At 47.6% G+C, this 72,089-nt stretch overlaps 1 protein-coding gene across 1 annotated transcript; it reads right to left on the reverse strand.

The window, feature by feature from the left end:
• Positions 1–12,287: 12,287 nt before the first annotated feature.
• On the reverse strand, positions 12,288–59,449 carry LOC144161649 (uncharacterized). The gene is made up of 3 exons (XM_077692306.1): positions 58,721–59,449; positions 12,995–13,130; positions 12,288–12,415 (listed from the first exon to the last, which is right to left on the reverse strand). The coding sequence occupies exons 1-3, from the start codon at positions 59,447–59,449 to the stop codon at positions 12,288–12,290; spliced, it is 993 nt and encodes a 330-aa protein (XP_077548432.1).
• Between the last annotated feature and the right edge of the window lie 12,640 nt (positions 59,450–72,089).

A 72,089-nucleotide genomic window follows, 5' to 3' on the forward strand; every position in this document is an offset into this window, starting at 1 on the left:
CGCGTTTGAAAAAAAAATAGTTTGCGAAAGTAAGCTGCTGATAATTTTCTTTTAAAGTGGAAACAGCAGCTGCAATTTTTTAGAAAGAGAAATTTTGGTACGAAGAGCCATAGAGTTTTATGGTAATATATACTATAGAGGTAAATTTGCCGCTGCAATAGCGGGCCGTCGTGGACGCCGCCATTGCTGCTAGCGACGTTCCTTGCCTACTTCGCTTGGCTAGCTACAAGGCTTCTTTTTTGTCTCAAAGCCAAAATCAACAGAAAAGGAAACATATTTTTCTTGTTCATCTTGCGTGAAGCTTCTAAATATTCCCTGAAAAAATAAATCTTTTTTTGAGATTCAATATTACAATAACAAAACAAATCTGATTAATCTTATAGTCATATTGTTGCTTTTCTGCAGCCAGAGGCAACGTTTCAGCGTGTTCAGGAGCCATGCCAAGGACAAGTGGAACATACCTGCCCTGTACATGACGGAACGCTCGCTGAAGCGCTGCTCGCCTAGACAGTGGTGCCAGATTTCCCTCTACATGAAAATCTATGCCAAGAGAACCTTTTGCTGTAGTCCCTCGGCACTGCGATTTTGCTGCATTCAGCGCCCTGCCATGGCCAGCCACCCTGCCTAGGGCAATAGCAGACGGACAACGAATATTTGGGTTGACTAGCAGGTGAATTTCTTATGTTTACTAGCAGGCGAACAGTCTCAAGCTAGTTTAGAATGATGACCTGGCTAATCATACTGACATCGCGTAGGCATCATGCAACTTCCGGTTAATGCTTTCAGCTCACTCGGTATTTCACAGCGCCGTGCAGTACATCCGTTGTAGACAGGACAAAGTTCTAAAATTACGGAGGCATAGTGCTCTACAAGCAGTCCCTTCACGTGTGAGCATGCATGTCTCTCTACGGCAAATATAATATAAAAAGCAGTGCGAAGAAACTCTACTCGATGAAGGCGGCTTTGGCTTCCTGGGCATGAACAGGTCCCTGGAAATGAGTCCGCAATGCGCTCAACAGCGAACTCAATACCTGGGTACCAGCGGATGGTCATCCGAGGACAACGCCCTTCTCATGCAGCCCCAATATAGAGGCAAGAAAAGCAATTCGGGAGGCACGCATTTAGAAGCAGCTCTTTCAGACACCTCACAGTATACACTGATACGATGACACTCAGCTATACTAAGACAAATACGGACGCATTCCTTTCCCACTTCTTACATGATACCCAATTTCAGCGAAATGGATGGTACCCCATAATGCCCACACTGCGAGGAGTACGCGAAAACATATGACACAACTTAGAGTTGCTCTCAGAATCCCGCCCTCCCGCCCTTAGCTCACGCCACCTTTACCAAATAGGAGGAGTGGCTTGTCGACTCAAGCGCTGCAGGCAAGGCCAGCGACACCTGACTGAACGGGCACAGTTGGCCCTCAGTGCCCCTACCCAGGCAGCACAGGACTGTTCGGCCTAAATCAGGCCGGTGTACTTTGGCCGGTGATTTTCTGTCCGGCCTTTCTCCGGCAATCATGATCGCCCCGTGTCCAAATGTGGGCCTTTTGGCCGTATACGGCCGTACTCTCATCACTGTCCAACGGCCAGTGTCCGTCGGCCAGTCGACCACTCACGTTCAAACGGCCAGATTCAAGCCGTAGGGCTCCGGCCATCCCAAAGCCACCCGTGTGCGGACGAAGTACGGCCACCGGAGGACAGCCGAGATGCGGTCGTCGGACTCCAGCCGGGTCCTCTATGTGGATGCTGCGGATTATCACGACCGAACGGCTGCGGCCGTAGCCGTGGTAGACCAGCAAGGAAACTCAGTGACCTCGGGCACAATCTTGACGACGCACCCTGAGGTGGCGGAAGAAGCGGCTATTGCGCTCGCAATAGCCAGCACGGAAGCCAAAATTATTGTGTCTGATTCCAAGACGGCAATAAGAAACTTCCTCGCGGGACGAATATCCCTGCCAGCGGCCAAAATTCTTTCTACGTTTATTGGCGACAGATGCAGGCATGTTCGCCTAGTATGGACACCAGCGCACTCGTCCCTGCCGGGGAATGAACTGGCTCACGAGGCAGCCCGAGATTTCGGCAACCAGGCTGACCTCGACGGAGACATCGGGCCTACGTTCACGGGTAGCAGACACAGGCTGGCCGCGTACAGGGAGATTACGCACCACTACAGGTTGAGTCGCATCAAGTACCCTGCACCACACTCTTCCCTCAACAGATGGCAGTCGGTTGCGTGGAGACGAATACAGTCGAACACCTTCCCCAACCCTGTTCTCTACAACCGATATTACCCAGACACGTATTCCGACAAATGCAAGTGGTGTGCAGACAAAGCCACCCTACAACACATCATATGGGCATGCCCACAGAAAGCTCGTTCACCTAATAGAGCATTAAACATCAGGACTCAGGAGCAATGGGAGGCCGCCTTGCTCAGCTCTCACCCCGACGTACAACAACTACTCGTCCAGCTGGCGGAAGATGCCGCTAGGGCCCACAAGCTCATGGCCGCCATCTAACGGGGAAGGCTAGGTGACTTCCTCCCTGTCACCCCCTTCCTTCTACCAGTTTGGGCTAAAAAAAGTTCTCTCTCTCTCTCTCTCTCTCTCTCTCTCTCTCTCTCTCTCTCTCTCTCTCTCTCTCTCTCTCTCTCTCTCTCTCTCTCTCTCTCTCACTCCAGCCGGACTAAAGCTGCCGGAAATTCGGTCGGGCTACGGGCATTGTAGTTCAGCCACAGTACGTTAACTGTACTGAGGCCGGTGGACGACCACTGCATACAGCGCAAGCAGATGACTCAATCGCGCTGTCCAGCAGCACAAACCCACCATCTTGGGTCCACTGCACCCACATCAAAGTGAGCCCCCGCGCAACCACCAGCCGTCCAGCCTTCAGCGCAGCCTGGCTTAATTATCAGCGCCAGTTTACACCAAAATTAATTTATTCAACAGTGCTCACAAATGGTCGTTCCTTTAATTGCTGTGTTTCTTTTATTGTCGAATACAGCAAATATTGATTTCTTTGCAGAGGTTGAATAGATTTATTGTCCAGGTCCTGATATCTTCTGTTGGGCGGCTTACCTGTAATAAACAAGGAAGAATGGGCGGGGGGGCGGAAGGAGCATACTTTAGTGGGTTCAATTTCACAAAGATGAAAGTGCCGCTTTTAGGCAATTTCTGTTAAGACAATACTTTCATGCTCTGAATAAATCAACTATTTTTACAACAGCTGCTTGACCAGTTTTTTTTGTATATAAAACCGGTGCGAATGCCTTTACGAAGCGGTTCGGTACTCCACAAAACACTCAGCAGCATTCAATATAATTTACTTCACACAACACGTATGTCCAGTATTTGCCCATTTTTCTTGTAAAGAAATTTTCTACTCGATCAACCTTTCTGATGATCTTTCCCAGGGCTGTGCCTAGAAGAGATCAAAGAAGTACTTTCAGTTTCAATATATTTTTTATGTTGTTTTCATGAGTTACGTGCACACTCCTTAATAGTCCAAAAGAACTTAAATTTCCTCTAAAGTCGTAATACGTTAAAAAAATTCTAGACGTGTTGCGAATGACGCCCTTCTTCAGATGGCTGCAGTTGTATCCCTCTGTGTTCACGCAAAAAAAGGCGTAAGACAAGAGTTTCATATTTTCTTTCAAACAAATAACTTAGCAATTGTAGTATTCATACAGCAAACCTTGCATACTGCAACCAGTAAAGCAATAAATATTTCATTGGTCAAGTTTGAATGCGTAGGGTTTTCAACCCGTCGGAGGCGAACTTGCGCCTCCGCAAGTTTATTTATTTATTTATTTATTTATTTATTTATTTATTTATTTATTTATTTATTTATTTATTTATTTATTTATTTATTTATTTATTTATTTATTTGATACCTGCTCGCCTTTGCATGCATTACAGCAGGGAGATACATAACACTAAGCATCAAATATGATACCAAATAACAAAATAATTCTACAAAGCGCGGTGAAAATCGTCATTATAAACAGTGGATAAAATCATACGTGGAAGATAATTACACTCTCATCTTGATTTAAAATAAAATGAATCGCGCAAGTTAATAATTTGCTTCAAGCTACCGATCCCACTTTGGGATATGTAGAATGGCGTTTGGATATACTTCTCTCCTTCTATTCCAGGTTTCGAATGATAGATAATACGAAAAAATTTCAACCTCAGGTTTCGTAAATGATCTTTCCCATCTTACTATTTAAGTTTACTTTTACTTTCCCTTATCCTAAGTTGACAGTGCCAATACCTAATACGAATCATACTTCCATATTCTGTATGTTTGCGAGCGTATCAACCAGCTCTTTGCTGTGGGGATCCCAGAAAACACATGCGTACTCCTACATTGAGCGCACATGAGTGAAATACGGCTGTTCTTTTAAGTTAGGTGGAGGTTCGCTGAAATTTTATGTCCAAAAGCCAAAACCACGTGCAGCCGTAACTTTTATGTTGTGAACGTGCCTATTTCTCTAACAACTCTTTAATAAAACTCCTCGTTATTTATATTCCCCGGCCGTTCTTAAAGCAGTGTAATTTACTGTATACGCATTTAATTGAAATGAAGGTTTTCTTGTAAAGTTGACGTTAACAGACTTTTTAAGATTCAACGGCTTTTCTGAATCAGCACAACAGGATGTTATTAATTTGAATCATGCTGCAAGTATTCGGAATCACGTTCATTCGCTATGGTCCTGTAAAATCAGAGTCATTCGCGAACATTTTTAGCAAAAATTTGAGGCCACACAAACAAAAGAGGGCCCGCAGCTGCGCCTTGGGGAATTCCTGAGGTCGCGGGAACATATCCGGACGAACAACCATTGAGAGCGACCAACTGCTGTCTTGGAGAGATATACTCGGCTGTCCATGCAATAACCGATTCATTCAGTTTATTGCCCGCAATTTACTAACAAGAAGGTGATATGAAACACCGTCAGATGCTTTTTTTGCGGCACAAGAAAATAGTCAGCTACTTTAAGCTTATCTATTGCTAGAGCCAAATCGTGCGTGAACTCAACAAGCTGCGTTGAGCAAGAAAAACCCGACGAAATCCGTGTTTGCTAGGATGCTGGCGATTATGCTTAACCAAATGAGTCATATCCCAAGTGTAGCTAATCTCAATTTAACCGCAACTAAATTAACATCCAGGCTTCGTCATTCACAAGGCCATCTGTTGTTATGGCAAATTCTAAATAACACTTGTTTCTAAATAGGCAGTCATAAAATCCCATGAAGTAACATAGTGCAGGGCACGAAGTTGAGCCTACCAATGCACGAGCCTAGCCTCTTCTACGTTTATCACAAACAATATACTGCACATTGTTTTTCGCAGTATTACTGTGGGAACAATAGCCGGAAACTTGCGCTTTTGCGCGCCCTTGCCTTTCTTTGGTGGGAAATCCTTGACATGGCGCCGGTTGAGCTCCTGCGTGGTGGCCGCTTGCTCGACACCTTTTAAGGCCACTATTTTGGTGAACCACCACCATCTCGGGTCGGACATCGCTGCCGGGTCGGTGTCTCCAATGGTCTCGATTTCTTGAGGGGGCGAATAGCCTCGAGCTGATGCGTCGACGAAGCCGACGGGCGAGGCGTTGTAGCGGCTATGACTGGCGAGGCTTAGCTCACCCGTCGCTGTGGCACAGTCTTCTTGTGGCAATAAATGGCATTTCGATGGCCTAAACGTTTCCCTGGTAATGTCCAGTGAGTTCGTGCACATTGCCCGTTCACCTAGAACACTCATTACTGTTTGACAAACGTAGTTCGTTCATTTAAAACGCAGAAACACCGAGCGGATGAAAAACGTGTCTGCGCCATTCGACTCCCTAACGGCTCTTTCTTCACCCAGGGAAAAACCGGTCCTACATCGGCAGGTCTTCTTCCAAGCACGTCTGTGCATGAATTCTCGGCGCCCAGACGCGCGCCGTTGTTCGCATAATGACGTATAACTTGCCCGAGTGCCGCACTAGGGGCCCCTTCTCTTAATAAATTTACTTCTTCCTCTCGGAAGTTCGGACTGCCTTCTGAACGGAAACAAAAGAGATGTATGTCTTCCGGAAATTTCGGGTCGAATTTAGGCGGTCCTGTGTTTGGTTTCAGTGCCGCCTGACATGACTGTATTCCTCAATGCACTTCGAAGAGGTGCAAACATTTCGAGTTCATGAAAAATGCTGCGGTCATAGTGGGAAAACAAAAATACCCGCTCCTAACAGTTCTTGTACGCCAAACGGCCTGCGAAACTAAGTACTTAGGCTCTCGTAGAGAAGATAACATGAAAGCGGCTGAACAGCGGTAAACGCCTCAGTTAGCACTGCTAGATGAAATACGCGGAGATGGTGCCCGCAATGTGCAGCCGGTTGCTCCGATTACACACTTAGTTTTCACAAGGTGTGTATAGGTGTTGCGTGCGATAGAATACAATACACAGCGGTATGCATATAAGAACCGGACAACTAGTAAGCCAACTGCACGCCGTGCTAAACGAAAAAAATTGCCGGCATTGACCATTTCGGATGAGTGTATGAATGGGAGTCCAAACTTGCCAGTACAGCATGATGTTTGTGGATTCGATGAAAAGCAATTTTAGGCTAAGGTGCTCTTGATAACCTTGCATCACAAAGCACCACATTACTGACACAGTTAAAATTGTAAATTCAATTAAAATTAAAATTGAGAAAGAAATACCAAATTTTGCCTGAATGTGTTCTCGCTTGTGCAGTGCCGCTCTAAGTGCAGAGAGCGCAACCGAACATTCTAATACCCAATTGAGAGTGCTCACCGATGCATGCGGTTTGATAATAAGATGGCGCAGAAGAACGTGTCTCAATCGGGCTGATATATGAACACTTCCGTGTAAAACAAACAGCCTAAAACAATTCTTTGTTTCAATTTTTTACGCACGGAAGCTACACATAGGCTATGACGCGAGCTCAGGGAGTGCTACGGGTTCATTTCGACCGCCAGAAAATATCTGACGCAAGTCAAAATATCGACGCAAGGGCGTTTTCATTTTTCACCTTCATCACAAAACAAAGGTCACCGCGAGCGTGAACAAACCGGCATCCTTAGGCTCAGCAGCACAACTCCTTTGACATTGAGCAACCACTCCGGGTTGCCGAAAAATGCGTGACGTAATTAGGCCTACGATGCGAGCGGCATGCGCAAGAAACGCTGGAAGAACACGTAGAATGACTCAATACAAGCGTTCCTAGCAAAGCATTGCATTTTCGAATGAAGGCGGTTATGGTTAGCCATGATTTAAAAATGCACCAAAATAGACTGTCGGGAGCAAATAGGAAACTGTGCCTAACGCACTCATATTAGCAGTTGTTCCCCTGACTCAGTACGAAGTAGCTGGTACCGCAAAGGTTTACGTTCATGGGCAAAATGAGGAAATAGTGGCGACGTCCGACCGTATCGGTGGAGCATGCGAGCAAGCGAGCACGCAGGTGGCGTTTTATTTATTTTTGTTTAGCTACGGCTCCTTACTTGTGCATTGGGGTGTTGGTGTATTTGCTTGCAGAAAGTGTGTGAGCCATTGAAGGCTACAGCCACGGGTATTCTTTCATATTTTTCAGCCTCTGCCAGCCACACTGGGTACGCAGCATCTCGCTTCGCAATTCACGAGCCTATACAAGATACATTTTGCCCATACCTAAACATTTTTGCGCAGGACGTGAGGCCCGGCAGTCCGGCTGAGAAGTCGCATGTGCTTGTGCTTGACTTCGTGCTGAAAGTGAACGGTGTGACGGTGCTCGACCAATCGCTTTCGCAAGTCAAGGCGCTGATCGGGTCCAGCAGCGACCAGATGGTGCTGACTGTGATGTCGTGCAGCCCGTACCGGGCGCTCACCACGCGTCGGGACATGATGTCCATCTTGCGAAGCGCGCCTCGAGAAGTCGTGGTGCTCGTGCGCGTTTCCAGCGTGTGGTCCGTCCAGAAGAGCTTCTCCATCCAAATCGTTGATCCGGACGTCTGGGACGATCGAGGGGGACAGTTCGTCAAGGTTTACGTCATCAAGGTGAACACGGTGTTTAGCATTCGTCATATCTACATCCGCACCTTACCCGGCACCTGAAGAACTGGAATCTGATCTCTTGATTTGTTGCGGTTGGATGCAATCCTTGAAAACAGGCCGTCGTGGGCTAAATTGTAATTTTAATACCGGCGAGGCGGGGGCAAAGTGTTCTTATTGCAGTCAATTTTGATTTTCCAGTTCTGCGAAGCGCTAAACGATGGGACCTGAACACATAGAAGCGAAGCTGGCGCAGAAGAGGAAGCCTGCTCCTGTAATGTAATTGAAGCCATTACATTTTAGACGATAAGCACCAAGCGCATCGAAAGAAAGAGCTTTTCTCGCGTTAGTTTTCCAGGAGCGGTAGGTACTAAAAGAAAGCGACTATTTCCAACTTCAGCAATTTTAGTGGTTGAGCAAAAATAAAATTTGCATAACCATGCAGTATTTCCCCCACGAGACACGGTTAACAGCTAGTAGACTGCGATTCATGTAGCCCATTAAGTTTAACAATGTGTTTTTCGACTGATTCTGCATGCTTAAATTTTAAGTAGCCTAGCCAGCGTCCATACATCGCAAAAGTTTAAAAACACGGTGCAACGTGCTTTGTTTCCTTGCCTATTTTCTCCCAAAATGACAAATATTCTGCTTTGATTTGAATTTTTTATATCGCAACATTGGAAAAATTATGACGCTCTTTGTTGTACCAGTGTACCAGTACATTGTCGTAGGACTTGAACACACAGTACAATTTGTAAATATCATGCCTTGTTGTCCGGCGTGGCTTGTTAATGCTCTAGGGGGGTTTACAGCAACGACATAGTGTCTATTCTATACCGCAGGGCTATTTGCTGCGTGCAGGTGAAAAAAAAAAGAGGGGTAAGTTGGGGCGAGTTTTTTGTTTCAAGGTAGTGACCTTCAAAAAAGTGTAGTGTTATTTGCGTCCCCCTCCTCCTCACCCCCCCCCCCCCTCCACCCCCCATTGAGGTTAACGTATAAAACGGCAGCTACCCGTTAAGGCGTTCGGCGGCTGAAGAAGTTAAGGCCTCCTAATAAGCTGCCCTAAATGAATCTTGCTTGTTCTTTTTGCGTATGCATATCAAGCTATTCTCTTTGTACGCCTGTCTCAACTGTCTCCTTATCAGCGGGGCCTCTTTCTCTTGCGCCGTTGCTGATCGTGGAGGCCATACCCAAAACACCCGCTCGCCATGGGTCCTCCACTGGGCTTCCCACTGCGCAGGCGCGGTTCTTCCTCTCATCACGCGCCGTCTTTATGTTATGTTCTATGGTGTGTTGTGTTGTACACCGCTGTACGCTCGCGCTATACTATCGTTCCTAGTGCCGCTTTCATTCGCTTTAGAGCGACCCTGCAACACCTTTTTCAACTTCTTTTGAAATCTTAAATGCTTGCAGAACGTAGTCACCCAACACACCCAGTACTTAAATTGAGGGGTCGCAAAGTACCTCAGCCAAAAATTATTGATCTATGCCCATCAGATAGCCTCTAAACTTGCTCAAAAGACGTTCCTCTCTTTCCCAGTCTTGGCTTCTTCGACGGCTCGAATTACGTCACTAAGGCCATGTAGCGGCTGTTGACCGGTTTTTATTCAGTTTAAGCAATGAACGCTTTTCGATAGCAATTAAAAAAAAAGCCACAAGAACAAAGCAGAAATGGAAAGCGTATCTGGTGCGACGAGCACATCATCACGCAGGGCCGCTTCGGGCTGGCGATAACTATAGCTTTCGCAGTGGCTCCAGACACGAAGGAAAGAGTGAAAGCGTTTATCGAATGTGTTGCAGGGTCCCTTTAACGGAGGATCCAGAAATAAACACGCACACAGTCATCGACCCTTCCGTTGCTTGCACACCTAATGTCCACGCGTATTCGACGCCCATTAGAGACAACCACTGGTCTTAAGCGTCCACAACACACGACAGCGCACTTCATACTCCAGGGGTAGCTTCAGCGCGTCGACACTAAGGCTTAAATCTTTACGAATTATGCCAAGCCACATTTCATACTCAAATATTTTTACAATAACACTGTTAAGGCTACTGCCAAGGCGATCAACAGAAACTGTTTTAGGTTCGCTTCGAGCCCAGGTTTGCACCCGTCGGGTCGGTTCGGACTATGCGCCGTAAACAGGCTTGTTCGTAATGAGAACCAATTTTCTCAGCTGTGGTAGTGTTTGAAAACGCAGTAAGCTACAACAGCAAAAAACGTTCGTTTAACCAAACTTATATCAATTCATGATATTACAAATTGCCCAACCTACATTAGCAGATTGAATTTGGTGATCTTTATATTCAGACATCAATTTGTAAAACTTGCAATGCTAGATATAAAGATAAAAGAATTCTGCAATAAGAAAACCATGATTGCGATTCATTATCCCAAGTTTTACTATCTAAATGGTCTTAAAATGAGCTTTTTGCAGTAGTGTCGTTCCGTATAGGGTAGACTTCGGCTTCATCATCGCTCGCAAACGGTGGCCACTACGCAACTCTTTCCGCTCGAGACGAAAATAAAGCAAGGTGTGCATGTGTCTTGTACTTCTCCGAGTGACATCAGTTTGTGGGCGTGGCTTTCCGACGCACAGCTACTGCACGGAGCACGTTGGACGCATCTAGAGAGCTGAAGTTCTGTCTGCTGTAGCTCTGCACGCAATGATAATTTTGAAAATCTAGTGATGGTTATCAGTTTGACTGGCCATCCTTTACAGTTTCCTCATTAAAATCCCACGCCTAACTGCAAAAAATTTTAAGTTACTTAACAAGCACTGGTTAATTGTTACCCTGAATAGCGATTAGAAGTCGTTTTACTACACCCGCCACGGCCCCTGATCACTGCGCGCAAGAAAAACAATTTTATCTCCGAAAGCCTATTTATTGTATATTACTCAGTCTTCCCTGAAACACCCCGTACGTCAACTTATCCAGAAAAAATAACGACGGACATTTACGATAAAAATGTGGTAGGAATTTTTTTTTCTATGGCTTGGAATTTCAGCACCAGTGGCTAACATGTCTCTCGTAACTCCAAGACCAGAGAGACCTGTCCGAGGTCACGCGTGGAAAACGACGGGCATACATAGTCGCTTTTACAAGTGCATTGCGCTATACTTTGTGCTTTGTAAAGATGATTCACAGAAATACTCCCGTACTGTCCATTATACACAAAGGTGAAGAGCGTACAAGCCCACTAAGAGTAAAGTGCCAGGGTGTGACCTTTTTTATGCGCAATATTTTTACGCACACTATATGGTTTGTGTGATGCGCGCTGTAAAAACGTTCATACAGTACTATTTCTGCCTCTCACATACATTTGTAGAACTTTCTTCTCTTCAGGGCGCAGGCCCTGTCAAGCTTTTATTGACTTTTTGTCCGTGCTCCAAACATCGAGGAGATGTTTAATAAATTGAATTGATAAAAAAAATAAAATATGCGAGCGAAATTGGTTCCCCGCAACCACTGCAGCTGGTGTAGCGATTAATTTCTTGGGGAGTTTATTTATTGGATGAAAAAAGCGAATACTTTCATATGCAAGCAAGGCCCCCTACACATCGGTAGTATATATAACAAAAACAGCAAGCCAGGTATTCTTTTAAGTGCTTCGTTTCTTTCTATAGAATTTATAGTGTTTGTGCGCGAAATACGCATTAGAAATTCGGTCGCGAGGAAAACTGCATGCAATTCTAGTTTTTCATAAGCTTCTCTTCTTATACCTGCAGACTAGCAGTCGTGACCGGCGATGCGCAGGTCTGTTGTTATAATGGGTCCAATAGACATGCTGTAGAACGTAACACAGTAAGATCGAGTGTGTATGGCATGTGTGCACGACGCGCTGTCGTGGTTATTTCAAGTTCCGAATACAGCAGTGCTTGTGACTACGGCAACAGTGCGCGGGCACTGGGGAGCAAACTGTGTCTCGCGAAGCCTATAATACGGAGGCACTGCTGTATTGATGATGAAGTGACGACCACGGAGAAACAGAGGCGGCAAGCCTGCAACCAGACCAAGCACACACTCTTTCCTTGTTTCCCAGGCCTCTGTAGTGCACTTTGTTCCCAACAAGCGGGCACAGATGCCCCTGTTGCGGACCAAGAGTGCCGCTGCCCACCGTGCACTGTGCGACTTGGTTTAGTGCGTGATGAGTGGCCCACGCTTCTACAAGAGAGCAGGCCACAAGGAGTGAAACAAAACCAATGGGGTGAGGGAAGGGGAGGGGGAAAGGGAGACGCCTAGTCCTCCTCGCTCTCGCCCTGTCCGTATATGTCGGCCAGCTTCTGGAAGCGGGGCCTCCAGCCGTTGACGTAGTCGAAGCGCTGCTCATGGTCGTCCGTTTCGGAAGCCAGGGAGCTGAGCGAGCCTGCCGTGGAGCCGCCCCCCCTCATACGCATAGTTGCGCACATCGTCCACATGGGGAGCCCCGGGGTCCTGGTCCGCCTTGTCCCACGTCCTTTGTATCGATATGAAAGCAAGGCACGCTATTGCTGCTTTCATCACTATCGCATCGCCACCAGCTTCTGTCATGTGTCTCCTTCTGACCTACTCGTTCTAAATACTTGCACCACCAAATTTGCTTATCCAATTCCTCCAGTGGGTTTTGGTGGTCATTTACCTTTGTGTCTCTTCAGGAATGTTAGTACGATCGTGGTCCAGTTGCACATCAGCATCACACGGCTTGTCACCCTTACTTTGCCACTATAGCCCTCTGTCTGGTTTATCAAATATTAAATACGACTTGTTCACAATGTGCCATTCTTGCGAAATTGCGAAGAATTTTTTTTTGTCCTAGCATGCGAGGAACTGTTGGTAACAAGTTTTATGTGCGTCTAGTCACTGATGCTTCTTGTCTTACCAATGACACTCGCCCTTCATGTCCGCTGCAGACAGCGCCTAAGACGGCCAACGAAGGGCGTGTGTATCCGGGCGACGTCGTAGTGACCGTGGACGGCCAGCATGTGGAAACAATGAGTCGTGATCAGGTCCACCGAGCGCTCAACACCGAGCGCACCCAGATTACCCTTACGGTGGTGCCACTGTCCCCGCTCCGCACCGTGCATCGGGTACAGTTCAGCAAGCTGAAAGAGTCGAAATTGTTTGAGGCGAACGTCATCACACGCCTTACAGCCTCCAAAGACGACGACGATGACGAGTACACAGATCATGAACCGTAGAAGTCACGCTACGACTTCCAAGCAAACTTTTGCATAAAGTTCCAGATAAGTTTTCATTATGTGAGCTCATATCCTGACACACACGTCGTATAATTTGTCACACAAAAATAACGTTGGCTATGTATAAAAATCAATGCTGGAAACAAATGTCATTAATCAAAGAACAGGATATTTGTACACAATTCGGTGATATCGATGTAAAAGGGTTTATTTTGTCGACACTCGGTAATAAAATATTTTTTTGTAGCGCAGTACGATGTGATTCGGTTTTACTTATGCGCGCTGTGAGCTCTGCCAAGCGCGATTTTGGGGGCTGTGTTGTATCATGAGCAATTATTTCTGAAACCGACTTTTTGGCTCAGTTGACTTCTGCGGGGTAGAAACTAGCGGGTCCACATGAATCCGTCAGTTCACTCGAGGGCATACAAGAAACACCGTCCTTAGCCGGGCGGCATTGCTAATTTAGCAGGGGAGAGAAAAATAGAGCACGTCTAAGTAAACGCAGACGAAGCAGGCGAGCTGCCTTGCTGCACGGTGGCATTTGAGCTTCTTGAATTATGCATTTACGCAGTGGTCGGGGCCCCTGCTTGACGATAAAATTTGCGCCCAGATGACAATATAGTGAGAAGCAAGCGCCCTCTGGCGTTACAAGCACGCCTCGTTTCGGTTACATCTGTTAGCCTTAAAAATGAGATCAATTTAACAAGTATGTAATATCTTAGAAGAGGAGGAGCAATAAACGTTATTAAAGCAGTGAAGGTTGTTTGACCGCCATGTGGGAGACCCCCTTAGTTGGAAGTACTGGGCCAGAGCGGCCTGTCTCGCCTGGTCTACCAGATGTTGGGGATCTGGGTTAGAGCTGGTCATCTGACCTGCCCACTGCTTTAATGATGGGTTGTGATTCGGGGGACAGCGCGTAACGACTCTCCCCCACCATGGGGTAGACAGTGCATGGCTCAAGGCAGAATTGAGAATTGTGTGTGGATAAAGTCGGGTGTATGAAATGTAGTAATGTATAATGCGGAATATGTTTGTCTAGAGCTGTCGGTAAATGACTACGTCTTCTCGAGCGATCTTGAGATGGGGAGACTCAAAGATTCTTCTTCCCACGTGGTAATATGCCAGGATGTCAGCGTAGCTTCTGGGGATAATTTTGCGTGTTGATTTCATGAACAATGCATCCCAGGATGAGACGTCCGCTGTGTCTGAGGCGGCTGCGGCATGAGCCGCCTCGTCCCGTTTCAGGGATGAATGAGCAGGTGTGTATATTATGAGAATGTCCTGGTGATGAGGTTAGGTAGACAGGATGTAGCTGTCGATGAAATGCGACGGATTTGGAAGATTTGACACGCAGTCTGGGAGCCTATATGACGGTGGAAAGTTCTTTGCCCGTGGTGGCTGCAAAAACAATGGATGCTTCTTCGGCGGTGTTGGTGCCTTTTGTGGGTATGGAGGCAGAGGCTAATTCCAGTCTCTTGTTATTAACTACGCTGATGGCGTCGGCTGATCAACTGGTATATACTGCAGCGTCTGCGTTTCTAACGTCAGCGCTTCCCCCGTATGCAGATCGAAGAGTTTTAACTCTTGCCTCCCGCCGTGCCTTGTGGATCGGATGCATGTTCCTTGGAATCGGGGTGACAGTGATGTACTAACATGTAGGTGAATGCGTTGTTCAGCGTTATTCTCTGTTGGGACTTCCTAACCCAGTTTTCGCAGAGTGTGTCTTCCCGTGTTGGTAAGTTTAGGGCGTCACAATTGAAAAGTTTTGTGGGTTTCAGCCAATTCATCCCGTGTGTTCTGCAGGCCAAATTACAAACATTTGTCTGTAGACGTAGTGGGTGTAATGCGAGAGAAAACGTATATGCTTTTTGTATTAGGGTTTTCTTTTTCGTTGTTTTTCAGGGCCAGATATGGTGTTCCATGCGTAATTCAACTGGTTATTAAAGCTTGCCCAATTTTAAAGGGACACTGAAGTGAATTTGTCAAGCTCCCGTTTTTGCTTGCACTGCGTAGACTGGCTCAAATTAGCACACTTTTCATTGTTTATCCGGTTGACAAATCAGTAATTATTTTACAAAGCGCGAAAGAAGAAAAACTACCATGCGCAGTTTGCGGCGGCCGCACCAACTAAAGCTGCGACGTTAGGAGGAGCGGGCACCGTGATTGGACGATGCCCAAGGTGAGCAACCAAACAAGTTTCGGTTTCGGTTCTGTAAAACACAACCGGTGGCGTTGTTGGATGGGTATACTCAATAACTCAGTAATCATCGTACCGTGCTTCTGCCATGTTGTCAGCTATAAAAATGCATAAAGATAAGCCTCCCAGGACGGCTTGGAATCGTAGCATTCACTAGCCGAGGCCTACGCAGTGCATGGACGCCCTCCGCGTACCCGCAGACGCCCAAATGTCATGCGCTTTTCCCCCATATTTGGAGCTTGCCTCACTCATGCCTGTACCGTAAAAAAGCGTGTTCGCACCAGGCCAAGGGTCTGTTCATTCTCGCCAGTGCCCGCAAGCAGTCGGTGCTTATGGCAACAGCACGCCAACGAGAACTCGCTAGCGCGCCAGTGCCAGCCTGCGCGCGTTCTGTGAACTAGTTCGTGGAGCCATGAACGTTGCGGCTCAGAAAAAAGTGAACTCAATGTAGAAAACATCGGAAGAAAACGAAAAAGTTAACTTACAAAAAAAAAAGAAGGACGTCCCCGTGGGGACTCGAACTCGTGACTTGCAAAACACTTGCGGCAACAAAACTAGCGCCCCAGACCACTAGGCCACGGGGCGGGCTCCGCTGGCCTTGGTAATATAAGGTATATGTTGTACAACCAGTTTACACTTTTATTTAGTTTTGGCATTTCAAGCAGCTTAGGTGTCTATTTGTTGTATTAAGCTCGTGCAGTAAGCGTCCCCCGAGTTTCCATAATAGCTCACGTTTAACAATTGCATTTCGTAGACGGAAAAGCGTTCGCAGATGCGTAGTCATGCTGCTGACCGCTGTGCTTGTTCGCCCAGCTCAAAAAAGTGCTTCCCGCACCCTAGTTTTACGCTGTACGGTAAACATCAGTTGATTTTATTTCCTTAGTACCTATATTGACTTCGCTGACTCTTCTCCCGCCTACAAGAGGCCTTATATTTTCCTACTGGCGTACCAGTCAGCGAAGCGTCGCATGTGCGCTTGTGCAGCGCTTGTGTGAAGCGACCTTGACTTGGACCTAGATACAGTGTACAAACTAACCAAGTAAAGAAAGGCAGATTCTTCCATTCACAAACGTGTCCTTGCTTCGTTTCAACTGAGCGAACGAATTGCGACGATCCGTCGGCGGCCGGCGGACGAAACGCTGGGCCGACTGACTCTGTCTGAAGGACGGGGAGCCGTGCACTAGCGCAGCCAATTGCGAGCTCGGCTCCTCCCGACGTCACACGAAAACGGCGCAGAAAATGGGCGAGCGTAAAGAGAGGAGGACAGCATTTTTGAATTAATTTTTCTACTAAATAAAATCGCGTTAACGCGCCCAGAGTGGTCGAAACATGGCCTGGGGACTCCGGACTACAATTTGCGCAAGTAATCCCGCAATGTTTACATATCACTTCAGTGTCCCTTTAATGGTGCCCCGTTCTTTGAGGCCATGTAGGCGATTAGTGATGCGGCGGAGGAGATGTAGAACTTGATGAGCGGTGATTTGCAGGTTATGAAGCGTTGCCATGTCGCCTCCGTCCTGCTGTATGTAGCGTAAGGCCCAGTAGGCAAGCTATTTTCTGGGCTGTCCGACGGTATTTCTTATGTAGAAACGGCGTCAAACGTTTTCCGGTCGTAACTTTAAGTATCAAAGTTAATTTCTGGGCTGTCCGTTGGCTCAGCGCTTGATTTTTTAAAGCGATGTATCACACTTTGCAGTATTATCACCATAAGCGTAGCAGAAGCTTAGCCACCCGGCAGCTGAGAAATGAACTTTTATAGTTGCAAGCTTATTTCGAAAACTTTTCACGGTGGGCGTACCTTCCGTAGCCCGTTTTGTGGGCCATTCATCTACGCTGGAGTATCGTCCAACACAGTTAACAAATGCTTTTGCACTATGTGTGGGTTCTGGTTTTACGATTTCTTACGTTGGCGAATAGGGCAAAATAATCATCAGATGTTGCGTACGAAAACACTTCCTAATAAGCAGCAGGAGATTGGTGTGGGCGCCCGTTCATTGCACCTGCGTTCCTTCCTCCGGTTTTCTGCGCTATTCTTCATTCAATATTTTCATAATAATGCCACTTTACGCTCATTTATAACTGCCTTCTGGAACACCTGTAATGAAAAAGCTTAATATATCTTAGTACGGCAAACTATTAAGGCGAATAGGTTGATTACTTTTCTACCAGAGTCAGTCTTCCTTTAGTACCCGAGAGTGAAACGGCTTACTCGGCTGAGACTGATGATGATGGTTAGCGGCTTCTCTGTTGTAACGGGGTGATGTTGCGCAGCGACCTTAGTCGTAACGCCGCAGTACAATCACCTCGCCAAAAACAGAAAAATAAAAATAAACCTTTACAGAATTTTTGTGCTAGTCTGACTTCTTTGTTCGCATGTCTTCCCAGATTCTTCTCTGCTCTTTTCCCATCAACATTCCAACCTTGTTTTAATAACCTCTGCTGCTTCACAATTCCCTTTTCGGTTAACCTTAAAGCCAAGGGCTTCAGGAAGCTCGATGTCTTCCTCACGGAGGACGGCAGGGATACTTTCGCACTCCGTTACAATATGGCGCATGTTTTCTGGCTCCCTGCCGCAACCTGCGCACAATTATTCCTATACCGGCTCGCGGATAAGCGTTTTTGCCAGCAAGCAACCCCCCGAGGCTTGGAAAAGCAAAGCACTCACTTTGGTATTATCAAAGCACTTTTCCCTCGTGATCTCCCGCTTCTCAATTCTGTGGGGAGAGGATCGGACCACCTTGGACACAGAGCATGGGATAGGGTACATGTAACACCTGGAGGCTCCTAGTTTAAGTGTGCGCGTTCCGTTCGTTCGTTTGGCTTCTTCGATTTTCTTCTCCTTCGCCGGAATAGCCACAGGGATGGAGTAACGGTTGTTGCGGCAGCGAAGAAGCAAATCGGCTGCAATCGTAGACTTAAACGGTCGTGATCGTCGTGAAGGCTGCGTACAGCTTCGCTACCTTCAAGTCTTACGCGTTAGTGGGAGATTCCTTCATTTTTATGTATTCTTTAAAGAAACTGACATTTTTATTCCAGACAACAAATCAACGCCAGTTTTATCCACAGTCGGGCCTAGAAGGCTTCCGCCTTAAAAACGTACTGGCTATTACTTCAAGGGAGTGACACAACGACAGCAGTTGTCGTGCACCTATGAACATGTCTACAGTCGCTATACAAACCCCGGTCGTGATCTAAACACATTCCTGATGTTGTGATGGAGTTCAGTGAGATTGTTAGTGTGGCGATAGTGTCACTAAGCGTCTGCTTTGCATAGAACTAGCGCTAGCGACTCTTCGTCCACCCTTGGTTTAAGCACTTTTAATGCGATAGCGTTATTTGGCTCATTTTTTATTTCCCCATGGCTGCTGGCTGTCTGCTATCAGCCGTGCTCATCAGGCCTCCACGGAAATACGTCACCGCTGCCACCCGGAAGCTACGACTGAGGAGCAAGATTTGTGGGCTCCGCTTAATCTGTAATGTGGCGCTACGGCAAAAGAAGGTTGGAAAGGTGGACAGTGATACAACGTCGGATACAAAAGAAAAGGACGTCCGTTTTCGCTAGGTGCCGCGCCTGCGCGGTGAGGATTGTACTATGCCCAGCCGGTGGCAGCATGCCCTGCATACACGGTCTCCAGCCGTGCCCGCAACTTACATCATCTTAAAAGCTGGTTCCACCAGAAGATCAAAAATATAAAGTTCCGGTAATTCATGCCCCGAAGCTACACGCGTGCTACGAGGCACGTCATCGTGCATGTCTCCGGAAGAATTTAGACTACTTTGGGATCTTTAACCTTCGCCGAGACCTCGGCACACTGGCGTTTTCGTTTTCTGCTTCCATCCGGAAAACGGCCACTGCAGACGGGAATCAAACCACCGTCCTTGGGCACAGGTGCGCAACGCCTTTCCAACTGATCCACCGCGGCCTGTTTTATGACGATACTTAAGCCGCCACCAATAGTGGGTGACCTGACTAAAACAGGGGACAAAAGATTAGCGCCAGTGTCTCAGAAATCAAGGAGGGATTACATTATAGCAGAATATAACTAAAATGAAGCACACTATGTAGCGTCTAAGCACATAAATTTTCAAAATACCTTTCAGTATTCCCACGGTTCTGTGTCCACTGCAATTTTGGTTTGGTAAACGACAGATAGCGTCACGCGGCCAAGTTAAAAATCACCCTAAAATAAGTACGAATATCCTCCCAGAGGACAGCCACTTAAGAATGCTCGGAGGGGCGCCCAAGAGAAGCGGTAGTTACAAACCCACATTCGCCAAAAACAGAAAATCTTTAACCTATTGCCCACGAACAAAACGTTCGACGTAGAGAAGAGCAACGAAAACAGAAAAAAAAATTATAAAATTCGTGAAACACTGATTATGGCCAGAATATTGCATCACCGTACCACAAATCTATCCGCACCACAAAAATTTAGGTGAAAGAAACACCACCATTAGGACCAGATATGAGGCAGTCCTGAACCTCGCAATTTTGACCGTGAGACGAATCCACAAAGAGCGCCCAAACAGGGTAACAGACTTGACATGCTTAGACGGGTCTTGACGGATGGCCATTTACTGGATGGAGGGATCAAATAACAATATTCGGATCAAAAAATGAACTCGGGAAGCGCAGGACAATAGCGAATTAAGGTCAATAACGCTGCAGTTGTCCTAAATAGGATGTTGGTGATAATGGCGATGAAGATGTCCTCAAGATGTGTTTTCCTAACCCATCTCAAGAAATCAGAGAAATCACTCTCCTTGCACCAAGTGGATGTAAAACCAAAATCGGGAGGGGTCATAATTACCCCTTTGAAAAGAAGCAGGCACCCCAAACAGGCACCCAGAAGAGAAAAGACGGGCACATCCCCCACCCCCTTTGAAAAAAACTACTCCACACGATAATAGACATGGAACCGAGCCAGCGACCTCGACTAAAACTCTTCTCTACCAAAAATTTGGATCAAATCGTGCACAACAAGACGCAAGCTGGCAGGATCCAGTTCATTGGGGAAATTTTCAAAATCATGAGACCACAGTATACATCGACTCGGGTATGTACGAAAGCACGAGCTCCCAATTGTCGTAATTGACTACTCTGGCAATTTTTGTGACTGCACGACCCTCCAATATACAAAAACAAAGAACAGGACGTCGGAGACATCCTCTCTGCAATCCTAATAGAGAAAATATCAAATAGAAGCGTAACATCATTACAGACCATAAAAATACATTATACAGGTTTCTGGAGGCAGAATACCTACGCGCTTCGGTAAAAGATTACCATCCATAATCAGAAAGTTAACGTCACGCGGGCACCCGAATCCAATAGTCTGGAAGAGGCACACACCATGCAAGCGGCACACGAAATCACATACCGTGCTCCTTGTGACGACGACTACCCCACTGCCCTCTTAGGAAAACGTTAAGAAGGAATCCTCATCCTATGCCTAGGAACACAATCATTCCTCTTGCTACAACGAGATCTCAATGCTGAAGAGTCAGAAACTCTGTGGACAAAAAACCAACAAAACTATCTGAAAATCCATCTGCGTTAAGGTGTTCGGTGGGAACATTACACATTAACTTCAAACTCTGCTAAAATAGGGGAAACATCCACTATCTTCCACGCAACCTAGCCTTGTCAAAGGGTGTGACCAGAGGCGAACAACTCAAACATAACTATTCCATTTCTTCAAGACATGGGAGACGGATTTGGCAAGCTCGTTCCCTCAAGTTCAGCGTGAGATGATTTAGAGGGCAAGGAAAGGAGCTGCTGCATATTATGAGGTACACTGAGGTTCCACCTTTGAGCTCCCTGCCATCTCCTTACCCCATGTTTTCTCTCTCTCTTTCTCTCTCTCTCTCTCTCTCTCTCTCTCTCTCTCTCTCTCTCTCTCTCTCTCTCTCTCTCTCTCTCTCTCTCTTCTTTGGAAAAAGCAAAACTGCTCAGCCCACCTTAGACAGTACAGAATAACATTGTGATACCCTGACACTGAATCCTCCTCGCTCAAACTGACCAACACCTCGCATCCGGAACCTTTCACGCTCACATTTTAAGCCACAGAAGCGCAGAAAGCTTTTGTCTCGCCTTGGACATGGCCATTAAAAAACCCTTTTTGCTAGTCTTTCTCTTTTCGATGACATTTCCGGCTTGTGAAACATAGATCGGAAATGCAGCAACTGCGTATGAACACGCTCCGTGGGAGTTGGAGTACCACTATCGCGCCTTATATCTTAGGATGCAAACGTACATTTTTGCACCTAATACCGCCCTGAAAATGCGCAAATTCTCAAACTCTGCTTGCCAAAATATCAATGTAGTTGAACTGGCTAGCCCAGTCACGCATGTTAGGCAAAAGAATGAGGTGTATAAATCGGCCTGAGTTTTATTAATCAATCAAAGAGGTCGAAGACACGTGCGGGCAGTATAACAAGCTTAAGGTCTAACAGAACGCCGTCGACGCTTTGCTTTCGCTTCGCGTTCTTGAAGGAACTCGTCATCTTCCCGCTTGAGGTGATTTACTGCATGATCCGCTTCTGCCTTACGCTTTCGAATGGCTTCGATCAGTCTCCTACGCGTTGCGATCACTACCTGTCTGTTCACTTCCTCTCCCTTGGCTGCATGCGTTCTTCCTCTGCCGTACTTTACATAAAGTGTAAGGGCGCGGACGGCCACCTTTGGTTACTGCTAAGTGTAATTCTAAATGCCTTCGCTGTAGAACGCCTTGCACTCGGGGTCTTGGATCCGCTTGACTGCTGCAGTCACCGAAGCGAACGCTAGCGTTTAGGGCGAACGCCTTTAGTGCCACATTATTCCAAATCTGGCGTGTTTATGGTTGTCCTGTTGATACAATTTCTGCCGCAATTAAGAGTAAAGAACGACACTTTTAGGTTTGTATGGAAATTTGTGTCTAGAATAAGAGCTGAGAGCCTTTACCACCGCGCTACCTCATCACGTTGCGAACGGCAGAACAACAGCCTAGTGCCTGTCGCGTGAAAGAGAACGTGGCGGTACACGAGCAAAACAGCGGCATGCCAGCCACCGGCAACTCCAATTCCGACGAAGCTGTTGCGCGGAGGAAGTGCCTTTCGTCTTCCTGGCGAAGTATTTCGCGACAAACGATGCTCCATTGCCTTGAGGTTTCATGAGCAGACTGACTTTTCAGTTTGACACGTTAGGTGTACTGGGCTTACGTAACAAAAGGCGGTAGGCCCCGATCCCTCAGTTCTGCATGGTTGGTGGCTTGATATTTTGGTCATCGAGGAAATAAAAAAATCGGGGGGATGGAACGACGGGGAACGCTTTAGCTCCTTCCTGCACCTAGTACAAACTTTTCGTTAGTGATGGGAAATTCCCTCTTGTATGCATGTTTTTCTTCAAAAAACGTCTCTAATGCAGTCCAAAACAAGTATACTGCGGTGAGGGGAAACACCTAATCGGGTGTGATATAGCAGCCGGAGGCCACTCCTGGAGGTTTTTTTTTCGCCTACGCTCACTGAAAACATTCCGAACTGGATACGAGGCTACGTTCTTTCAGTGCTGTGCCACTTGCCCACGGTGAGTCACGTAGTAGTGGCCTTTATGGGAGCCTTTATGGGAGCCATGCCTTAGCGTCACTACAGTCGGCCATACCGTACGTGACATTCACCTTTGTTGCAAATCTTCAGGGTCCGAAATCGCTCCAAGCAGATTAGAAACCTTTCAAGGTAGGAGAGACCTCAGTTATGTTTCTTTGCAAACCCTTCCTTGCATTTAGGGCTGCTGCTGGCATACAACGATGTAGGCGGAACATTGTCTCGTGTCTGTGTTACAGGACCAGCTGACAGCGGCGCAGACGTCGCATGGACTGAGAATTGTCAAAAGAAATTAAATTATTCTTACATCCGCTATGAGCATCTTTACAACCGTGTATAAAAATTTGCACGCACACACGCACGCACTCGCAGACACGCGCGCGCACGCGCGCACACACACACACACGTGCGCGCGCGCACACACACACACACGTGCGCGCGCGCACGCGCAGGCCCACAGAGACAGACAGACAAACAGGCACAACCAGATTTTACTACGTTTTTGCCATAACGGGCTCTCGTACCTGCGTTACGACAAGAAAGAAACATAAACGCCAGAGCGAACGTGTATTGATGGGATCGTTATGCAGATGCGTCCACTCTCGCTTACTTCGCCGCCTTCTAACGTGATAAGGCGCTGGCCCAGCGCCCGGCCGACGCTGTAACAATATCGTTAAAAAATTCAGTGCTCTTCCACTCTGTGAAGGAGTACGACCAGCGAAGTTAGGCGCAGTTTAAAGTGACTCTGCAACATTTCCGATAAACGCTACTATTTTTTCCTTCCCGTCTGAGAGCATTGTCAAAGCCATAGCTATCAACAACACGGAGCTGCAATGCGTGATTTGCTCGTCGCAGCAGAGTTATCTCACTTCCGTTTCTGCTTTGCTTCGTCGCTTTTTTTCTAAAGTGGCTATAGAATGTGTTTATTGCTGCAACAGAAAGGAATTTACCGATAGCCGCTGTTCCCTTGTAATGTCGTATTTAGAGCGCTCAAAAGACGCCAAACCCAGGAAAGAGAGAAAAATCTATTAAATAGGTTGCCAAGCTATCTGATAGGCATAGACTAGTAATGTTTGGCTGAGGTGTCTGCCTGTTTTAAGTACTGGATGCTACTGAGGCGATGAGGCGAGCCGTAGTGGAGGGCTCCGGATTTGTTTTGACCACTTGGGGAAATATTCCGGACTTTTCGTCTGCTGTCAAGGGATGTGCTTTCATTGGAAATGAAACAAACCGTCCCACACTTGTCCGCTAGAATAAAAATACCCTTTGTCCAAGTTTTATTCAAGTAATTAACAAGGAAGTATGCGTAATCGTACTTTACAAACGTATTTGTTCTAGAATGTAGTGTGCCCAGCTCCGCTGTTCATACTTCCTTCACAGAGTGGAAGGGCAGTAATTTTTTCCCAGGTCTTCTCAACGAAGATGAAGTGTGAGCTGACAATTTATATTAGGTGCACCTTCTCGTTCTCACAGAAAGAACCTTGTGTATGATCTGGCACAATGGCTGTGCACGTAACGGTTACGAGTTTTCCTTAAATTATGCGGAGGCTCATTAAGGTGGTGTTCAGGAATTTCAGTCCGTAATATATTGCCGTTTTGTCGTCCTAGAGCCAATGTCAGTATTACTTCTTTCAAGAGATATGCATTAGATTGACAGCTACAGCGCATTCACTAGAAAGTTGGCTTTGCCGCAACACACCTTGTCGACGCATACAAGTTTCTTCAGATCATAGCCTAGAACAGCCTCGCTGTAGTCACTTCAAATGGACACTGCAACGTTTTCAATAAGCGCTTTCACTCTTCCCTTTGCGTCTGGAACCACTGCGAAAGCTATAGTTATCGCCAGCACACGGAGCAGCGCTGCGTGATTTGCTCGTCGCACCGGATACGCCTTCCATTTCGGCTTTGTTTTTGTGGCTTTTTTTTAAGTTTCTAGAGGAGGGGGACGCGAATAACATTACACTATTTTGAGGTACACTACCTTGCAACAAAAAACTCGCCCAAACTTACCCATCTTTTTTTTTTTCACCTGCATGCAACAAACAGCCGTGCGGCATACAATCCAGGGCCCTATGTCGTTGCTGCAAGCCCACCTAGAGGACTGAGAAGCAACGGCGAATAACCAAGGCATGATATTTACCAATTGTACTGTGCATTTAAGTCTTACGATAATGCACTGGTACAACAAAGAGCGTCGTTATTTTTCGAATGTTACCATATAAAGAATTGAAATTGACGCAAAATATTTGTCATTTCAGGAGAAAATAGGGAAGGAAGCAAAGCACGTTGCACCATGTTTTTAAACTTTTGTGATGTAAGGACGCTGGCCAGGCTACTTAAAATTTAATTTCAATTTCAATTTGTTTATTTCTACTCCAAGGAGCAGTGGGCTCGGAAATGAAGCTCCAGCAAGCTTGACAATGTTCCCGAGCCCAACAGAGTACGGCAGCATGCATTTAAAATAATGCAATCACAATCCTCCCTGTGTTGCAAAAAAAGAATGGTAAACGAAATTCTAACAAAGCAAAGTAGTAAATTCTTTACACAATGTTAAAGAAAAAGAACTGATCGGTATAACATATTACACTGTGAATTTGTACACTCCTATACATAAGCAAAGCACAAAAATGACCACAACAGGGGCAAGCGTGATAGCGCAAATACATGTAATGCAGCAGCGTTTTCGAAGAGTAAAAAAAGTGTAACAATTCAAGTACACATGCTAGCAATCCAAATTCAATTCAATCAGATGCAACAATAAAAAGCAGGAAGAAAATACGCGCAATCAAACAGCGTTCTCGAGAAGCAACAAAAAAAAGAGTTGACTACATTTCGTTATGGCTTCAAGTTTAAGCAAAAAGTACGCAGGTGTGATAGGGAGCATGAGTAAATATCTAATCCAGTTCTGGCTAAGCTGTCTAAAAGCGAAGGAAGGGTGTGACGCAACATTTGAACGCCGTAATTGGTTCTAGGCGTCGTTATGTCGAATTTTTTATTGTGGCGCTTTCAGCTCAGCTTGCTCGCAGAGAAAACATAGGTTATTTTTTACCTCGTGCTCATAGCGTAATGCGAGTCGCAGTTGATACATACGAAATATCTTCGGTACGTGGGCAACGTGAAAAAGTTCTGCTGTTGGGTGATCCCTCAGTAAATTGTAAATTATCCTTAAAGCTTTTTTCTGTAAAAGATGCACTTTCTCGAGATTTGCGTTTGTAGCTGTCCCCCAGACGAGAGTACAGTAATTCAGGTGCGACATAGATAATGAATTAAACAAAAGCAATTTGATACTTTTTGGTAATAGACCACGGTGACGGTACAAAATGCCAGCAAAACGTGCAGCTTTAAGACACACTCGATCCACATGTGTTTCCCATAGTAATTTGTCTGTGAAGCACACACCTAGTGTTTTGAATGATTGGGTTATTTCAATATGCTCAGAACCATATTTTAAATTCTTGAAAACAGAAAAGGTTTTGCCCTTAGGCCGGAAGAACATGGCTTTAGTTTTAGAAACATTTATTTGCAACGCATTCTGGTTTGACCAATTTGCGAGTTAAGAGAGTGTTTGATTCGCCTGATCAATTATTTCGTTTGGGTCTATACCACTCAGATATATCGTCGTATCCTCGGCATAAATGGTAAAAAACGCATGTGAGCTAATGTTAATATTTTAAGCATGCAGAATCAGTCCGAAAACGCATTGCTAAACTTAATGGACTGGCTGGATCGCAGTGTACTAGCTTTTAACAGTGTCTGGTGGGGGGGAAAACTTCATGGTTATGCAAGTTGTTTTTTTTTTTTGCTCAACCACTCAAATTGCTGCAGTTGGAAACAGTCGCTTTCTTTTAGGAACTAGCGCTTCTGAAAGACTAACGCGAGAAAAGCTCTCTCTTTCGATGCGCTTGGTGCTTATCGTCTAAAACGTAATGGCTTCAATTACATTACAGGGGCATGCTTCCCCTTCTGTGCCAGCTTCACTTTTAAGTGTTCAGGTCACATCGTTTACCGCTTCCGAAACTGGAAAATCCTCATCGACTGCAAATGAGTCGACTGCATAATCCAGCAATGAGTGGTCAATAGTGCGGGTATTGTGTTGCAACACTTTTTTCTCGCTGCATATTGTTGCTGTGAATATGGCTTTTCGGAAGTGTATGCAGGTTAATGAAACTATCAACACTTTCCTTCAGACTTCGCGTAAACTGGCCCAAAAGGAGGTCTTGAAGCATGCCTCTGCGTGCTTTTTTAATTATAGGTTCCTGATTGTTTTCTCTGGAATGAAACTAATTTTTTGAGCGTCTAAGGAACATTCCCGTCTCGAGGCGTGCTGTAAAAATAAGTAAAGTATACACTGAGCCGAACTTTCAAGTTCTGTTCTGCTCCCGCCAAGGCGTGCGCGAGAAAAAAATCTGTGTACCGACTATAACTTTCGAAATTCTTCTTTCATAACCAATTATTGTGTACCTAAATGCGTGTGTAGAACGTTTTATTCCTATTGTGCAATATTGTCTGCCTAAATTTGCATATTTCATATTTTTGCTTAGAGTGCAATAGTGTGTACATAAAATGTATCAGTGGAGTAAAATATATGAGTGTAGTACATGTGTTCTTATGCCTTCGAATCAGACATCCTCATATGAATATTCAATAAAAGAAAAGCAAAAACAATGTTTGTGTAGGGCTTCAATTATTACCGCGAGACAGAAAACAATTCGGTACCAGAAACACACTATTACCAGAGTCCTTCAATTGCTTTCTGGTCGTGAAACTTCGCTGTCACGCTATGGGAGAGCTTCGTACGCTGCCGCGGCGCGGCGCTGGTGTTGATCGGAGGGGAGCCAGGGGCGTGGTCAAAGCGCGTTTGGCAGGGAACGGACCACGGAGTAAGATAAAACAGACGCTCTCCGCCTTTTCAGCAGTGCGCTTTCGCTTTACGTGTCATGGTCCGCTCAAATCGACTTATCGTTTTGTGAGTGGCGAAAAAAATTGCTGCGAACGGGCATGCGGCTACAGCGTTCCTGCTTGCCGGTCTGGCTACAGAGCAGCGGCGGCCGCCCGATGCCCTCCGATCTGCTTTGGCGCCCCTCACGGTAGTCTTTGTCCCCGTACGAAACTTGGCCGGGAGTTTCATGACCAGAGAAGCATTGAAGGACTCTGCTATTACTTGCATGTTTTCTTTGTTCAGTTACTGAACACGTTACTGCATACACATACCAAATGACGGGCGGCGGCTACTGCATAACCGCCGCTAGTCCAACTTTCGTGCCTGGTACCATTCCGGAGCGGTCCATGAGGCTGCGACCGGCGGCATGCGTGAAAGTTAAGCGAGCGTCGATGCGGCGGGCCGGCCCGGCTGCTGAGGAAAAATGACATCGGCAGCGCCCGCGACGTCACCAACTTCCATTCTCCCCTCGCCACTCGCTGCCATGGCGATTAATACAACGTTTTGCAGACGCCACGTCCCATCAGGGTAGGATTTGGCGCTGTTGGCGCGAACTACGCGGGACCACTGTGGCTGCTACAGAGGCTGACCCGTGGCTTTACCACGCACCGCGCCTGTAAAATACTTTTGGGGCCGACAGTACATGGATATCACTCCATTCATAACACGATTTATGCTGTTGAAATGCCCTGGTGAACCGCCCTATGACATGTTCCTTTTTAGGCTGTCTCGTGCCCCGCGATGGGTAGAGACAGGTCCCCCCGCGGTGGCTTTTGTGACGTCACGTTTAAACAATCCCCGTACTTCCTGTGACGTCCCTAACATTAGGTGATTGGGTGTTGGTTTTTTTGCGCGTCTAGCGCGCTTCGCGCAACGTACGAGCGCACGAAGAGAGCGGCGTGCTCATCATTCTGCTGCTGTGCTGGTGGTACCTGCTACACCCGTGGACCTCCAGAATTTTGTCGCGGTTGTTCACCGATCGCCAGCCGAAAACATCTTTTGCTCTTTGCACAACCTCTGTCTCGTCGTGTTTGTTTTTCACAGCTGAGCTATTGTTACTGGCCGTAAGCTCGGTGTCCGTGCGCGCCGAAAATTCCCCTCGAGGAACGTTATCGCGTAAACGTCGCGCAGCTGTCGCATTACCCGCTATACAATGGAAAGACACGTGATAGCGGCCGTGGCAACACTCGAGGGGAGCGTGCACATGCGCTCAGTATCGTAGGAGAGCCGTTTGCGCAGGAGCTCGCATCGTCGTGCGCATGCGCTATTGCACAAGAGACCTCGCGCACATCTTCGCAGTTCTCGGCATTGCCCGACCGCGGATAGTTCGCATGGCCGAGGAAGAGGCCGCGAACCGAGAGACGGGGCGTGCAACAGAAACTATGTGTGTATCTATTATCACCTACAACACCTTCTCGATTCAAGTCTTGCGCATGAGTGGAAGCTTCCCTAGATATGTTTGTGTTGATGGGCTTGCATTTAGTTATTTTGATTAGGTATTTTACAGAAATGTGTTCTATTTAGCGTCGTAAAACTAGTTAGAACGTGCCATTGAGTGTAGCTTCACGCGTCCTGCTGTTCATTGCCTGTTTGTAGCTGGAAACTTGCCATGGTTCGTGTTCTGTTTCTTGTCACAGTAGTGTACATGGCGGAGAAGCAGGTAAGGCAAACACTAGTGTGGTTCTTTTGTACCATTCTTTGTGCGCTTATGTCTCGTGGTTGTAACTGATAAACCGCCCACAGTGACTGTCTCACAAATTCTGATCTAGTGGACACGTACAATCATGGACCAATGAAAACCGAACAATAAAATGTGAACAAAAACACGCAAAATCGATGATTATGGTTTTTGGTGAACCACTAAATAGCGTGGTTGTGGTATATTTGGAAAATCACATTTACGAACTTCGTTGCTGTTATGAAGCAATGCCACAAATTGTCTTACAAGGAAATAAACTGCGCTATTTGTGTTACGTTTCCCGATTCCGTGTTTGAATTGCATTTATGTACGACTGTACGTTGATACCGTTTGTATGCCTGGCCAGACAATGTCCTGGTACGACGTCCTGTTAGGTTTGTGCGTAGTCTGGTGCTATGAAGAAGCGCGGTTATAATTACCAGTTCAGAAGCACGGGCGCCTGTGTTCTAGCTAATTAATTCGTCGAGGAGTTGTTTTGTTTTTAACATAGTGCTCACCACCGAATGCAACGCGATACCGACGACAGACACGGCGCTGGACACATGGCAGTGGGCACACAGTGACGCACAAACGATGGCAGTTTTTTTTTGTGAGGAAAAGCACCTGTTATAGACGTAACCGATCAAATAATGTGGTTGTATATGTGACCGTGAAAATGAAACAAATAAGAATACCGGTCACTAAGGAAAACATGTAAAAAATAAACTAAACGTCATAATATTTACTAAACTTAGATACAAAGCGAAAACAGGACTTGGTCGTTGTTCGAATTATGTGTATTTTTTATTCCAAACGGGATATCTTCACGTTATACGAGCTTCCACTCATTGCAACATTTACCACACTTCACTTCATAACTTATTCCACTTGAGCACAGGCCGGGTAAATGCTCGAGAAAAACGTTCGTCAGCAGTATAATTAATTGGACAGCTCGTGGAAGACCTGCCCTCTCAAACAGGTCACGAAATTCATGGATGGTTGAAAAGAGTTATATTCAGCGGAATAGGAAAGGAAGCGGTAGACATATTCCTTCTGAACGTGACTGAAATGCTTCAAACTTTCATTGTTGAATTGGTCCCTGAGTGTGTCATGCAATCACGCGAAGCCGTCGAGCGTAACGGAAATGATCACGCTCGGTGCGCTCACATTTCTCACCGACGCTGCGGAGAGCGGCAGACTGTCGCGCCGACCACCTGTAGGCTTGAAACTATTAAGTTAGATGGCTTGTCCTGCATTTCAGAGAAAGTGGCGCCTGTTCCGATGGAGCGTCAAAACTGCTCGCACGGAAGAGTGACACCACTGAAAGGAGTTGTATTGTTCCGTGTCACGCGCGACTGGCTGCACCTGCTACGGCTAGCACGCGATCATGACCGAACTTTCAAAATCGACTATTCATAAGACCTTCTTTTTTTCATTTTTATCTGTCGGTAAGTGAAAGAGCTTCACTCAAAGGGAAAATGCTGCGTCGAAGGAGGCGCGGGCACGGCACCTGAAACGTTAGACTGCCGCGGCGCGAAGCTCATCCGTGGAAGTGGCGGTAGCGTCTCGTGTTTGCCCGAACGCGTGTTTGGGGTACTCATTGTTGTTCCCTTCTTGTGAAACAGCATAATTGGCGTGTTGGTATCCCCGCCGCCATGCACACTTAAAAATACTCAACCTAAGCCGCGATGCCTCTTCTGTTTATGGCACGAGGTCCCTCGGTCGACAAACACGTGCGCTCGTAAAAAGGGTAATTCGTTTTCATGCACCGGCTCGTTCCCCACCTACGTGATGCAGCGTGCCTTTGATGGAGTCATCCCTACGACCTGCGTTCTCATCGCTCTATCACTCGGGCCTTGGGCAGCGCACGGTTCCCGGTGCGTATTCCCAGATGTGCTCACTCTTTCTCGGAACGCGAAGATCGACAGGGGCGCGGGTTTCGTACAACGAGGGCAGCCCGCTTGCACAATGTAGCAACAAAAAGACCAAACAGTACATTTCACTGTCGTGATTATCCTCAGCGCAATTTAAGAGAAAAGCGCGAAGCTTCCAAAAAGGGCTTCTTGGCATGCGTGACGAGCAACATAGTACAGTCGCCCAAAAATGGAAGGTGATCATGCGAGCGAGTGGCCTTCAGTTCAGTGCGCAAAAGCAAACGGTGCATGCTTCGAGGCATGCTCCCATTTTCCAGGTTGCATGTCCTCGAGGTAGCATTTCCTACTACTATGAATTTGAGCATGCCTCGAAGCACGCACCGTTCGCTTTCACGCACTGAACTGAAGGCCACTCGCTCGCATGATCACCTTCCATTTTTGGGCGACTGTACATTTCGGGGGAAGGGTAATAGGAGAGAATAGATCACTAGGAAGACGAGGGCAGAAAATAATAAAGCGGGCCGTTAAGGCTACTTGCTGGTTGTGGATCGGCCGTAGTAGTATTAAAACTTAAAGAGGGAGAAAACATTTTTCTCTTTCACTTGAAATTGACTGCGAGGAAGGTAGTTTTTGGTGTGCTGCCTTAAGCAAAAATGGCTTAAATGTAGTGCTATTTTTGTATTAGGACGCTTTCTTGTTTCCTAAATAACGTCGAGGATAACCCTTGCAGTACACGCGCCCGCAGTTTTGGGGGAAATTGCTATCTACGGCGTCGTCATCTGGCATGCGTGCAGAATATAAAACGACCCATGGGAGAAATATGCCAACATTAGCAAGAAAAAAAAAAACGCGCGCAACTGCAGCAGCAGGTTCAGCCAATTCGAACACGGCAACGATACACTGTCACCCTTGGCAACATGGTCTTACTTCCGCGGTAGTGCAGGAGACGCGTTCCAAACCCCGGCCACTGGGCCACTGTTCCAAACACCTCCAGATATCACACTGGCAGATGGCCGCGCTAACCAGCGGGCACGACATTTAGCATACGTATTTTAAAAGCGCATGATGCCAAATGAACGCGTTTCGTGCGGGAGCGCTCGTAAAAACAACGACGCCTCCAATCAACACCGCCGAAGTAAAATGACATATTAGTGAACCATGCGGTCGCAATGTACTGTATACTCCATTTAGGCGTCCTTTTATGGCGGCCATTTGCCCCCGTCTATAGACAGACCGTGACCTATGGACCCTCATGTCGGAGCAGCAGCTGACTGGACACGCCCTAAAGAGCCCACCCAACACAAGCTCCGTTTCCGATTATCCCAGGAGACGGCAAAGAACATGGCTGGTCGGTACAGCAGCAATATCGCCCGTGGCTATTTTTTTCACGAAAGATGGCAAAGTACACAGCTCGAGAGATATTATTCCAAGGCCGCAACGACGGAGGCCACTTTCTTTTTAGTGAACTCCAAAACGACACCAACTAAATCTTAATTTGTAATAATGTTGTCATGCAATTTATTATCTGTGGAATTACCTCCAGTTTTTTTATTGCGTCCTATTTGTTGTTCTATGGCTTTTTTGCCGTTTAAGAAACACCGGCTTGCACTCGTTGACATGTGTGCGCCGCCGGTGAGTTCGTCTGCGGTGGTGCCAGCTGAGCCATTCGAATTCTCTTTCCTTTAGAGACTATTTAGAGGTTTAATTGGACTGCTTCGTTAGCTTTCCACTATGCTGTCGGCGAAACCGAACGAACACGTAAATGTGTTATGTAGAAACAAAATTGACGTGACTTGACTTGAAGTGGTTTAAATAATTACTCGTTGCAGCACTACATTGTACATGAGAGCCCGCGAGAGTTTAGGCATGTGCACGTCCAATACAGAGTTAGGACATTTGGTGGCTTGGAGTTTACTAATTCGGCAATTTATACTTTTGTCACGTAGCCAAGGACGAAGCAGTTGTTTGGAAAAGAAACAAGTTTATTGGAGCGAACTTGTGCTCCCCTAACAACTGAAAAGAATACAGAGGCGGCGAAGCAGTGGTCAACAAAGTGACGTTACGTGCGTCGGAGAGCGTCGCAGAATCGAATGCCCCGGCGTCTGCTCTGCAGGCTTTTTTATCTTTCGGCGCGCGTGGTTCTGGAACCGTCGATTCGCATCGAGAACGTTGTAGATGCAAGAAGATTATTCCGGGATGTTCACGTTAGATCGGAACGCTCTCCCTATCTGAACAGATCACACATGCGGCACAGAAAGAAAGAATGGAACACGCGCTTCCCTTGGCACGGAGATAACACAGACCGGCGCAGCCGGGCGGTAAAAGCAAAACGCAAATAAACAAACCCAATGCATGGTTCGCGGCATTACCCCCCCTCTAAGAGTGCATCGACCCGATGCTAACATAAGCGACAGTCCGAAAATGAAAATAAAAGTTCGTCATCGTTCGTAGAAAGGTTTTAAGCGAACCACGTGGATGACTTCGGGCCGCGTACGTCGTCGTGATGTGCCGGAGTCACCATCGGGGATCACTTCGTAGGTAAGTTGGCCAACACGTCGCAGAATCTGGTAGGGTCCGAAATACCGTCGCAGAAGTTTCTCGCTCAGTCCGCGTCGTCGGATGGGAGTCCAAACCCACACACGATCCCCTGGTTGGTACTCGGCGTCTCGGCGTCGGAGGTTGTAGCGGCCGGCATCCACCAGCTGCTGGTCCTTTATACGAACTCGAGCGAGCTGGCGGGCCTCCTCCGCACGTTGAAGGTATCCTTGGACGTCGGCGTTGAGGTCGTCGTCTTCTACATGCGGAAGCATGGCGTCGAGCATCGTAGTCGGCCTTCTACCGTAGACAAGCTCGAACGGCGTCAGCTGCGTCGTCTCCTGGATAGCCGTGTTGTACGCAAACGTGACATACGGGAGCACTTCGTCCCAAGTCTTATGTTCAACGTCAACGTACATTGACAGCATATCTGCGATTGTCTTGTTCAGACGTTCTATTAGTCCGTTCGTTTGGGGGTGGTACGCCGTCGTTCTTCGGTGATCCGTGTTGCTGTAGCGTAATACTCCTTGCATCAGCTCCGCAGTAAATGCCGTTCCGCGGTCCGTGATTAGGACTTCAGGGGCTCCATGTCGCAGCACAACTTGGTTTATAAAGAACTTGGCGACTTCTTGTGCAGTCCCCCGCGGAAGAGCGGCGGTCTCTGCGTAGCGCGTCATGTAGTCTGTCGCTACGACAATCCACTTGTTCTCCGATCGTGACGTCGGGAACGGGCCTAGAAGGTCCATTCCAATTTGTTGAAAGGGCCTCCGCGGGACGGCGATCGGTTGTAGAAGTCCGGCGCGTCTTGTCGGCGGCGTTTTTCGTCGCTGGCAGTCCCGGCAACTCCGAACGTAGTGGGTGACGTCAGAGGTAAGGCCGGGCCAGTAGTACCTCGCCTTGATTTTTCCAATAGTGCGGGCTGTGCCCAGATGTCCGGAAGACGGGTCGTCGTGGCACGCTTCCAAAATTTCGTCACGAAGGTCCGCGGGGATGACGAGAAGGTAATTCGCTCTTGTTCCGGGGCTGAAATTCTTCTTCACAAGGACGGAGTTTCTCAGGCTGAATGCTGGTAAGCTGCGTTTGAAGGTCCTAGGAACGGCAACGTTGCATCCCTCGAGGTACTCGATTATGACGCGTAAGTCGGGGTCAGCACGCTGCTGGGCGGCTAGGTCGCTCTCCGTCACAATCCCGAAGAACGCGCTGTCTTCATCAGAGTCTTGTGGTGGTGGGTCGACGGGGGCGCGGGACAGGCAGTCGGCGTCGAAGTGTTTCCTGCCGGATTTATAAACGACTGTAACGTCGAACTCCTGCAGGCGCAAGCTCCACCGCCCAAGACGGCCAGAGGGGTCCTTCAAATTGGCGAGCCAACACAGCGCATGGTGGTCTGTTGCAACCTTGAATGGCCTTCCATACACGTATGGGCGAAATTTTGAAATCGCCCATATAATAGCCAGGCACTCTTTCTCAGAGGCAGAATAGTTTTTCTCCTCCTTCGACAGACCACGGCTGGCATAGGCGATTACCCTTTCGCAGCCGCTTTGCTTTTGGACAAGGACGGCACCCAAGCCTATATCACTGGCGTCGGTGTGCATTTCCGTTTCGGCATTTTCGTCGAAATGAGCGAGCACGGGCGGGCTTTGCAGGCGTTTTTGCAGCTCGCCGAATGCTTTTTCTTGGTCGTTTTCCCAGCTGAAAGGGGTGCTATCTTTCGTCAAGCGCGTGAGTGGCTCTGCAATTCGTGCGAAGTTTGTGACGAAGCGCCGGTAGTATGCGCACAGCCCGAGAAATCTTCGCACGCCCTTCTTGTCTTTCGGCCTTGGGAAGTTCGCAATGGCTGATGTTTTTGCCGGGTCAGGTAGGACTCCCGCGGCGTTGACGACGTGGCCCAAGAACTTGAGTTCCCCGTATGCGAAACGGCACTTTTCAGGCTTCAGCGTAAACCCCGACGTACGAATGGCCTCGAGTACAGACTCCAACCTTGCAAGGTGTTCGTCGAAAGTCCGGGCGAATACCACTACGTCGTCGAGGTATACGAGGCAGGTGTGCCACTTAAGGCCAGCTAGCACAGTGTCCATGACTCTTTGAAACGTCGCTGGTGCTGTGCACAGCCCAAACGGCATCACCTTGAACTCGTATAGGCCGTCTGGGGTTATAAATGCAGTCTTCTCTCGGTCTCTCTCGTCCACTTCAATTTGCCAGTAGCCGGTCTTCAGGTCCATCGATGAGAAGTACTTCGCGTGGCAGAGGTGGTCGAGGGCGTCGTCGATTCGGGGGAGGGGGTACACGTCCTTTTTCGTGATTTTGTTGAGTCGCCAGTAGTCAACACAAAACCTTAATGTGCCGTCTTTTTTCTTTACGAGTACGACGGGCGCAGCCCAGGGGCTTTTCGATGGCTGTATAATGTCGTCGCTGAGCATGTCGTCGACTTGAGTCCGGATGGCTTCCCGTTCGTGTGAAGAGACGCGGTACGGTGACTGTCGGGTAGGTCGGGCTCCGTCTTCGATTATTATTCGGTGCTTTGCTAGAGGGGTCTGACGTAGTTTTGCGCTCGACGAAAAACATTCGCTATAGCGACGCAGCAAAGCCAATAATTTTTTCCGTTGTTCTTGCGGTAGCGCCGGATTCACGTCGAATGGCTGCGGGAGCTTGAAGGTTTCTACGGGGGTGCGTTCAAAGTCGGCGACCGCGATCACATCACTTGCTTCTTGCGTTTCTTCGAGGAACGCAACTGCAGCTCCCTTGTTTAAATGCTGGTACTCTTCGGTGAAATTAGTGACCAAAACGTGAGATTGGCGTTGCTTAAAGTGCGCAATGCCTCTTGCGACGGAGACACCGCGGTCGAGAAGCAACTTTCGATCACTCTCTACGATAGCGTCGATGTCAGAAGCAGCATCCTCACAGTAGACGGCGATCATCAAGCTTGCGCGGGGTGGCAGGGTGATGTGATCGTCGGCGATCCTGACAGCAGCACGGTGATCGGGGTTCGGCTGCGGCGTCGTGGAGTGGTCGGAGGAAAATGTTATCGACTTGGTCTGCAGGTCAATTATTGCGCCGTTGTCCGTCAAAAAGTCCATTCCGAGAATCACGTCGCGGGAGCAGTTGGGCAAAACGACGAACACTGCAGGGTACGTCGTGCCATCTATGGTGACGCGCGATGTGCACGTTCCACTTGGCGTCACGATGTGGCCTCCTGCTGTGCGTATGTGCGGACCGTCCCATCTGGTCATAACTTTCTTCAGCTTAGACGCAAATGGTCCGCTCATTACGGAGTAGTCGGCTCCCGTGTCTACGAGGGCGACTACATCAAAACCGTCGATGGACACCTTGACGTCGGATGCCGCCTTCCTCGAGTTCCGGGTGCGTCGGGGCGTCGCATCTCGGCTTGTGCGTGTTGACGGTCGTGCACTGTGCGTCGTCGTTGTCCACGTCTTCGCAGCGGACGTCTCGGTCAGGTCGGGTAAGCGTCGCGGCGTATAGCTGTCGTCGTGTTCGGGAGTCTCGTCAGGGTTAGGTCGGGTCGTCGGGATGAAGGCATGTCGTGAATCACTGTCTTCGGCGAGTCCTTGCGTCGTTGGAGGGTTTTCATTTTTCCGCCGTTGTGCAACTTTACCTCCCGAAGTTGCTGCTTTTAGTTTCCCCCGCGTGGGCTGGGGGACCTTCCACGTGAGAAGTCAGCAGTGCTGCGGCGGTTCGGTGACTGATACGGGTAGGGCGACGGTGAACGGTTGAAGCGGGCTGGTCCTCGGTTGGTGTTGGAGAGGTATTCTTCGATCTCAGCAGGGCGCTGGCCGTATCGGGGGCGTGGGGCGTCGACGGAGAACCCTCGCAAACCGAGCCTCTTGTATGGGCAGCGACGGTAAATGTGGTCGGCCTCTCCGCAGTGGTAGCACAGAGGACGGTTATCGGGAGTTCGCCATACGTCCGTCTTCCTCGGCGTCTGGTTTCGGGCTACCGGGGGTCGGGCGGGTGACAGTGGGTGGCGGTACGGCGGGGCCTCTTGACGGCGTGTTGGAGCAGGGCGGGGTCGACGAACAGCCGCGGAGTATGTCATAGCTTGTAGCTCTTGGGGTACCTCGGATGGCGTAGAGGTTCCCAACGCTTGTTGCACTTCTTCTCTAATGACGTCGGTGAGAGAAGCGACTTGGGCCTGCGGCGGCATTGGGAGAAGTTTCCGCAGCTCCTCTCTCACTATTGCGCGGATAGTCTCGCGTAGGCTGTCGGCCGGGATCCGCGTGCTGCCAAAGTCGTTCGCATTGGCCGCGCCAACAAAGTTGCGGTCATACTGCTTAGCACGCATTTCGAGGGCTTTCTCAATGGTGCTGGCTTCGGTCACGAATTCGGCGACGGTTTTGGGCGGATTTCGGACAAGTCCGGCAAACAGTTCCTCCTTCACTCCGCGCATTAAGAAGCGCAACTTCTTTTCTTCCGTCATTTCGGGATCCGCGCGGCGAAATAGCTGCTTCATCTCCTCAACGAAGATCAAGACGCCTTCATTGGGGTGTTGCGTGCGCGTTTCCAACAAAAGGGCGGCTCTTTCTTTCCGCACGACGGTAGTGAAGGTCTTAGTGAATTCGCTTTTGAACTGAGCCCAGTTTGTCAAGGAGCTCTCGTGGTTCTCGAACCAAGTGCGAGCCGAATCTTCCAAGTAAAAGAAAACGTGCCGGAACGTTTCTGCGTCGTCCCACCTGTTGAACTTCCGGACGCGCTCCAGTTTCTCCAACCATTCTTCTGGGTCTTCTGCGGGGGCTCCTCGGAATGATGGCGGTTCCCGTGGCTGCTGCAGAACGACAGGAGGATTGGCTTGGTTGAGCATGGTGCTGGTTGCGACGTTTTTCTTCTTCGTCTTCTCCGGCAGTAGACCGAACTCGGGTGGTAAATCTTGCACGCGGAGGCTGGCTCTTGTTGGACTGGCTTGGCGGCTTCCAGAGGTTGTAGTGGGCATGAAGGGTGCGTACCCCGCACCTCCACCAGATGTCACGTAGCCAAGGACGAAGCAGTTGTTTGGAAAAGAAACAAGTTTATTGGAGCGAACTTGTGCTCCCCTAACAACTGAAAAGAATACAGAGGCGGCGAAGCAGTGGTCAACAAAGTGACGTTACGTGCGTCGGAGAGCGTCGCAGAATCGAATGCCCCGGCGTCTGCTCTGCAGGCTTTTTTATCTTTCGGCGCGCGTGGTTCTGGAACCGTCGATTCGCATCGAGAACGTTGTAGATGCAAGAAGATTATTCCGGGATGTTCACGTTAGATCGGAACGCTCTCCCTATCTGAACAGATAACACATGCGGCACAGAAAGAAAGAATGGAACACGCGCTTCCCTTGGCACGGAGATAACACAGACCGGCGCAGCCGGGCGGTAAAAGCAAAACGCAAATAAACAAACCCAATGCATGGTTCGCGGCACTTTAATCTAGTTATTCCACAGTTTCCCTGAGTTTCTTACATACAGTTTGCAAAACAGGAAGATGTATACCTGCAGGCTAATCAAGTTCTATGAAAAGGAACTTGTAGAGAAAAGTAAATCCCCAATAAATTTTACTGCTTTTTAGCGTGAGCTTCTTCTCCCCTAGTTTGAGGATATGGCGAGCAAGATTGATGTCTTCTGGAGGAATGTTCGACTTACGAATGTGCCGACAACCTGCTCTCGCATAATTTTGTCCATGGAGTTCGACAAACATTACCTTACACGATTAAGCAAAACCCTGCATGAAAATCAGGCGTGGCCTAATCAGACCCAAAGTAAGCCACTAAACCACAATTTCTCTGGGAGTAAGTGTGTGAACATTCGTGTGCGTGAGTGGCGAGGCAGGAAACGCGTATTCATGAAATTATAATAGCACAGACGCAGAGACGCAGACCCCATACTAGAATTTTTGGTGATTGCATTATAGCGTTGGAATAAGGAGGGCAATTTAGAAAAGATATCCAAGGATTCCAGTAAAGGTCAGTGCAGGCTGTCTGAGTTCCTAAAGAAAGCGCTTTAATGCGTAGCATTGTAAACGAAGTACCCCCCCCCCTTCCCCCAAGCCAGTACCATGTAAAGCCCTGCATTTCCACAAGAATGCAGACTTGGCGAATGTAACACCTTTAATAGGTGTAATAGCGCCAATAAAGATAACCGGTAGAACAGAACTTTTAAAAACCAATAAAATGAGGAATGCACAAGAAATAAAACTGTCACAAAACTTTGGTCCGATAAAGTCAAAACATACATCTTGTACATCTCCCCCAAAGCCGAAGAATGAGAGAAAAGAGTACGGAAAAAATTTTCAAAATAATAATAAAATTTGCGAAAATGGCGAATGGTGTAACGTGCTCCATTTCCAGAAAAATCCAGATTTTGCTCAAGTAACACCTTTAATATTTATAATATCGTCAATTTAGATAATCGTCGGACAGAATTTTGTACAACCGAAAAAAAAGAATGCGCAAAATAAAATTTCCTAAACAAAACCAAGAAAATCGATCTTACAAATCTCCCCTCGAAACCGACGAATAAACAAAAAAAAATCGCAAAAGAACGTCACAAATACGAATATAAAAATTAGCAGTGGCTTAGCTCGGCTATGCCAGGATCATGACCAACTTCGGACCTGCCCAGCCAGCTGCGCTTTATGGAAGCGCTTGCGCCGAGTCTCGTTTCGCCCCCGCCGCTAGAGGCGCTTTTACGGCCTGTTGCGGGGAGCGGCGGCTTCGCTAGGGAGAGCGCGCTCGAGCGCTAGTACAAGCTTTCTGGGGTAGGGATTCGTGTTGAATGACACTTCAGGTAGTTGATTTCGGTAATTAGAAATGAATAAGTAGCATTATTACGGTGGCTATCCCTGAATGAGTGTTTTTTTTTTTTCCTGATTGAGCGTGTTAAGGCACTCCGGGGTCTCTTGACTGGCTTTTCCGTTGTGAGATGGGCTACGGTAAACGCGACGCATTTAGCTTCGTGGTCTCATATGAAGTGATGACAAAAAGGAATTACATTAGCTCATGGGCAGACAACACAACTGCCTAGCTAACCAAATTGTACCGGTTCATATTTAAAGGGGGGGTTATTCCCGAATATGAGGTACACTGGGAAGTTCATAGCATAAACCAAGATTCGTTAGGTCAAAAAACTTCCCGGGAACACTTTTTGTCATAGCAAATACAACAAAATGAAGCTTTGTGTTGAAATTCCTCATGACGTGTATCAGTGTTTTTTAAATGCAGCGCATTTGTATAACTCACGATGTCACCCGTGCGTCGGCGTCCGCAGCAGCCAGCCTCCCCCTACACTATAAAAAGAAAAAGAAACAACAGTTACCGGTGCCTGGTTTCGATCCCACGACCCTGCGGGCGGAACGCAAGGCACATGGTGCTCTACCCACTGCGCCACAAAACGACACAGAATTAAAGATACGAACACGCCTTATATCCTTGACTCATTCAAACTACGTCGTCAGCGGCGTGCGTTGGCGACTCAGCGGCGTGCTGGCGGCGTGATAGCTAAACAATAAAGATCCCACCGATTGGGGGGGGGGGGTGATGGCAATAAATAACAACAAGTTGACGTTACCTACTTACGTCTCTCTCTCTCTCCCTCTATCTCTCTCTCTCTCTCTCTCTCTCAAACCCAACTACCACCACCAACAACTACCACCAACAACTACCACCACCACCACCACAAACCCTACGCCACGTAAACGACCCCAATGCTCTGCATTTACTCGTGTCCCTCGCGCGGGGGCATGCGAAGGAGGATTTTTTTGCTATGACGTAAAGGCGGAATTTGTTATGCTCCGAAAATAAAATGCAAATTCAAGCACTGAAGATGCCAGTTACGGTCGTAAACGCACAAATAAACGAAGATGATTTGGCCCGGTCTTTGCGAATATATTGGAAATTCTTTATTGCGAATGCATGTGAAGTGCTACAATGACCTGATACACTACTAACTCAACAAAGATGCCATTATAATTGTATTTACGTGGACAATACCACGCTTTACGCACACAATGCCACACTGTAGTCAGGTTTTCAGAACCTAATGAACGTTGGATTTGCACAACCTTTTTCACTTTGGCATTTTTGTCAATGGTTCATTTTCGTTCACAATTCTACACTTCACTTGAACAATGCAGCGCAGTAGTCACACTTTCATCACTTTTCTGGAGGATGGCTTTTCCGCAATCCTTTTCACTTTACCACGCTTGGCCAAAACGTTTTCTCCCCAACAAAATTTGTGAAAAAGAGGTCGGCTGAACTTCTACAGCACGAGCTCAACCACTGCCCGCGTATGACCCTCCTTTGAGCCTTCGTGGCTTACGCTTGTTTTCCAGGGCAGCTGGTAGCATCGTCTTCACAAACAGTGCCATCGGTTTTTTGTAGGGTATCGCAAGTTCTGCAAATTCTTGGGCCGCTCTTTCTAGTGCCCAGACGAATTACTGAACTGAAGCCTCAGATAAGATTGCCCACCCCGGTCCAACTTCAAGCTCACGGCTGTGCAGGTCTAGATGAGCGAGGCGCCTTGAGCCGCTCTACGCAGATGGAGCACTTAATGTGTTTCTCGACGGTTCTGTGAAGAAAGCCCGCAATGAGGCCCAGTGTGCTGTCCTTGATGCCTGGAACAGGATAACCTAAAAAAGGACTAATAAATTCGGTGTGAACATAAAAAGTACGATAAGCTATTCATGGTAAGCGCGACCACGGGCGGTGCTGCGAAACGCGCCTCCGTGAAGTCGGCTTAGGGATTCTTGCATTTGTCGGCTGCGCCTCACTCGAGCTCGCTCTCCCTGCTGTTTCTTTGCGCTCGGTTGACGTCTGATGCCTGTTCGCGTCAGATTTTGCGTGTGCATAACTTTGTATCATAATAATAGGCTTAAAATCGCGTACACTAGCTGAAGGCCTGAGTTAAAGTATAGTTTTGGATACCGCTCCGGAAAAAAAACATTGCCAGCATCACCCCACCCCTTGCGAAGCCTGTCCTGAGCGGAGCGCGAGGAGTCGGGGCTAGGCGTCAGCTTCTGTATTAAGCATTCTTTCGAACAAAGGGAACAGCCAGCTGCTAGGAACCGAAAATAGTGAAAATAAAAGACGAAAACAACTTCCAGGTCTTTGGGGGCTGTCGGCTTCGGCAGAAGGCATTATGATTCCGGGGGATCATATAGGCAAGATAAACGTTTTTTTTTGCAACCTTGCCGAACGCTCGACAGCATTGTATCACATCACTTTACGTTGCCATGCCATGAAAGTATGCCGACCTGCAATATGGGTTGCAAAAACTGCAGGTTGAGTTCCAAAGAACCCACTGTGTATAGGCGCATGCTGGTTTTATACAAGGCATCTAACCAGTATGGATGTTTATTGAGCAAAACGAGTCACGTCTACGGTAAAGATATAGTAACACTTCTTTCTTCAGACCTGGAGGGATAACTCGGTACATTTCCCACAGCCACATCTTCCCGATGTTCACAGCTGCGTTATAGGGAAACTGCACTCAGGTGGACGAGGAGAAGGAAAAGTATAAAAAATTATTTTGCAGTAAAATCGAGCTAATTAGTTGGTCTGAGACTTCAATCTAGGAAAAGAGAGTAAGAGTAATTTTCTTCAATTCATAGAACGCCATCCCTAGTAGACTAGGATTTGTTCTTTACGCCTGCTAGGGTTGGAAAACAACAAAGAGCTGCTTGTCAACATTCATCGGATTCGATTATTGTAATATATGCACGCATACTATTTATTGCGTTCGTTACCGAGTATATCAAGCCTTCAATACCGTAATCCTGAATTGGGTTGAGAGTCAGTTCGCTTTGATAACAACGGTTACGATAGAAAGTTACGATAACCCTTAAGTTACGACAATGGTTACGATAAGCCTTCTCATTGTATTTGCATGTGAATAAACAACGCACGCTGGGAATATGCATGCACGCAACCAAAACGAAATCCAATTTGTGAAGAAGGGAATGAATACCATACATCCTGAAGAAAATATCCACCCGATCTTTGTGAGCCTCCCAAACATTCTTAAACATACTAATAAGAGGTTTGTGACGGGCATTAAAATGCTTGCGTTGGGCACAGAAAAAAACCCATGAATCTGATAGAAATCAACAACAACGAAAGAAATATAAGACAGCTGCTTCGTTTTCTGCTGTGCGATGCACGTGTAAGGTCCGCTGCTTGGTACGCAACATTAGACTGTAGTCTTCAGTAGAGCATCTGAAAAATACTGTAGGGAAGCCTACGCATTTTGAATATTTATCGAGGACCTCTGAGCGCTGAATCTCGCAATAACCTAGAAAGGACGAGTTACACAGAACTTTTTGTTCGATGCTCTGAAGGAAGTTCTCTCTCTCCTGGTGTGTTGCAAAGTTTTTGGGGATGCAGCTTGAAATTAGCCAGAGGTGTCGCAAGCTGGCATGATTTCTCGAGCCAATAAAGCATATAATTACAACAATCAAACTCAATTGTGAAACAAAAAGAAATAATAAAACGTAGGGTGATTTCACCTTTCCTTGAGATTATCTTTATCCATTTGTCTCAAACGAATGACGGGGAACTCGTGAAACGAAACATTTGTAACCTTACTTTCTTCCGATCTACAATAAGGTACAAAAAGTATACAATCCTGCTTCTTCAAAGAAAAAAACTCGCTTCAGAGGACTGAATAAGCTGTGTTTTTCACGTCTGAAAGTTCGTGCTTTGCATACGGCAGACGCCACATATATTCCACGCCGCGTCTGTAACTGCGCGTTCTGCACGGCTGTCATCCGTGCTTGCGGCGGCGGTGGCGGTGGCGGCGGTGAGGAACGACAGGGCTTAAGTGGCGCCACTCCACTCGCAGCGGCGAAAATTATCCCTGTGACGGCGGTGCTGGGGCCGCGCCCGCTGGGCAGGTCCGAAGTGGCAGGATATACGTAGCGTGAGCTAAGGTTCAGCTGGTTATTCTTAGGTTTCCTGGTTGTCTAAGATTAGCTGATTATCATGCTTACTGTTGCTAAAACAATTTCCAAACCAATCCAATCCAATCCAATACAATACAGCCCAGTCCAGTCCACTCCAGTTCAGTCCAGTCCAGTCCAGTCACTGCTCCTCGCGCATGGCTCCTCCCGCAGCACGGCTCTCTAGGAGCCACGCGAAACGGCTGTCAAGCGGCTCCGGCACAGCGTCATATTTGGCTACTGCGCTACGGAGGCGCACAGCTAGGCACGCGCCAGCGCCAGTGCGTCTGCCGCGGCTATGACGTAACTCCTCTGGAATGCGCAGACCGGCGATTGTGCAGACTCAATTCTCTATACATCCGTACTCCAGTTGGATTGTATTTCAAACCAACACACTCCAATTTATTCCAATCCCATCCAATCCAACCCAATCCAATTCGGTCCGATCCAGACCAATCCAATGCTCCTCGCGCTTGCGCAGAACGGCCCTTCAAGGCCCATGCGAAACTGCTCAACCTCCGCCAGTGTATCGTACGCTACAAAAATTAGTGTCCTTCCACTCTGTAGAAAAGGATGACCTGCAAAGCTCGACGCAGTCCACGGAGTGCACGAAACAAAACACGTTTATCGCAATTTGCGATGGAGCATTCTTCCTTGCTCGTTAGCTGAATGAACCTCTGAAGGATTCAAGCTTTGTTCTTGCTGATAAGCATATAGCTGCCTGTGTCCCTTCCGCGTCGTAAGCATCTTGGAGAAGTTTCTCTTCTAACGGGAGGGATCGCAGCTACTTGGGAAAGCGAATTTGAGAAGAAACGGCGACGGCGGGTTCCGGTCGTTTTAGGAGGAATCTCTTCGGCAGGCGTTACCGGGGCTTCGCGGGAGCGTCGTCTGTTTATGTCCGCGTAACCAAGTGAGCGAACGCCGCAGCGATGACAGAAAGAAAACGGAGAGAGTCTAGCGAAGAGTGAGGTGGAGTACGACACGTGTGGCTAGGGCGTCATCTCTCTCCCTGCCTTTCCCTCACACATGTCTCATGCATCGCCACCAAGGAGCGCCCTCCCCCTGAAAATTTCCCCAGACGGTGTTCCGTTCTCCACTAATCCAAACCACGTGACGTTTGCGCGGCAGGTTTAAACACGATTTGCAACATGCTGGACGGCGGCGGCGGTGCACTGCGAAATAGCAGCAGAGTAGCGCACGCCGCCGCGCGTTCGCTGATCAAGCGAACACTTCCTGAGACGCAGGAGAAATGCACCGTGACCTGGAAGACTGCAGCTCGCGCTGCACACAAATTTCGTATGAGGGAGTGTAGTAATCGTCAGTGGATTTTTTTCGCCCATCTGCGCTTATGTTTATTTTTCACAATAATCTGACAGCCGCACTACCACCGTCGGCTGCCGACTGCGCAACTTGCCAAAGGGGCATAGGTACAGGCGAGGGGGAAAATAGTTTTGAAAGGTGTCAGCGTGGTGAGGAGGAGCCCCGGAGCGGCGCCGAGTAAATCTATGACACCGGAATGAAAACCTGGGGAGTTAGACATATACTGCTTTGCAATAATAACTGGCGTAAACCGAACAACTCTGCTGTACGCCTTGCATCTTCGAAAAAAAAACCTAATTAGCGAAGTAAAAGCACTTTACAGCTGTAATGCTATAACTTTACATCATTGGTGAAAAGAAACAAAAGAAAACTTCACAAGAATAAATTAATCCAACGTCGTTCGCTACTCATAGCCATATTTGGCTGCAAAAAAAAAACGGAGAGGAGCGTCTAGCGAGGGGTGGAGTGGAGTACGAAACGTGCGGGTATGGAGTGATCTCTCTTTGTTTTTTAAAGCAAAGCTTTTTACCTCTACAGCGCTAGGGTTTTTTCGCGACCGTTGGTGTCAACAGAAAACTCCCGCGAACAAATAAAAGAATTGGCTGGCACCGCCAGGAATCGAACCTGGAACTAATAGAGTAACAAAGCCAGAGCCCGTTGTCATACCGATTTAGCTACAAGCCCATGCGGGGACGGGGAAGACAAGTGGTGCACTCACCAAGCATATCTATATTCAAAGGATATAGAAATTATGTTGCAAGTGAACTTCGTACTGCTAAAAACCGATACTACACCAACCTTTTCAGCTCATCAACAGGGCGTTCAGATGACATTTGGAGAGTCCTGAATACTTTACCAGGCCTCGCACCAGAACCTATCAACAAAATTACCAAGGATGGCAGTGAATTATCTGGAGTAGATTTGGCTAATGCTTTCAATGACCACTTTCTCTCAGTAGCCCTTGCATCCACTAAGAATGACAGTCCCTTTTCTTTCATGAAACCCTACAATCAACAGACAATGTTTTTGGAGCCAACCGTTGAAGAAGAAATTATACCAGTTTTCACAGAAATAAGCAATAGCAAATCGGAAGATGCTTCCGGTTTACAAATAAAGCCAGTCAAACATGTAATCGATAAGATTTCAAACTGTTTAGCACACATACATAACGCCTGCTTCTTAACCGGCCTATTTCCGCGCAGCATGCAACGTGCTAGAGTTACTGTAACATTCAAAAAAGGCAACCGTAAAGAATTCTCAAATTATAGCCCTATATCTGTTCTACCTGTCTTTTCAAAAGGCTTAGAAAAAATACTTCTTAAACGTTTGATATCTTTTTCAGATCGCTACTCGATACTGCAGCACAATATGGTTTTAGGAAAAATATGTCGACTGAATCAGCACTTGCGCAAAACGGGTACATACTCGAAAATTTTGAGAACGAAAACGTGGTCGTGGGTATTTTTCGCGAGTTTAAGAAAGCTTTTGATCTGATAAACCACAGAATTCTTATTCTTAAACTCGAACACTATAGCTTTCGTGGTAATGTCCTCTCCCTAATGTCTTCCTATTTACAGCACCGTTCCCAGTTCGTAGATGTTAACCGCAATCAAAAGAGGTACTTTCGGGTGTTCCACAAGGGAGCATCTTTGGCCCTTTTCTTTCCATTTTGTATATAAATGAAATAGTAAACATTGATGAGTCTGTAAATATATCACCTATGCCGAGGACACGAGTTTGTTCTTCACTGGTAAATCCGGAGTTATCCTAAGCGAGCATGCTACCAAAACCCTGTCCCTTATTAATAATTGGGCTTTTAGGAATGATCTCAGGATCAACACAGACAAAACAAAGTCAATTCTATTTCGCCCTCGACATAAAAATTTCACATTGCTTCTCATTCACATAAGATAATACTGAAATCGAAATAGTAGCGCATTTCAGAACTTTAGGGGTATAGTTTTTAGAGATATGTCCTGGGATAAACATATTAGTTACCTAAACGGGAAATTATCGGTTGTGACTGGCTGTATGCGAAAACAGTGCTTTTATTTTCCCATATCGGTTAATACCATTTTGTACAATGGTCTCTTTTTGTCTCTATTGAAATACGGCGTATTATTGTGGGGCACTACCACTCTTCAAAACATAGAAAAACTACTCTTTATGCAGAAACGAGTAATCCGAATTGTAAATAAACTACCTCCGCTATCCCATACAAGTAGTCTGATTCATGACCTTAAAATTAGCAATGTAAAATCCCTATACCAATTTAAGTTATCTCGGAACTTTAAATCAGAAACAGCCAGAAACGCTGGCACAATGGCCGAACTTGCGAAACTATGAAAAAGCGTCATTTCTTATCCAACCCGCAGTCCTGAGCATTGGAAAGTTGACACGTGCCGCACAAATTATGGAAAGCAACTGCTGAAATTTTGCCTCCCTTCAATGCTCAATCTACTTTATTGCGAACATGGAACTGATATTTTTACACTCTCTTTTAAAGATCTGCTTAACGCGTTTTTGTAGTGGTCTCATAGACGTCCTGTATATTTTGTTTTTTCTATTGTATTCTGTTTCTCCTTTGTTATCAATGACATTTATATGTTGCTGTTATGCCGGATTAACTATTATTCTTACCGTCGCACATTATGGAATGTTTTACTGACCTCCTGGTGCACACGAAAATTCTTTCCCTGATCTAGTCAGTATACTACGGTCTCTGTTCTCTGTTACCGTTTTTTTTTTGTTTTACAAAAGTGTCGCTTTGCTTCTGTACGCGAAAAACATGTAATTGCTTTGTTGCCAATATATGTTCACGGCCTCCTGTTACTCTCCACTGTGTGCCATGTAGGGGGCACGGACCTTTGTCAAGCCTTTGTATGGATTTTGGTCTGTGCCTCCAAACATCCATGATGTTAAAATAAACTGAATTGAATTGAATTGAATTATTACCTCCATTTTTGCTGAATGCCACGTGATAGCGATTAAAGAAAGCTCACGTCAACTCATGGCATCTCACTTCTAGTACGCCAATGTGCTAGAGCCTGTGGCTTCAAGTGTTCACGTAAAAAATCTCAGCTCCTTGTAGTCCACCCTCACGCCAAACGACAACCCAAGGAACAGAGTCAAATACTCCTTCATAGTCAGGCCATCACTCCAAGCCCCAGCATAAAGATCCTGGGCCTACATCTTCAGGCCAACACCAAGAGTGACGAATCCTTGCATCGCCTCGAACACAGCATCAATAAAATCATACGCATGATCAGGCGAGTTACCATTAAGAAGCGAGGCCTCAAGGAATCCGATACTTTTCGATTAGTTCAAGCTTTGGTCCTCTAGGACAAACGTCAGCCCCCTGTCTTCAACCTTACGTCAACCCCCTGTCTTCTTCTCGGAAAGGAGGAAATAAGGATGCTTTATATAATGATTAGAAAGGCGGTTGCGCAAGCCATTGATCTTCCCTTGAGTGCGTCCACAGAGAGGCTGCTTAGCACGGGGCTTGAAACACGGTCGAAGAGCTGATAGAGGGCCATCTTTTTTTTTCCTGACGCTTCGAATAAGCAGAACTGCAGCGGCTTGCCACATCCTTCACCAGATTGGCTGGGCAGCACAGAATGTCACCCACTTTATGTACTCCTGGAGCTTTGGCGAGAAGAACTAAGGATGCTCCCTTTGCTTAAAAATATGAACCCCTCAGAAGAGTAGGGTCGCTGACAAGCACGGGCTCAAGCGCTCAACATCAGTCTCGGTGGGGATCATGCAGTTATCTACACAGACGCCTCCCAACATCGAGGGCAGCAGTACGCCACCATCATGGCCACCTCTAGAGCCAACCTTCTTGATTGTGCCTCACTCAAGAACCAAGACATGACGGCAGCAGAAGAGGCAGCCATCGCCTTGGCTCTCACTCAACCAGGGGTTCGGAAGGCAGTAACCGATTCCCAACAAGAATTGCCACTCGGGTTGGGTGTCCCGACGTGCACTGCGTGGGCAAAAGACGCACTCTCCAAACGGTTCCATTCCGCTAATCCGGACACCCGCTCACGCTTTTATGTTGGGCAACGAATACGCCCACCAACAAGCCTGTGCTTTTACACCCTGTGCTATGGAGGTGCACGAGGACAGTCACCCGCTTGTCTCGTTCATGGACATAACCCCATCATTATCTCCCTCGGAGACAGACTCTACCTTTGCGTAGCGTCAGTTCAGAGGGCCTGTCTGACCGTGACCTTTTCAGAGAAAATCAAACTACCCTACGGCACATACAATCCGGCTCCTTCCCACACCCCACGCGTCTTCACTTAATGTACCTGAATCGTTATGACGCTGAATGTAAATATTGCTCAGAAGTAGGAACCCTCCGCAACATAATCAGGGTATGCGACTTAGCCCTGAGCACCCTCCGCGCTTTCTGTCAACCACCCAACAAAAAAGTGGGAGATGCTGCTGTCCAGCCCGTCTCCCCACGCAGATTCAGTTGGTGGACAGAGCACAGGCGGCACGGACTGCATATGGGCTCCAGTGAAGAGCCACTCCCCTGGGCCGCACTCTAGGCCGTTCAGAAATCTGTATATAGGTATTTTATCGTTCGCCTCCTCCTACTTTTCCTTCGCCGTCTCGTCCGCCGATCTAGTCGCCTCCGTCCGCGGCGGCAAACATGGAGAGGCCAGATCGTCTAAAACCGGGTTTGAGCTTCCTTTTATTTTATAAAAAAATGTTTCCACTCATGTGCCGCACCAATACAACTCCACCAACCACCGTTCATGCATCATCATGATTTAACATTACCAATAATGTCTCCTTAAAGTAATAAAGGTTGTGATTAAGTGCATTTCACTTCCCTCTGGTTTCACTATTTGTAGAGTCACGTGACTGAATTTAAGGGACGTCGCATGGGTAATTGTCGTGGGTGCCGTCTACAGCTTTGCTTTCCAACCAAATTCACAGGGTGGATTGAAGCAACGTTTTTGCACCACATCACTTACCATGCTTGTTGACACCCTGGCCATTTTCAGCAGTCATCGACATTGTATTTTATGTCAGTTCACATATATTTTTAGGTAAATGTTTTACGTTTACTATCACTTCCTCCTTATAAAATAAATTTTCCTTTGCGCTCTTTGCCCTTAGTCATCCTTGCGCCATAAAAACCCAACTATCAACATCAGAACACTTCCTCCTTATAAAATAAATTTTCCTTGGCGCTCTTTGCCCTTTGTCGTCCTTGCGACATAAAAACCCAACTATCAAGATCAGAACAGTCACGTATGAATGCTCGGCGTGGCTCTAGAGACATGCGGTAAGGCCAAACTTACAATCTCAAAAAAAGAAAGATCTTTAACCCATTGCCCAACCAAAAGAACAGCAAGAAAATCGAAGAAACGATAAGACTCATGGAATCACAGATCATGAGCTGAGTACTGCAAAACGTACAGCACCACAAATTTACCCGCGCAAAATAAAGAGAAAGAAACGCCATCATCAGGACAGCAAAAAAGGGAGTACTCAACTTCGCAATTTTGACCTTGCGACGAACTAACAACCGGTGGACAACCATGGTAACAGAATGCACATGCGTGCACGGGTCTAAAAGAAGGGGAAGGCCATTACCTCTTTGGAGGGATGAAATAACAATATTTGGAGCAAAGGATTGACTCGGAAAGCGCAGGACCTGAGCGGGTGAATGTCAATGGGAGATGCCTTCTTCCTCCACTCGTCCTAAATAGAATTTGTGATAATTTTTCTTCAACTTGTGTCTTCCTAACGTATTCCAAGAAATTGGAGACACCACTCTCCTCACACGAATGACCGGCTGAAAATCAAAATCGGGAGGGGACATCGTATAGAAGACAGGCACCCCGCCTTTGAACAAAGTACTGCACGCCGTGATAGACACCGTCCCACCAACCGCACATAAAAGCGCTCCTCTACCAAGAATGTGAATCCAGTCTTACACAACAAGACGTGATATGGTAGTAACAAGTTAATTTGGGGAAAGTTTCAGAATCATGAGCGCTCCGGGACGTACAAAAGCATTAAGGCGGAAATTGTCGTAATTGACTACTCTTGCAATCTTTGTCACTGCAGGTCCCTCCTACATACAAAAAAAACAGAAGTTGAGACATCCTATCGGCAATCAGACTAGCGAAAGTATAAAAAAAAGCCTAAACATCATAAACTCTGAAAGATCATTATAGTGTTTTCTGCATGCAGAATACCTAAGCGCTTCATAAGATATTTCCATCTACAATGCAAACGTTACAAACGTCACCTGGACACACTGGTCTTGAAGAGAACGACGCGTTGACTAAGTGCCACACGAACTCGCATACCGCGCCCATTGCGACCACGATTACCACACTTAACGTTAAGAACGAACCCTACTCCTATGCCTAGGAACGCGATCTTTCCCTTTCCTACAACGAGGTCTCAACGACGAAGAATCACAAACTCTGCGGACGACAAACTAACACAAGTATCTGCTAAGCGTTGTGCCTTGAAGTGTTGGGTGGCAACATCAGGGATTAACTTAACACTCTGCTAAAAACGAAGAAATGTCCACCCTCTTGCACGCGACATAGCCATGCCCAAGAGTATGGCCAGGGGAAAACAACGTAAACATTACATATTCCACTTCTTCGAAACATGAAAGGCAACTTTGACCAGCTTGTTACCTCAAGATAAGCGCGAAATGATTGGGAGGAAAAGCGAAGATGCTGCCGCATCAGGTGCCCTAAACTTCAGCTACCACCATTGGGCGGCCTGCCATCTCCTTACCACGTTTTCCTACACCGCAACTATATCTTCCTGAACAAAGATCTTCACTCTGTCTGTCTGTCTGTCTGTCGTCACTCCGTCGCAGGTTCTCCCTGTTCTTCGATGTCGGAGCTCAGATGGTCCGAACCTATAGTGGGGTCCGCTGAATTCCAATTGGAACCGTCTGACGCCCATCCGGTTATCAGGCCTATTTTAGGAGTCAGACATCTAAGGATTAGAACAAAAATCTCGCTGTCCCCATTCCCACCCATCTTCCCATAACCCATTCCTTATTACCACTATCCGTATCCCGCATCCCACCCTTTCCTGCTACTGTTCCAGGGGAGATCAAGGGGTCTCCCCGGGCCCGCTCTCCTGGCTGTGGTGTCGCTGTGTAGCATTGTTCCCTTTTATTTTCCACTTCGGTGGGTATTTCCTTCTTTTGAAAACTGTAGTTGACTTCGGTCCAGTTTGTTTATTTTTAATTGGCGTCACCCGGGATACGTATGTGGTACGGGTTGGGCTTTTATTTTATATTATAGCCCTTTAGCTTTATGTCTGTCTGTCTGTCTGTCTGTCTGTCTGTCTGTCTGTCTGTCTGTCTGTCTGTCTGTCTCTTTGTCTTCGCAAAAAGCTCAATTGTTCAGCTCGGCATAAACTATACAGAATTGCATTTTAAAAAACTGACACTGGTGCCTCTCCGCTCAAAGTGACCAACACCTCGCCTCCGCAATATTTAAGCCACAGTTTAAGCCCCAGAAGCGCAGAGACTTTGTCTTTCCTGGGCCACGGTGATTTAAAAACCCTAATTTCTAGTTTTTCTCTCCCTAATCGTGAAGTATAGGTGGAAAATGGAGCCAGTGCGTACGAAAACGCTCCGTGAGAGTCCAATCATCGCTATCCTGCCTTGCATCTTGTGGTACCGGAGTTCTTGCACCCGGCCGCGGTTCCCCAGAAAGACACTGCGCCCCCTAAAACCACACCTTTACTGGGAGTCCTGTCCCGCCAAGGTCCGCTCCTCAGCCGATCCGGCTGCGCACACCTAATCCAGCCGAGTCCGCCATGTTGTGACCTAGCTCGTGTCGCGTCACATCTTCCTCTTCACGTGGCACATGTCCATCCTTTGGGATTGTCCCCCGCCACTGTTGCCCGGAGTTCTCCCCCCCTCCGAAGAAAAGGTTGAGATACAGTCTTCGAGGATTCCGAGAAAGAGCCGAGAGTAACTGGATGGATTAGGCGTTGGGACACCAAGATTATGACGTTGTCCACGAACGAGCTGTGGGACAACAATGTGGGAACTTGAAGATGTCCTCTGCGAAAGTACCCACAAGAGGATGCAAGCACAGGTACTGTCAGGGAAGCGTCAGGGTCGCGGGCGTTGCTGGAAGAATCCATTACAGACGAGGCCGTGTCCGACAGCCTGAGAGTGAAAAGATAGGGCCTCCAACCAGCAGGACGCAGAGCCAGAGGGTAGCCGAGAGCAGCACCAAACAGTCCAGTTCATAGACCAGAGCACGCCCGCCAAGGTAGCAGCACAGTGGAGAGGAGGGAGCAGCGACGGCCTGCAGCAAGTGCTGTGGTGCCGCGAAGGTGGTCCCAAGGCAAGGGAGTCAGGAGCTCAGGAGGCCACCGGGGCATGCGAATGCGCATGTTGATGCGGCAGTGGTGAAAGTCCTCCAAACGGTGCGGCGGTGAATGCGGGCGCAGCCGTGGCAAATGCCAAAATGGATTCTGGACGTGAAAGAAGCAAAAAGTAACGCCCTTACGAACAATCCAATCTGGAAAAAAAAATAAAGAAACGCATCACGTGGGACTGATCAATCATCAAATTCAGGGCCAAGAAAAGGTAATCCGAAACAAAAAAATGCCTAAAAAGGATACTCTAGATACATCCCATAGAAAGTTAACATGACGGGTGCGCAGACGCCATTGAGAAACAAGAGGCGTTGCGGCCAAAAGCAGATCAGTTCACGTGGTACTGTTTAAGGCCTGCTATATTAACCGGGCCTGCATGTTCACCTGTACTCCTGTGGCGTAAAAGATACGTTATGGAAGACAGCTTCTCGCTTACGGTAAAAGGGCCCTCCCATTTAGGGGCTAGCGACGCGCAAACTTGCGTGAGGCATCGCTCTGTGGATGAGTGCGCCGGAGAACCATGTCGCCAACCGCAAACTGAACATCCCGATGGCCCCGGTTGTACTGCTCCGCCTGCTGGAGACGAGCAACGTCAAGCTGCTCCCTGGCAGCCTGTATCGCGTCACGGAGGCGCTGGCGGACGGCCACAGCATGGGCGACAGACCAGAACCCGCCTCCGTTTCTGGAAGTGTCCTGTCAAGAGGAAATGGCATTTCCCGACCGTAGTTCAAATAAGCCGGCGTAAACACGGTTGAGCGATTCACCGTGGTGCGAGTGGCAAATGCAATCTCAGGCAGCTTAGCATCCCAATCCTTGTGTTGCTCCGTATGAGCAATTAGCATCGCCTTGAGGTTGCAATTCACACGCTCATTTATGTTTGCCTGAGGGTGATAGGTGGTCATACGTTTTGTTTCACGCCTACAGCTCGGCAGTTGTCCTCAAACAATTTGTTCGTCAAATACGTAGCATTATCCGTTATGAGCTGTGCGGGGAACCCAAAGCGCGAAAACACTTCCATTAGGCACCTCCATACATTCGGTGCATTGACGGTACGTAGCGGGAACAGCTCTACCCACTTCGTGAAATGGTCCGTCACCACAAACAAATAACAATTACCACACGGGCTGCGGGGGTAAGGGCCCATGATATCGCAAGCAACGATTTGCCAGGGGCTCTTACTCTCAACAGACTGCATCAATCCGGGCGGGCAACCGACTCGGGGTTTCGCTGTCTGACACACGTGACAACGCCTGGAATACCTCAGCAGATCCTGCCTCATTCCCGGCCACGTGACAGTCCAACATAACTTCTCATAAGTTTTTCTGCCAGAGCTGTGACCAGCCAGTGCTGAATCATGAAAGTAACGGATGAAAGCCCTCCGAAGCTTACGCGGTACAACAGCGCGGAATGGGGAATTAGCTTCGTCATCGTCCTGCGGGATATACCGTAGCAGGAGACCGTATTCTGCCAACACATATGAATCAAACTCAACGCTGTTGCTCGTGGGAGCAGCGCCCTGTGTCCCGACGTGCTCAATGATCTTGCGGCAAAGTCCGTCGGCCCGTTGCGCCGCGAGAAGATCTGCCCTGCTCACCAGCGTACCCCAGCGTGCGTCAGCATCCACTGCAGCCACCAGCGCCGGCGCTTCCGCGTCCGAAGATGGCGGCAGGGGCGCGCGCGATAGCGCGTCAGCGACTTGGTTCTGCGAACCCTTCCTGTGCTGGATAGTAAAATCGTAGCGCTGAGGCGCAAGCACCCAGCGCCCAAGACGACCAGCAGTGTTCTGCAAACGCTGCAGCCACCTTAATGCCATGTGGTCTGTCTGAATGGTGAAAGAGGCACCGTCAAGATACATGTCAAATTTCTTTAGTGCAAACACAATAGCTAGACACTCACGTTCTGTGACCGTGTAATTGCGCTCAGCCGGAGTGAGCGTATGGCTAGAAAATGCGACCGGACGGAGAACGCCCTCAAACTCCTGCATCAGCACTGCGCCCAGTCCGTAGTCGCTAGCATCGGTCTGCAAGACAAATTGTTTGTTAAGGTCCGGTATCCTTAGCCGCTGTTTCCGCGATTGCGCGAGACAGTGCTTCAAAAGCTCGCTGTTCAGCTTTCTCCCATTGCAATTTTACGCCTTTCCGTAGTAACTGGTTTAGCGGACGTGACAGCTCCGCACAATGAGGGATGAAGCTACGATAAAAGGCTATCATGCCCAAGAAGCGCTGCAAGCTCTTAACGTCACGCGTGCACGAATACTCCGTAATTGCCTTCAGTTTGGAATCGTTAGGACGAAGTTCTCCCTTGTCCACGACAAAGCCGAGCAAGTCAACTTTGCTTGTCGCGAGTTGGACCTTTTTAGGATTGATGGTGAGACCGGCGCGTTTCATGCGGTCAAGCACACCTCTGAGATGCACGGGATGCTCCTCAAAGGTACGCGAAAACACGACGACGTCGTCCATATAGGCCATCGTGTACTTATAACGTGCATCGTCAAGAACGATGTCCATTAATCTTTGAAACGAGCTCGGGGAGTTTTTCAGCCCAAACGGCATGCTCACGAACTCGAAAAGACCCCTGTAGCATGTAAAAGATGTTTTAGGAATATCATCAGGGTGCATTTTAATTTGCAAAAAGCCGCGTGAGCAATCTAGAGTGGTAAACACGCGGGCACCACCAAGCGAGGAAATGATGGATTCTACGGCAGGAAAAGGATATGCGTCTCTTACAGTTACGTCGTTGAGACGACGGTAGTCCACGCAGAGACGCACACTGCCGTCTGTTTTTGGCGCCAACACGGCTGGAGATGCATGGGCACTCTGCGACGGCCGCAAAACCCCCGTGTTCAGCATCTCGTCAAGGGCGACAACCAGTTTCGCCTTCTTCTGGATGCTGAGCGGCCGTGGATTGCCGCTCCAAGGAGGGGTGTCTCCCGTGTCAATGCGATGTTGAAGGACCGTTGTCCGCCTAGGGGCCCTCGTGAACATTTCACCAAACGGCTCCAGCACATAAGCGAGCTGCTCCCTCTCATAGTCACTGCAAGGACACTCCTCAAGCAACTGCCTGATTCGCTCAGGCAACACGGATTTCGTTGCGACTTCGGCTGACCTTGGCACGCTACAGGTATGCGTTGACGCCAGAAAAGGTATCCATTCTGCGTCATTGCCCAATCTGTAACCACCTCCCGCCAAGTCAAGCAGTAGGCCCTCGCGAATAATGAAATCCCGGCCCAAAATCATGAGCACCGCCAAGCCACAGCAGTACGTAAAGCGCTGCCGACACCGTCTGCTTGCGTAAGAAATGTGCAAGCGCACAGCACCACGTGCTTGAACAACAGCACCATTGGCCACTTGCAAACGGGTGCTGCATTGGCGCAACTTAACACCACGTGCTCGGCAAAGTTCAAAGACGGTATCACCAATGAGCGACAAACTGCCGCCTGTACCAACCAATACAGAAACATCCGTTCCAAGGACGTGAACAGAAACATGTGGTGCTATGGGCTGTGTGCGTGCTTCGACACGGCAAGCACGTGGGTAAAAAACACCAGTCCTCGCCACCATCCAATTCTGGGCCACTCAGCGATGGGTTAGTCACCATCATTGCCTCGGGCTGCATTCCTTCATCTCGATGGCTATTTGTATTTCGACGACCAGCCATCACCCGGGGACACTCACGACGGATGTGTCCTGGCTGTCCACAGTGGTAACAGCCGCCAGCTTTATTTCCGTCAGGCACGTAGCCTCGCGACACTCCCGTCTCGGCAACTGGACGAGAAGGACCTCTGGAGTTCAGGGGATTTCGTTGCCGACCCCAAAGGGAGAGAATCGGGTCGGGGAGCGGTGAGCCTGCCAGTAAAGAGGGCCTGTTTTCCCAACGCAGGAACCCTAGCTCAAACCGCTGCGGGGAGTTCCCGCCATGGGCTGCACCATCTAGTGGTCTTCCGTGCTCCAACTGCCAATCGCCAAGGGCAGAAGGATCTAGTGCACGGGGGGAATTCAAGCCCGCCGCTGCAGTGCGCGGCTGTGGACTTCGCTCTGGCGAAGTCTCAAGGGTGGCTCTCCATGCACAAGCTGGCTCGATTGCTTCCCCTACTGGCGGAGGGGGTACATAATTCAGCTCCGATATGAGAGCTTCCTCGATTGACCGGCCTGATCGTGCCATTTCCTCCAGGCTCGAGTACTCACGACCACGTAAGTAAGGTCGGAAGCGGGGGTGGCATCGTCGTAAGACGTGCCTCACCATTTCTGCATCAGACGCACCCTGGATAGCTCTTTTGAAGAGCTCCTGGATAGCTCGAATGAATTCGAGCAAGCCCTCGCACGGGTGCTGCGTACGTGCTTCCAACTCATGGCGGATGCGGTAGTCGTATTCGGGGGGTAGGAACTCCTCGCGGAAGCGCGCCACGAAGTCGGTCCAGGACGCGAACGGAGCCTGCAGGCGCCACCAGCGACCGGCGGATCCCTCCAGAGCAACCGGCAGGACGCGGGCCAGGACGAACTCGTCCGAGGCACCCGACGCCGCCTTGTATACGGTGAGGTCGCACAGGAAGTCCGCCACTGTCTTGCGGTCATCGTAGCCCGTGAACCGTGGCACCGCAATGCTCGGCTGGAACGATGGCCCGTGTTCGGACACACCGCGTTCTAGCCCGAGACCTGCCAGCCAGTTCGTGAGGTTCTCGCATAGGTCCATGATTGGGCGGAGCACGCCGACGAACCCAGTGGCATCCGCATCCCTTGCGGGCTCGCGCGAAGCAACCAAGGGCCTCCGACGGGTAGCGGCTCCACGGACAGGCATGTCCCTGGGACGAAATGCTCTCGCGCGGGGCGAAGGGAACACACGAAGAAAAAATGGTGATAACACAAGCCAGTAAAAATGCGCCTGAAAATACGAGAAGGACTACCGAAAATCCTGGCGGTCACGAAAAAACGTCAATGTAATTAGTCCCTCAAGCGCCCACCGCGGAACACCAGAACAAGGAAGAAGACCACAATGCCCTTCACAGGAACCACGGCCGGCCCCACGTTCAGGGCGCCAAATCTGCTACCGGGGTTCTTGCACCCGGCCGCGGTTCCCCATAAAGACACTGCGCCCCCTAAAACCACACCTTTACTGGGAGTCTTGTTCCGCCAAGGTCCGCTCCTCTGCCGATCCGGCTGCGCACACCTAATCCAGCCGAGTCCGCCATGTTCTGACATAGCTCGTGTCGCGCCACATCTTCCTCTTCACCCGGCACATGTCCATCCTTTGGGAGTGTCCCCCGCCACTGTTGCCCGGTTACCCCAATCTTCGGATACAAACGTAGATGTCTGCAATTTTTTCTCGGACGCGAAGCAACAGGGCGTGGTATTTTTGCCTTTTCTATTGACGCTGAAGATCTTTTTCAGTCCTTTTGAGAAAGTGAAATGCTGGGAGCTTTTCAGAAAAGTATAGGTGCGAGTGATGCTGTGTCGTTCCAAAATACCACTGGTACGTGTGCTAGTATCTTTACGGCATTGTAAGAGTTTTATCTCTCATTCACTTTGGTCAGGTTTGAGGATAGGTTGGGGGTGTGGAAAGATGGTGTATGCATAGGATCGTGCATGGTCCCACTTGCCAACGTCTGGAAATGTATATCTTCACCATCTACCTATGTGGATGATTTCCTTCTTGTCTTGCGTGAAGTTGCGCTCTATAGAGATGACATCGTTGCCCATGTGCTCTGCATTTTCATTGGGTGTGCAGACGGTCTGAGGTTCCCGCACGAGTTACCTTAGATAAGTGTTCTGCTGTTTTTGGATGTGCATCTGCACCTGTGTGGTGTTGAGCCGTGTTGCCAGTATGCACCTCTTAATAAAAAGGGCGTCCAGCCCTGCCAGTCAGCCCTTTCCAAGGTAGTCAAGTGAGCCACACCGAAGAAGGCGTTGTGGCGGCGATTACCGGATCTTGCCTGCATAAAATGCAGGCTAGTTTGCTTGAGCAAGTAGAAAAAAAATTGCATCAATCCACCCTGTGAATTTGGTTGGGAAGCAAAGCTGTAGAAGGCACCCACAACAATTACCCATGCGACGTCCCTTAATTCCAGTCACGTGGCTCTACAAATAGTGAAACCAGAGGGAAGTCAAATGCAGTTAATCACACCCTTTATTACTTTAAGGAGATATTCTTGGTAAGGTTAAATCAATGATGATTCATGAACGGTTGGTTGCAGAGCTGTATTGGTGCGACACATGAGTGGAAATATTTCTTTACAAAGTAAAAGGAGGCTCAAACCTGGTGTTACATGATCTGACCTCTACATGTCTGCCGCAGAGGATGGAGGCGACGAGATCGGCGGACGAGACGGTGGAGGAAAAGGAGGAGGAGGAGGAGAAAATACCTCTATACAGATTTCTGAACGGGCCAGAGTGCGGCCCAGGGGAGTGGCTCTTCACTGGAGCCCATATGCAGTCCGCGCCGCCTGTGCTCTGTCCACCAACTGAAGCTGTGTAGGGAGAGGGGCTGGACAGCAGCATCTCCCACTTTTTTGTTGGGTAGTTGACGGAAAGAGCGGAGGGTGCTCAGGGCTAAATCGCACACCCTGATTATGTTGCGGAGGGTTCCTACTTCTGAGCAATATTTACCTTCAGCGTCATAACGATTCTAGTGCATTAGGTGAAGACGCGTGGGGTGTGGGAAGGAGCCGGATTGTATGTGCCGTAGGGTAGGTTGATTTTCTCTGGAAAGTTCATGGTCAAACAAACCCTCTGGAATGACCCTACGCAAAGGTAGGGTCTGTCTCTGAGGGCGATAATGATGGGGCTATGTCCATGAACGAGACAAGCGGGTGACTGTCCTCGTGCACCTCCTTAGCACGGGGGGTAAAAGCACAGGCTTGTTGGTGGGCGTATTTGTTGCCCTCCATAAAAGCGTGAGCGGGTGTTCGGATGAGCGGAATGAAACCGTTTGGGGAGTGGGTTTTTAGCACGCGCAGTGCACGTCGGGACACCCAACCCGTTTGGCAATTCCGAGAGGCTTGTTGGGAATCGGTTACTGCCTTCCGAACACCTGCGTGAGTGAGATCCAAGGCGATGCCTGCCTCTTTTGCGGCGATCACGCCTTGGGTCTCGAGTGAGGCACACGCAAGGAGGCTGCTTCTGGAGGTAGCCACGATGATGGCGTACTACTGCCCTCGATGTTGGGTCACGTCAATGTAGATAACTGCATGATCCCAACACAGGGTGGTGTTGAACGCTTGAGCCAATGCTTGTCGGCGACTCTCGTGGTGTGAGGAGTTCATATTTCTAAGCGAAGGGAGCATCTTTAGTTCTTGTCGCCAAGAGTGTGGTAGTACATCAAGCGGAGTGACATTCTGTGCTGTCCAGCCAATCAGAAAAAGGATGCGGCGGAGGATGCGGAGCTTCTGGTTAGAAAGATGGCCCTCTATCAGCTCTTCTATCGCGTTGTGAAGCACCGTGCTAACGAGCCTCTCTGCGGACGCACTCAGGAGAAGACAAATGCTCTGCTCAATCACCTTCCTAATCATTATATAAAGCATCTTTATGTCCTTGCCGAGAAGAAGACAGGGGGTGGATGTAAGTGAATCTCAAGAGGACGAAAGCTTGAATTTATTGAAAGCTATCGGATTCCATGAGGCCTCGCTTCTTGGTGGCAACTCGCCTGATCATGTGTATGATTTGATTGATGCTGTGTTTTAGGCGCTGGAACGATACGCCACTCTTGGTGTTGGCCTGTAGATGTAGGCCCAGGATCTTGATGCTGGGGCTTGGAGTGATAGCCTGGCCATCAAACAGTACTTGATCTGTCGTTTGGCATGAGGGTGGACGACAAGGAGCTGTGTTTTTTCACGTGAACACTTGAGGCGACTGTACTTTGGCGTACTAGAAGTGAGACGCAATGCGGTGGTGTGAGCTTCCTTTAATTTTTGTAACTCCTAGCACAAGTGCAAGGCGCGCACAGGGCCGCTAGACGTGCCGTTGACGGAGCGCACAGCGGTGCGTGAGTTCGGGTGACGCTATCACGTCACATTCATCGTGGCGAGAGGGTAAACCCATAGATGTTCTTCGTGAGTTCCCCACTTGTCTTCCCCGTCTCCGTGTGGGCACGTAGGTTAATCGGTAAGACAATGGGCTTTCGCTTTGTTACGGTATTAGTTCCAGGTTCAATTCCTAGCGGTGCCAGTAAATTCTTTTATTTATTCGCTGGAGTTTTCTGTTGACACCAACTTTCGTGAAAGTACCCTTTGGTGGGTAGAGGTAGAAAGCTTTGCTTTAGAACTGAAAACGGCAGGCCTTCCAATAGGAATGGCGACCTCTCTGGAGGAAGGCCTTGTGCAAGATGTCAAAAGTGAACACTTGCTATTTTCTGAATGTCCAAAGCAGAGAGTTCCTGTGGTGGACAAGGGCCTTGCATGCACGAGGTGTGCCGCCTACTGGGAAATGTTGGCGGTAAATGCGGTGTGCAGGTGGTGTTCTCTGATCCTGAGAGCCTTGGAAGGATGGTGCGTAATATGAACGACCCTTGCACCCCGCCACCTGCGCCATAAAGCGTACAAGTAGGTTTGTGGATTGGGCGATGGGAGTGGTCTCCAGGATACCCCTGTCGTGTAAATAGTGCAACGTTGGGCAATCAGGCAGATGCCCTAATATACGGCTCAGAGAGCACCACGCAGCTGTAAACGCGCCGATGAGGGCCGGTCACTTCACTGAACATTGCCGCAGGTGCGCTGGGAGCACTCCAGATTTCTCGCAGACACGCATCGTGTTCAGGTATTTATCACAAACCGACAGAGAAATTGTTGAGGCCTTCACGGTATGCAGAGAAGGGAAAGGGTGTGGCAGTGCATCGTCCTTGGCGCTGTCTGCAAAAGAAATCTTTTTTTAGAATGGGTGCTGGTGGCGCATTTGCGACGAGTGATTGCTGTACACGCGTGGCGGATTAGTTACGTCCTGTGATATAGGCGGGCACTGTGCTGCTCTTTATTGATAAGAGCGAGTGGCGGCTTCGGTACTGTTTTTTATCAAGTCAAGTGTTCGACGAAACTTCGTCTGGTCAGGGGTCATAGTTGCGAGTATAAGTTCGTGGTCACTGACCAAGTCAAAAGGAAACAAATTGACGTTTCGTAGCCCAAACGTGTTCCTTGTTCACAACGAAGCGGGCAAGAGGCCGTCGTCCATTTATATGCAAGATATGGCGCAATGACTTCGTGTATATTGCAGGCATGTTGCCATCTGTCCGGTTGACAGTAGGGGTGTGGTTTGGATGATGAATGACTCGAGGAAAACACGGAAGGCGAAAGTTCTTTCTTTTGCTATGATAGCAGCACCGTCCCAACTGATGCGGTGATTTTGTTGGCAGGACTGCTCTGATAACGCATTCATTGTTCGATTCTCTTTTGCAACGTCACGTTGGTGCTGCTTCATTCTTCGTGAAAAATTCAGGGTTTTGCCGATATAAACGCAATTGCAGTCAGCGCAAGGGATTTTGTATACGACTCCCGGGAACTTATCATTCTCCAGCTTGTCCTTTATGTTCACGACCTTGCTGCGGAGCTTGCTTTAAGGCACGTGCGCAACACGTAAATCTTTTTTTATTTATGTATTTGGAATACCCTCAAGGCAATTGCATTGAAGAGTGGAGTGGGTAAATGCACAGCAAGAAATAAGAAAAATGCAGTACAACGAACACATTGCGAGTACATATCACCTCTAAAACAAACGTAAAACAGTAAATAAGGTTGTAATCATTCTTTTACAACGTGAGAAATGCGGCTAAGGTATACATGTTGTAAGGAGTAATACAGGTGGCCAGTTGCAATTTCGTGTCAGTTTTGGTGTTCCTTGCAAAACTCTTAAAAAAGTAAAAAATTAAAAACAAAACAGCAAAACAAGTGGGATTGGCAGGAACCATTGTATCGCTACAGACAATAGACAAATCTAGGTGATGACGTTGCACACAGCGGAACGAAACAAGTCCGGGTTGCTAATCGTAGCGACATCAGAAGGAAGATGATTCCAGTCCCTAGAGGTACGTGTAATGAAAGAGTGAAAAAAGGCTTTGGTGTTGCAAGTAGGTATACCAACTTTGTGAGAATGGTCTAAACGAGGAGGTACGTATGAAGGGGGACTAAGTAGTGCGTTGTGAAGCATGCTGTGTGAATTTATTTTGTGGAATAAGCACAAACGTGCAATTTTGCGTCGCGACGTCAGAGATGGGAGATTCAATTGTTTTCATTCTGGAGACACTGGCTGCTCGCTGGTAGTTAGAACGAATAAATCATGCGGCGTTATTCTGAATCATTTCTAGCTGGTTAATCGGTAATTCAGTAGATGGGTCCCATATAGATGAAGCGTAGTCAAGTTGTGAACGGACAAGGGATTGGAAAAGGAGAAGTTTTACAGAAGAAGTAGCGGAATGAAAATTACGTCTTACATAGCCAAGCATTCGATTGGCTTTATTGGTGATATAATCAATATGAAGATTCTAAGATAGGTCAGCAGTCATATGAACGCCCAAGTATTTATATGAAGTAACAGCTTTGAGCATTTTCCCATTAAGTAAATACGGGTGCGGGTTAGTAGCGATACAGAAAATTCGCATTGATTTGCATTTATTAGTATTTAATGTCATTTGCCATGTACTGCACCAATGGGATATGGAATTGATGTCGGACTGAAGTGTGCATATGTCAATATCGTTATCAACCTTCCTAAAAATGACACAATCGTCAGCGAATAAACGCACTGATGATGAAACACACTTAGGCAAATCATTGATGTAGATGAGAAAAAGTAGTGGACCCAGAATGGTGCCCTGGGGTACACCTGAAATAACCGGGCTTAAAGACGAAATGGACTTAAAGATAAAATGGCTTAAACATGAAATGGTGGCTGAATGCAATTGATTATGCCAGTGGCGAGACCTATATTTCTTAGTTTGTGAAGAAGTAACGGGTGCGGTACTTTATCAAACGCTTTGTCGAAATAAAAAAATGCAGTCAACAAGGAACGGTTTTCAAGAATACAGGGAAGCTTGTTAGTACATGAAATTAACTGGGTTTCGCATGAAAAAGACTTTCGGAAAATACGCGGCAAAGCTCATTACTGACTGATTGAACGTAAGGAATGGGTTTTTATGATTACCATTCCACGTATCATGCACATATAGGCGTTGTTTGTGTTCCAGTGCCTTAAACTGAGTAGAAGTTCTATCGTGCGCTTCGTTTCTTCTGTAGCCTTTTCCCTGTTTTATTGTTCGCTAGTGCGATAAATAGCCTAATAAAAAACCAGCTTGCCCTAATAAATAGTCTAATAAAAAACCAGATGCACACCAGCCAGTATATGTGCGCACTTGTTCCAGTTCTTCATAAAAATCCTTTCATCGCTCATAGAAACTAAGCCTCGGATTGCTTTAGAAACCAGGATATTTACAAGTATTAAGGAAATATTACTGGTGTTAACGGCCACATTTGGAATTTTCGATGCATTTTGTTATACCAGTTGGGGCCGTGTCGCCGAAACATTGCACCTTATGCATTCAAAAGTTTGTTAATAACTTTTTTTATTGCATATAGGCATGAAGCCGTTCCGTGTCATATGTAGGAAGGTGCTGTCAATTTTGAAACTGAAAATGATGAATAAACAATTGCACCACAGTTACAGCACACTGTAGCAATAGGTAGGTAATAATGAGCAATGCCTGATCATGATTGAAGAAATCCTATAATTTTATACCGCGGTCAGCACTTCAGCAAAGAACCATGACTTGGAATGTTATCATTTTAGTAATTTAATAATCTATATAAACAATTATCACCCATGGCATATTAAGCCACTATGAATTACCTTATGGGACTAATTCTTCTACAAGAATTATTTTTCAAGAAAGCGGGCATAAAACCGAATGACCTCGAAAACTTCCGACGGACAGGAGCACGGGCTTTTTTTAATAAATATTGTTTAAGCAGTTTTTTTATTCTTTGAACAATGTGTGTGAAAACTGTCATCTTGTTATATTCAACATAAAATTGTATTACTTATTGACATTATCCCAAAAACAAATTTGCAATTTACCCCCCGTGGTGCCTCACTGGCTATGGCGTCGTGCTGCTGAGCCCAAGGCGAAAGGCGAAAAGGCCCGTGTGTTCGAGATTTCCCCGTACGTTAGAAAACCCCAGTGGTCAAATTTAATCCGGAGCCCTCCACTATGGCGTGCCTAATCGTCGGCGCGTTAAACGCTACAATGACACAAATTTGCAATTTACGCCCAGGATGATGACCTCACCATATTACGTGTGCATAGTTTCATTGTCTAGTCCAATTTCTTTCTGGCAATAAATATCACACCCCTTTAGGACCGGTTCACCCTCATCAGATCCAGCCACTGAGGTTAATCACAATGAAGCGGCCATGAAAACAAAATACAACTTTGGTACAATGAAAATATATATTTGTCCCGATAACGATGATATCAATTTTACCACTAACTATAATGAAATAATCGAGATGTTCAAGAAAACATACGTAGCCGAGGCGAATCCACCGATAGAAATTAAACAGATGTAGCAAAGGCCGCCGAGCTAAGCCAGCGCCAAGACAAATGACTGTGTGATTGTAGCGGGGCTTCCTGTTCGCTTTTATTGCAAAATTTGAATGCTAACTTCGAATTAAAACACTGATATCTGTGTTTTTAGTGCTGGCCCAAGTCATGTTCTTTTCTGCCCATATTACGTGACTGAGCAGCGAAATTGGACTTTTTTTTCAATATTTGTTGCGTTTTCCTTGGGGAATTGAGCTGATAGAGTTACCAAGAGCTATTTATTTCAAAGGGAACGAAGTTGTTATTTATCTTGAGTGCCATTTTCAAGGTGAAGTAGGTATCCCTGTGGTCGTCTCTACCATTTTCAAGTGTTCTCCCAATTTCTGAACTTCGAAATGGTGCGTACACAGTGTAATGTTCTTGCTTATTATGAAAACATACATATTTATTATTTGTGCTTATTATCTTAGTAACAGCACCACCAATAGCAGGTTTTCCGGGTTCAATAATTCTCTCCTGCCGAAAGTTAAACATTGTTTTTTAAACGTTGTGACCACGCTTACGGGTCCGCAAATGGGATATTACATAACGCGTAAAGTATCACCTAGTTTTCATCAGTTTTGCCCGTCGCTTGACACAAAATTTGCTGCTATAATTCTATGGTCATTATCAGACGCGGCCTCTCGTTAAGCACAAGATTGTATTTCGTGCTTTCCCAAATTAAAGTTTTCAATTCAGCATCAACGTCTTCATCTATATTACAGCAGTTCTATTGGGCCGCACTTTTACTACAATTTTTTTCCACCCCATTGTGCTATGGTTGCTCTACGCTTTTGCAGAATGTTTAAGCCTCGTTATAGCGGGTTGTTTCCACCTACACTACGTGTCACGTAATCTACACGTACCAACTGTGCTTCATCTAAGTTAACCTTAAACTTCAAACACAGCGCCACTGCAATCCTAGACGCCTCAACAGAGAATGAATCATTCCACTCGGGCCTGCCGCAGATTCCTCTCACTTGGGCAACGGGCTTTCCATATGCGGTTTTCTCTGAACCAGGAATTTGTAACGCGAAAGCGTTATTAGGCTCATTTATGGATTTTGCCGTGGTTGCTAGACGTATGCTGCCAGCCGTGCTCATAAAGCGTCCGCGGAAGTACGTCATCGCTGCTAACAGGAAGTTACAACTGAGGCAGCCAGATATGAGGACTCGATGGAATCGGGAGTGCCGAGTAACGGCAATTAGATTGTGGGACAGCGGACAATGAAACTGCGGCCGAAACAAGAAACAAAAAGACGCCATTTGAACAGGCGCAGTGCCTGCGCACCCAAGTTTGTTCTACGCGTCTTCTGTAGACGCAACCTGGGTAGACAGGGTCACTATCCATGTCTCAGATTTCACCACCATCAAAGCGCCTCTTCGACGACCGAAAATGATGCCGAGGCCAACCTTGTGTTACATGGCTAGAAAAGGGGGCAAAAAATAAATGCCAAGCTCGCAATTACCAAGTAATTCCTAGATTTTAACCAGAATTGTGCCGCAATACGAAACAACACCAGGTATATGGCCTTTAATTAAAGGAATTTTAAAATAACTTAGAATTTTGGCGATTGTGTCACCACTGCAAACTGTTTCCAACAATTTACTGGCGCGACGCACCCAATTAAAAAGCCATGAAAAGCGATCTGCGTGTGATCCAGGGTCGCGCATGATTCCTCGGCATGGTCCCAGAAGAAACAGTTGCTAAAATCCAGGAAATCGCTGGCCATTTGGTTCATGCGCCTGTATAGCGGCATGTAAAGGCGTCTGTAAAAGCGCCTGTGCAGAGAAACAGCAGGAATGAAAGAAAACGTTACAAAACTCGTTCAGGCACTGACCAGGAGCCGGGTATCGTACACCCTGCTGTACCACAAACTTACTCGCACTGAAGAAGGCCAAATAAACATTACCAAGGCTGCATATAGAACAGCCAACCTCTCTATATTCCCAATAACGAATGGCGTATTTAAATTGTGCCTTATAATACCTACAAATACATCAGAGAGAACACTATGCTAGCACACAAGGAGCGCCTCGGAAAACCAAAATTAGGACCGGCAATCCTACGTACTTTAGGCGCAATACGAGAACAAAAAGGCTAGCGTCATGATGGATGTGTCTGCGATCCAACGACTTTCCGTAAATACCACCCCTACCAAAAAACATCAAACCAAATCTTCGCGAGGACAGGTGACAAGCCACGATAGATTGAATAATTGCAGTGTTTAACGCGCCGACGCAACGCAGGCGCTGAGCCGCGTCGTAGTGGAGGGCTGCAGATTAATTTAACCACCTGGTGATCTTTAACCTGCGCCGAAATCTAGTACACACGGTCGTTTTTTGCTTTTCGCCTCCATTAGAAAAACGGCCGCTACGGCCGGGAATTGAACCCGTGTCCTCGTACTCAGCAGCACAACGCCTTAGCCACTGAGCCACCGCGGGGGGCCGACAAGCCAGGATCAAATTCCTTCGAGGGAAGTTCTAAATCATGAAAACGCAGTATACGCCGACTCCGAGGCGTTCGAAAGTACGAAGCAACAATTGCCGTATTGGAGTACCGTGGCAATCGCTGTGATTTTGTTACCCTCCCACACAGAGGAATGGAACAAGAGGAAATCAAAGCCATGCTCTTGCGATCCGCCTAGGGGCACTATTGAAAAGACGTTTAAACATTGTTATACACGCTCAAAACTTACTTAATATCTTGGCTGCAGGCAGAGTACCTAAACGCTTGAAAAAAGATCCTCCAATCGACAATGATGAAAGTTCACATCACATTAAGACGCAGGCACAAGTGTTTGGAAGGCATCGGCGCAGCCTTCCAAGATTCACCCGAACTCAAATACCGTGCTCACTGTTGACCACGACTACAAACACCTGTCCCCGAAAAATGGAGAACGTCTCTTTATCTTACGCCAAAAAATCCTACCTTTCCGCGTGTCAGACCGGATTTCAACGCCGAATAATTGCAAACTCTGCGCAGTATACAGACTAACGCATATATCCACAAATCTAGACGGGTGAATATGCTTGGTAGAAAACAAACACATATGCAAATACAAATACAAATACAAACACAAGTACAAATATAAATACAAAGGAACACCCGCTACCTTCAAAACGTGGTAATATCAAAGGATATGCTCAATGGTGAGCAACTCAAAACTTACATTTGCCAGTTATACCGTCACATGACAGGCTGCTCTAGCCAGCTTGTCACCTCAAGATCAGCGTGAGCTGATTTGGGGCCTTGGAGTTCGGATTCAACTCTCGGGGTCTACCAAATCTGTACCACTTTTCCAAAACTTTCCCCGAATCTTACTCCACGAAAGTTTTCTCTCTCTCTCTCTCTCTCTCTCTCTCTCTCTCGACCTGGGGGTGTCTTATTAAAAACCAAACGTTTAATTAGGGCACCACAATAGAGAATACACCCTTAAAAACTCTGATACTTGCTTTTTTTCGAACTGACTACAACCCTGCAGCCGCAATTTTTTCCGCCCACATCTTAACCAACGCAAGCGTAAATGGCCCCTGAGTTTCCTATACCGCGATGGTTAAAGCGGTTGGGGCTAGTGTTACTCTGGTCACTGAACTTCAGTGCTTGGATAGCATAAATGGTAATGCAGCGACTTCGTTGCCAAACACTCCCTCGACGCAGGAGTAACGCTATCGCGTCATACATCTTAAGACCTAAACGTAGATGTCAACTGCAAATTCCTAATTAATTTATTTATCCAGCTTTATTGACGTGCTTTCATAACAGCAAGAATACCAAATCTACTCAATATTTATACCCCAAAGAAGTACTGTTTTCTGGCTTGTGCTTTTGTTTCAGGGCAACTGAGAAGAAGCAATCAGTATGGGAAGCCCCTTGGAAAAGCGCTGACATCTACGGTAAGAATACACAAACTCAGAATACCCCTGTCCGACGACGTCAATCACCTTCCATTTATCTTTCATCCCATGTAGCCATACATGTGTCCCGACGGCAAAAAAAGCTGCCCATGACACCTGTCTTTTGGAAATTTTTGCAGTAAACAACTTTGGACGGAGCACGCTTCGAATAACACATTATCCAGAGGGCATTGCACTTGAATCAGTAAAACTCTGTCAGTGCTGCTTCCGTTATTAATTGACATCTTAGTAAGGGGTACTACCAAAGCGCGCGTAGCCCCGTATTTTCAGCGCTGACGATTCTTGAATTACGGGTTCACGATAACTCGAAACATTGCTGGCGCTAAGCGAGGCAACGGAGGATTACACAAATGAGTGGTGCACTTCACTCATTTGGATAATTATTCGTCTTTCCAACGCTTACCGCCAGCAATGTTTCGAGTCAAAAACGAACTAGCCTCATTCCAAGTTCCTATAAAATTTCAGCAGACATAAGCTTTCACACCACACGACGAGGCTTCCCTGAAGCACCTTATTTGTATATTTCCGCGAACCATGCATGTTTATGTTTCGCTTTTACCGCCCGGCTGGGCCGGTCTGTGTTATCTGTGTGCCAAGGGAAGCGCGCGTTCCATTTTTTCTTTCTATGCCGCCTGTGTTATCTCTTATGATAGGGAGAGTATTCCGAACTAACGTGAACAGCCTAGAATAATCTTCTTTGTTCTGGATGTAAACCGACGGTTGGAGAACCACGCGCGCCGAAAGATAAAAGCGTGCGGAGCAGACGCCGCAGCTTTAATTCTAATCGTCCTGCTGGCCTTCGCGCGTCACTTTGTTGACTGCTGCTTCACCGCCTGTATTCTTTGAGTTGTTAGAGGAGCGCAAGTTCGCTCCAATAAATTTGTTTTCCTTGAAGACAACTGCGTCGTCTTTGGCTTCGTGATACCTGGTGGAGGTGCGGGGTACATGAAACCTACGCCCTCGTC

The sequence above is a fragment of the Haemaphysalis longicornis genome, unplaced genomic scaffold (genome assembly GCF_048455015.1).
Source record: "Haemaphysalis longicornis isolate Haplotype H1 unplaced genomic scaffold, Haemaphysalis longicornis Haplotype H1 scaffold_1, whole genome shotgun sequence".
In the NCBI taxonomy this organism is placed as follows: Eukaryota; Metazoa; Arthropoda; class Arachnida; order Ixodida; family Ixodidae; genus Haemaphysalis; species Haemaphysalis longicornis.

Excerpts from the sequence above, each read along its gene's own strand:
- LOC144161649 (XM_077692306.1), bottom strand. The coding sequence starts at position 59,449 with ATGCCTGTCCGTGGAGCCGCTACCCGTCGGAGGCCCTTGGTTGCTTCG. Across the intron at positions 13,131-58,720 it reads AAGCAATCGAGCCAGCTTGT|CTTGCTGAACTGTACCCGAT; the intron begins GCATGGAGAGCC and ends CGACTCTTTCAG. Across the intron at positions 12,416-12,994 it reads CCACATGCTGGCCGTCCACG|GCTCGCTCAGCTCCCTGGCT; the intron begins GTCACTACGACG and ends GCTCCACGGCAG.